The sequence below is a fragment of the Triticum aestivum genome, chromosome 7A, assembly GCF_018294505.1.
Source record: "Triticum aestivum cultivar Chinese Spring chromosome 7A, IWGSC CS RefSeq v2.1, whole genome shotgun sequence".
NCBI lineage: Eukaryota > Viridiplantae > Streptophyta > Magnoliopsida > Poales > Poaceae > Triticum > Triticum aestivum.
The window spans coordinates 742,747,041-742,819,129 of NC_057812.1; positions in this window are offsets into that span (position 1 = coordinate 742,747,041).

Sequence of the window (72,089 nt, forward strand, 5' to 3'; positions counted from 1 at the left end):
TCTGAAGGTGGACAACCCGGAGAGGCTCACTGATTTTTGTCCATTAAGCCTATGCAACGTCATTTATAAGGTGGTGGCAAAGTGCCTAGTGAACTGGCTAGATGGTATTATCTCCCCTTAGCAGAGTGCCTTTGTTCCTGGTAAGATGATAACGTTTCTTACCTACACCAAAACACCAACGCGATATGCCAATTTCTATTTACCCTTTATAAGGACCCTTTTCATCGAATCGGATCTGACTAAAGTGGGAGAGACAGACACTCGCTAGCCACCTTATGCAACTAGTGCATGTTAGTCGGTGGAACCTGTCTCACGTAAGCGTACGTGTAAGGTCGGTCCGGGCTGCTTCATCCCATGATGCCTCCAAATCAAGATATGGCTAGTAATGGCAAGTAAATTAACAAAATCGACGCCCACAACAACTTGTGTTCTACTCGTGCATAGGAACTACGCATAGACCTAGCTCATGATGCCACTGTTGGGGATCGTTGCAGAAATTAAAAAATTTCTACGCATCACCAAGATCAATCTATGGAGAGACTAGCAATGAGAGAGGGGGGTGTATCTTCATACCCTTGAAGATCGCGATGTGGAACCATTACAAGAACGCGGATGAAGGAGTCGTACTCGTAGCGATTCAGATCACGGTTGATTCCGATCTAAGCGCCGAACAACGGCGCCTCCGCGTTCAACACACGTACAACCCGGGGACGTCTCCTCCTTCTTGATCCAGAAAGGGGAGAGGATAAGTTGACGGAGAGCTCCGGCAGCACGACGGCGTGGTGGTGGAGCTTGCAGTTCTCCGGCAGGGCTTCACCAAGCACTAGAGAGGAGGAGGAGGTGTTGGGGAGGGAGAGGGCTGCGCTAGGGGAAGGGGTGCAGCTCCCATGCGCCTACTATATATAAGGGTGGAGGGGCTGGTTTCTTGCCCTCCAAGTCCATTGGGGCGTTGGCAAAGGTGGGGGAAAAGAAATCCCATCATTTCCCTTCCCCATCGATTGTTATCCCCCTTTTTTTAGGGATCTTGATCTGATCCCTTCGGGGTATGATCTTATTCCTTCTAAGGGGGGATCTTGGTGCGCCTTGACCAGGGGTGTGGGGCCTTTCCCCCACTACCCACGTTCATGTGGGCCCCCCATGCAGGTGGGCCCCGCTCTAGAACCTTCTAGAACCTTCCCGGTACAATACCGAAAAATCCCGAACATTTTTCGGTGGCCAAACTAGGACTTCCCATATATAAATCCTTACCTCCGGACCATTCAGGAACTCCTCGTGACGTCCGGGATCTCATCCGGGCCTCTGAACAACATTCGATAACTGCACACTAATTCCCATAACAACTCTAGCGTCACCGAACCTTGAGTGTGTAGACCCTACGGGTTCAGGAATCATACAGACATGACCGAGACAGCTCTCTGGCCAATAACCAATAGCGGGATCTAGATACCCATGTTGGCTCCCACATGTTCCACGATGATCTCATCGGATGAACCACGATGTCAAGGATTCAAGCAGTCCCGTATACAATTCCCTTTTTCAATCGGTACGTTACTTGCCCGAGATTCGATTGTCGGGATCGCAATACCTCGTTCAATCTCATTATCGGCAAGTCACTTTACTCGTTCCGTAATGCATGATCCCCTGACTAACTACTTAGTCACATTGAGCTCATTATGATGATGCATTACCGAGTGGGCCCAGAGAAACCTCTCCGTCACACGGAGTGACAAATCCCAGTCTCGATTCGTGCCAACCCAACAGACACTTTTGGTGATACCCGTAGTGCACCTTTATAGCCACCCAGTTATGTTGTGACGTTTGGCACACCCAAAGCATTCCTACGGTATCTGGGAGTTGCACAATCTCATGGTCTAAGGAAATGATACTTGACATTACAAATGCTTTAGCAGACGAACTACACGATCTTGTGCTATGCTTAGGATCGGGTCTTGTCCATCACATCATTATCCTAATGATGTGATCCCGTTATCAACGACATCCAGTGTCCATGGTCAGGAAACCGTAACCATCTATTGATCAACGAGCTAGTCAACTAGAGGCTTACTAGGGACATATTGTGGTTTACGTATTCACACATGTATTATGGTCTCTGATTAATACAATTATAGCATGAACAATAGACAATTATCATGAACAAGGAAATATAATAATAACCATTTTATTATTGCCTCTAGGGCATATTTCCAACAGGCAGGCAACGCCAGTTGACATGGTCGTTGATGAAGAGGCGGGCGGCGGCCGTTGGCATCGATAGTAGTCAACCCGACATCCCGGTGCTCGAGTGACGACGGATCTGGGAGGGACAACAGATGAGGTGAGTAAGAGAGCGGAGATTCGGGATTATCCAAATGAGGAGAAGTGGAGGGATTCACCTGAGTCCTTTTTCCGGCGGGGGAAAAGATAGCAGTTGAGGGAGAGATTCGGCTTCGACTTGGAGGCGCGTTGGCGCATCGGCGACGAGCAAAAGGACCAGCAGCTAATCAGTTCATTCTTTGGGAAGGAAGAACAAACCCCCACCTCGTCTCCTCCTAGGAGCGGACACATAGCAGAGGGGTGACTGAGAACCGCCGCCGCGCCCAATCTGGCCACGCGCACGCTCCTCGTCGCTGCAGCAGAGAACGTATGCAAATAATCAGCAAAGAAGATCCAGCGGCCACGGGCAAAGAACCATGCGCGCGGCGACGGCGTACCTGACGCAGATTTGGGGCCGGCAGATCCCACCCGCGGGGTGGCGGCCGTGGCGGCAACGTGGGGAAGGGAGGTGGCTTGGGGTGGCGATGCAGTGGGGATGGGAGGGGTCTGGGTGGCGATGCGGTAAGGAAGGGCGCAGGGAGGCCATGGATGCGGTGAGGAAAGGCTCGTCGGTGGAGCTGATGGGGAGGGAGGGAGTTCCTGCCGGATCTGGCCACGACATGAGTAGCCCGAGTGGATCTTGGAGGAGAGGGGAGGGGCTGTCGGCGATGAGGTTGGAGGTCGCCGGTGCGGCGGATTGGGTTGGGCTACGTGGGGTAGGGATTGGGTTCGGGCGGCGGCGGATTGAGATCTGAGGGAGGAGAGGGCTAGGGTTGGCAGCCGTGGGTGCGTGGGAGAGAAGGGGTCGTGGGTGCATGGGTGATTGGGCTACGTGGGGTGAGAGGGTGAGGGGGTATGGGCTGCCGCCGGATCGGGGAGTATCCGACGGTGTTGGATGCGTGATCCGCGTGATATGCCTATTGACCAATCAAAACGCGGTAACATCTTTGACAATCTTATGACCATCTAAATTGGTCTTAATTGATTCAAATAAGTATCTTTTGCATGAAAAAGAATTTTCCATTTTGATTTTGTTGTGAAGAACCAACCAACTCTTTGTTGCAAAATTGAACCACCTCAATTTTTTGAAATATTAGACCATATTTAATGCCCAATTGACCAGACGGTTTGTTGCCTAAGGGGTTTTTCATTTTCTTTGGACGAAAAGACCATTTTCCATTTTTCGAGTGCCCAAAATGAGGTTTTTTTGTGAAGAACCTACCAAATAATTGTTGCAAAATTGGACCAAATCATTTTTCTAATATACTAGGACATATTTAATGCACAATTGACCAAATTGTTGGTTGCAAAAGTTTTGATCCACCTCTGTGAAAAATACAAATTTCCGCCGATTCAGTTGGAAGCGGGGTCAAATTTGAACTATAGCTGCCTTGTAGTTTGCTCTTTATTTTTTCCAAAAATCAGTTCTAGGTACATAAGTATATATTTAATCTGAGAAACACCAAAAAAAAATCCAAGATTCAACCAATAGCTAAAAAACGGTCATTCCCGCCGTTTGGACCGCATTTTCAAACGGGCATAAAAAATTCAAAACAAATCAAAAAATTGGGAGACCTTCGCATTGTATCATTATATGTGGCCAAGTTCTGATGAAAAATAATGAACTTGTAATATGGCAATTATTTTAAAAAAGTGTTCTCAGAAACGAGCTACCATGTGTGGAGATCAATGGCTACCAAGCCAAATGATCAATCTTATGGCCACATTCATGGCATAGTTTGTTCAAATGATCTCATTTTGTGCACAAGGGTGCATATTGGAATAGCAAACAATATTGCCTAAGGAAGTTTTCATTTTCTTTGGAGGAAAAAACCATTTTCCATTTTTCGAGTGCCCAAAAAGGAGATTTTTTTGTGAAGAACCTACGAAATAATTGTTGCAAAATTGGACCATATCATTTTTCTAAAATACTAGGCCATATTAATGCACAATTGACCAAATGTTTGGGTGTAAAAAGTTTTGATCCACCTCTCGTGAAAAAGACAAATTTCCGCCGATTCAGTTGGAAGCGGGTCAAATTTGAACTGTAGCTACCTTGCAGTTTGCTCTTTATTTTTGTCCAAAAATCAATTCTAGGTACAAAAGTATCTATTTAATCAGAGAAACACCACAAAAATCCCAAGATTCAACCACTAGCTAGGAACGGTCAAGCCCGCCGTTTTGACCGCATTTTGAAACGGGCATAAAAAATTCAAAAAAATCAAAAAATTGGAAAACCTTTGCATTGTGTCATTATATGTGATCAAGTTACCAGCAAAAATTATAAACTTGTAATACGGTAATTATTTCAAAAAAGTGTTCTCAGAAACGAGTTATCAAGTGTGGAGATCAATGGCATTCATGGCATAGTTTGTTCAAATGATCTCATATTGTGCACAAGGGTGCATCTTGGAATTCCAAACAATATTGCCTAAGGGAGTGCCCGAAATGAGTTTTTTTTGTGAAGGACCTACCATATTGCTTAAGGGAGTGCCCGAAATATTGCCTAAGGGAGTTTTTTTTTGTGTGAAGGACCTACCATATTTTCTTTTCTTGGAATTACAAACAATGTTGCCTAAGGGAGTGCCCGAAATGAGTTTTTTTTTGTGAAGGACCTACCATATATTTGTTGCAAAATTGGACCTAATCAATTTTAGAAAATAATAGGCCATATTTAATGCACAATTGACAAAATGGTTGGGTGTCAAAAGTTTTGATCCACCTCTGGTGAAAAAGACAAATTCCCGCCGATTTAGCACGAAGCGGGTCAAATTTGAACTGCAGGTGCCTCATAGTTTGCTCTTTATTTTTTCCAAAAATCATTTATAGGTAAATAAATATCTATTTAATCAGAAGTACATGGTTTGATGGCGACACATCAAGGTTTGGACGGTGGCCGAGGGCCCCAACTCTAGAGCGCATAAGCTCGCATGCCCGCCACGTGGTTACCGCGTAACTGTGGCATTGCCATGCGTTCTGGGCGGCTTAGGCATGTCTAGTGGGTTGGGCACTCCCCAAGTAGGTGCTAGGAAGAAAATTATAACATAAGATTCTCATGAGGAGACCGAACTATGCTCAAACATAAATTAACAACCAAGTGTTTGATTAGCGGTACGAGAAATGCACCTGGCCAACGGGCATGAGTTTTGGCTGAGGATGATCATATACTAAGAAGAATGTCTTCACAAATTTTTATGGAAATCAAGAATATATAAATAACACTTCCTTCACAAAGTGCTGCTCTGAACAGAATAGGAGAATGAATATTGTTGAGCTATTTTTGAACTAGGCAAGGAACGGTTTTGACATATTTGATGAAGATATGATCCAAACAATTTATGAGATTTTTTTGGGAATTTTTGGAATAACAGAAATATTGGTTACTTCACAACCTAGGGCAAAAATTGACACATGGACATGACACATAGGCAAAACTGATGAGATGGCGCCTAGTCATCACAACCCACCACAATCTACAAGGCTATGACCATCTATATTGGTCGTTAACAACTAGAAATAAGGTAGCGGACCAGCACTGTTTGCTTTATTACCATTTCGTGTAAGGAAATTACGACCTTTGTAACCAAAATGGTCGCAATGGTTTAGGGTTTGGAGCCCCCGAACAGTTTTTGACCAATTGGTCTCAAATGGTCATAGATCTATGACCAATTCTTCCAGGGTCACTGACAGAAGGTCACTAGTTGACATATTTCTTGTAGTGTATCTTAGTGTATTTCTATGTGAGAAAATGATGACATTATTGAAGGGGGAGCTAAATTATATTGAATAAGCTTATTTAAAATGACAGGTTGATGCATAACATACAATGTTTTTCTTTGGTTTGTGGAATGGATGTCAATTTTGTTTGTGTTATTTTTTGATCCCTTCTATGTCTATTCTCAATCCAAACAAATTCATATTGCTGCATTTTCTTATTATAATTGGTCTATAGAAATAACACTCCTTGATCCAAACTGCATTTGCTATGGAGTGAAACACAAGAGAAGATGGCAAACATGCATTGTATTTATCTTGTTGTTATCATAAGGAAAGTATAGAACAATATAAATTGATCAAATAAATATCCCAAAATAGGAACAAAATTATAGGGAATATTGAAAAAATCATATATCATGTCATGTATTGTGCTAAATGTGGTTTACGTGTGGTAATTTACAGTAAATAGTTGTGACTGATGAAAAGTGTTATCTTCATGAAAGTTAGTTGCAGACTATTTCACAACCATCAACATCGAAAGCTAGGCAAGTACAGGCTAAATATTAGTGCGAACTCGGACACCACTGAATCAAAAGGTGTGGCTAACTACAGTAGAACAACATGGGGAATTCTTGAATTCCAACTTCTAGATATGGCCAACTGGTTCACATGGAGTCGGAAACTTTCGTTTTTCATCTACATAAATATGAGCTTGATGTGGACGATCTTATACCATAGTACATACTAAAAATGTTTAGGCTTTGTTTCTCGCACCAAAATTTATTCATATTTCTATTGCTCGCGTAGTTTATGAAAGGAAAATTCAATATGAACTGGATTATGTGCTCACAACATGACGTATTTCTTATAGTGCCTGATAACGATTTTTGCGACAAGTAATAATTGGTTAAAGCTGGTGGCGCAGATAAGAATGGGCCTGCCTCTAGTGGAATATATTAATGTCGGTCATGAACAAGAAAAGGAACAAACATTGCATTCTTATTGGACATATACATTTTCCTCTTCTTCTTTCTATCACCATCGCCTATAACCATCATTGCCAGAGAAACCTAAATGCATAACATACGAGAACTAGAGTCCCTCATGCCAAACTATGCATACCAGTTCTAGGCTTTTGGCCAAAAAGGAACATGACTCTGTAGACAACGAAAAAAAGACCTAAAAAGGTTGTTCACGGTGCATGTCCTTCCAAAGTCCTACTCGCTTTGGCTTTTCGGTGGCACCATACCGTACTAGCCCACCGGAAGCATTTAGTTCAGATCTTCTGTTAACTCTAAAACACCTTCAATTGCTCACAAGGGAACCGACCTCTGCATCTCTATGAAGACGAGGACACACAATGCACCACCACAACTATGCCTAAATGGTGGATCTCCATACCCTACCCTTTAATGAGATCACGGCAATGGACACATAACATGTTACTCCCTCCTCTCGCCATTGGATATATTGAGCAGTTCATGGGATTCCATACCTCACAATTAATAGATATGCGAAGTTACGAACAATATAAAAAAATTGGTTTGTGCAGGCAGGTTGTGTTGTTCAAAGTATAGAGTTGGTTGCTTATGAGCCTTCTTTACAGCCCGGAGTAACAATTCTCCCATGAGGTGCTAAGCAAGATCACGCTTGGGATGCTTAGATGTGAATATCTCTACCTGATCAACCACCTCTTTGTTAGTGAAATACTGATATAGGCCATCAGACAACGATACCAGGAACTTGTCGTTGGGGTGATATGGTGGAGCAACAGCGATGAGGTGCAACTGATGTATGGGTCATTGCAAATGCAATCAATATTGAAGGGAGCTAACAACCTACTGTCCCACTAGGCTGGCATGTAAAAAATGTGCATCCCATGAATTATCGGATGTGCAGATTGACATTTCACGAAACTTCCATGACTCTCCATATATTAACATATGTAAGGAACATGTAACATATTGTATTCCTCACACTTTCATTTACATGCCATATTTGCATGATGTGTTGCATGAATTGCCAGTCATATTCACAAATTGTAATGGGTTCATGAAATGAATTGCATGAACAACGTTAATGAGCTAATGTTGGACAACCACTAATCTAGTTGAGTCCTAAACGGCAGTGATTGTGCCAAACAATCGTTTGAAGAAGTCCTCATTACGCTATGCATCCTTGGTTTCTCGGCCAATCTGGCTTCCAATCCTCGCAACAGTTTGTAGGGGCTAGATAAATAAGAAGTGGTAAGTACATTTAACAAAAGATGGAGCGTACCGAAATTTTACATGGTAAAAATGGTATTTACATAAATTTAACTTGCTAAAGAAAATGGTTAGTACAATTAAAAGTGAGAAGAAAGCGATTAGGGAAACACTGAGGTTACATGACAAAAATGTATAAAAAATTGTTGTGATGTTTATTGAATAATTTGACGATGGGCAAGCGTCATAGCCAAGGCACCATGTGGCTGAAAGGAGCGGTGTGTTACGAACATATACAACCTCAGAGCAACGACCATTACACCTTCTAGTCTAGACAGTCATGCTTGATGGAACCAATCAGGTCCAACCTCTTGTTTATGCCATCTTTGGCTCGATCCCAATGGGCGCTAGATGTACAAATTCTCATGGGCCCAATCATCTTTTCTTCTAATCCTCCCAGTACTTCCTTTGTGCTATGGCCACCAGGATCAAGCCTGGAACAGAGTGGCGTCTGCACAGCAGTGCAATCTTCATTCATAACGAGTGCCTACTTAAGAGGAGGCACCGGATTTTGCATGGGAGAACTGATTGGCTGCTATGTGGAGCTTGCCTTTCTCATGGCCAGTGGATCTTTGTTGATGGGAGAGGTGATCGGCCGTAATGAAGGTGTTTTTTCCTCATAGGCTATCAGCAACAACCTAAATGCATTGACCTATCTTAATGTATTTCAATGTGAGAAAAATGATGTCATTATTGAAGGCCAAGCTAAATTATATTGTATAAGCTTATTTAAAATGACAGATTGATGCATAACATATAATGTTTTTGTTTGTTTGTGGAATGGATGTCAATTTTGTTTGTGTTATTTTTTGGTCCCTTCTATGTCTATTCTCAATCATAACAAATTCATATTGCTGCATTTTCTTATTATAATTGGTATATAGAAATAACACTCCTTCATCCAACTGCATTTGCTATGGAGTGAAACACAAGGGAAGATGGAAAACATGCATTGTATTTATCTTCTTGTTATCATAAGAAAATTATAGAACAATATAAATTGATCAAATAACTATCCCAAAATAGGAACAAAATTATAGGGAATATTGAAAAAAATCATATATCATGTCATGTATTGTGCTAAACGTGGTTTACGTGTGGTAATTTACAGTAAATACTTGTGACTGATGAAAAGTGTTATCTTCATGAAAGTTAGTTGTAGACTATTTCACAACCATCGACATCAAAGCTAGGCAAGTACAGGCAAAATATTAGTGCAAACTCGAACACCACTGAATCCAAAGGTGTGGCTAACTACACTAGAACTACATGGTGAATTCTTGAATTCCAAGTTCTAGATATGGCGAACTGGTTCACATGGAGTCGGAAACTTTCGTTTTTCATCTACATAAATATGAGCTTGATGTGGACGATCTTATACCATAGTACATACTAAAAATGTTTAGGCTATGTTTCTCGCACCAAAATTAGACATATTTCTATTGCTCGCGTAGTTTATGAAAGGAAAATTCAATATGAACTGGACTATGTGCTCACAACATGATGTATTTCTTGTAGTGCCTCATAACAATTTTTACAACAAGTTATAATTGGTTAAAGCTGCTGGCACAGATAAGCATGTGCCGGCCCCTAGTGGAATATATTAATGTCGGTCATGAACTGGAAAAGGAACAAACATTGCATCCTTATTGGACATATACATTTTACTCTTCTTCTTTCTATCACCATCGCCTATAACCATCACTGCCAGAAAAACCTAAGTACATAACATACGAGAACTAGAGTCCCCCATGCCAAACTATGCATACCAGTTCTAGGCTTTTGGCCAAAAAGGAACATGATTCTGTAGTGAAGGGAAAAAAAGACCAAAAAAGGTTGTTCACGGTGGATGTGCTTCAAAAGTCCTACTTGTTTCGGCTTTTTGGTGGCACCATACCCTACTAGCCCACCGGAGCATTTAGTTCAGATCTTCTATTAAATCTAAAACACCTTCGATTGCTCACAAGGGAACCGACCTCTACATCTCTATGAAGACGAGGACACACTATGCACCACCAACACTATGCCTAAATGGTGGATCTCCATACCCTACCCTTTAATGAGATCACGACGATGGACACATAACATGTTACTCCCTCCTCTCGCCATGGAATATATTGAGCAGTTCATGGGAGTCCATACCTCGCAATTAATAGATATGTGAAGTTTCGAACTATATTAAAAAATTGGTTTGTGCTGGCAGGTTGTGTTGTTCAAAGTATAGAGTTGGTTGGTTATGAGCCTTCTTTACAGCCCGTAGTAACAATTCTCTGATGAGGAGCTAAGCAGGATCATGCTCGGTATGCTTAGATGTGAATATCTCTACCTGATCAACCACCTCTTTGTTAGTGAAATACTGATAGAGGCCATCAGACAACAGTACCAGGAACTTGTCGTTGGGGTGATATGGTGGAGGGACAGCGATGAGGTGCAACTGATGTAGGGGTCATTGCAAATGTACTCAATATTGAAGGGCGCTAACAACCTACTGTCCCACTAGGCTGGCATGTAAAAAATGTGCATACCATGAATTATCGGATGTGCAGATTGACATTTCACGAAACTTTCATGACTCTCCATATATTAACATATACAACGAACATGTAACAAATTGTTTTCCTCACACTTTCATTTACATGTCATATTAGCATGATGTGTTGCATGAATTGCCAGTCATATTCACAAATTGTAACGGGTTCATGAAATGAATTGCATGAACAACGTTAATGAGCTAATGTTGGATAACCACTAATCTAGTTCAGTCCTAAACGACAGTGATTGTTCCAAACAATCGTTTGAAGAAGTCCTCATTACGCTATGCATCCTTGGTTTCTCGGTCGATGTGGCTTCCAATCCTCGCAACAGTTTGTAGGGGCTAGGTAAATAAAAAGTGGTAAGTACATTTAACAAAACATGGAACGTACCAAAATTTTACATGGTCAAAATGGTATTTACATAAAATTAACTTGCTAAAGAAAATGGTTAGTACAAATAAAAGTGAGAAGAATGCGATCAGGGAAACACTGAGGTTACATGACAAAAATGTAAAAAAATTGTTATGATGTTTACTGAATAATTTGATGATGGGCAAGTGTCATAGCCAAGGCACCATGTGGTTGAAAGGAGCGGTGTGTTACGGACATATACAACCTCAAAGCAATGACCATTACACCTTCTAGTCTAGACAGTCATGTTTGATGAAACCAATCAGGTCCAACCTCTCGTTTATGCCATCTTTGGCTCGATCCCAATCGGCGCTGGATGTACAGATTCTCATGGGCCCGATCAGCTTTTCTTCTAATCCTCCCAATGCTTCCTTTGTGCTATGGGTACCAGGATCAAGCTTGGAATAGAGTGGCGCCTGCACAGCAGTGCAGCCTTCGTACATAACGTGTGCCTACGTAAGAGGAGGCACCGGATTTTGCATGGGAGAGAGCTGATTGGTTGCGATGTGGAGCTTGCCTTCCTCATGGCCAGTGGATCTTTGTCGATGGGAGAGGTGATCGGCCGTAATGAAGGTGTTTTTTTCCTCGTAGGCTATCAGCAACAACCTAAATGAGTTGACCTATCTTAATGTATTTCGATGTGAGAAAATTATGACATTATTGAAGGCGGAGCTAAATTATATTGAATAAGCTTATTTAAAATGACAGGTTGATTCATAACATACAATGTTTTTATTTGGTTTGTGGAATGGATGTCAATTTTGTTTATGTTATTTTTTGATCCCTTCTATGTCTATTCTCAATCCAAACAAATTCATATTGCTGCATTTTCTTATTATAATTGGTCTATAGAAATAACACTCCTTGATCCAAACTGCATTTGCTATGGAGTGAAATACAAGGGAAGATGGAAAACATGCATTGTATTTATCTTATTGTTATCATAAAGTATAGAACAATATAAATTGAGCAAATAAATATCACAAAATAGGAACAAAATTATAGGGAATATTGAAAAAATCATATATCATGTCATGTATTGTGCGAAATGTGGTTTACGTGTGGTAATTTACAGGAAATACTTGTGACTGATGAAATGTGTTATCTTCATGAAAGTTAGTTGAAGACTATTTCAGAACCATCGACATCGAAAGCTAGGCAAGTACATGCAAAATATTAGTGCGAACTCGGACACCACTGAATCCAAAGGTGTGGCTAACTACACTAGAACAACATGGGGAATTCTTGAATTCCATGTTCTAGATATGGCCAACTGGTTCACATGGAGTCGGAAACTTTCTTATTTCATCTACATAAATATGAGCTTGATGTGGACGATCTTATACTATAGTATATACTAAAAATGTTTAAGCTATGTTTCTCGCACCAGAATTGGACATATTCCTATTGCTCGCGTAGTTTATGAAATGAAAATTCAGTATGAACTGGATTATGTGCTCACAACATGATGTATTTCTTGTAGTGCCTGATAATGATTTTTGCGACAAGTTATAATTTGTTAATGCTGGTGGCGCAGAGAAGCATGGGCCTGCCTCTAGTGGAATATATTAATGTCGGTCATGACCAGGAAAAGGAACAAACATTGCATTCTTATTGGACATATACATTTTCCTCTTCTTCTTTCTATCACCATCGCCTATAACCATCATTGCCAGAGAAACCTAAGTACATAACATATGAGAACTAGAGTCCCTCCTGCGAAACTATGCATACTAGTTCTAGGCTTTTGGCCAAAAAGGAACATGATTTTGCAGAGAAGGAAAAAAAGACCTAAAAAGGTTGTTCACGGTGGATATGCTTCAAAGTCCTACTCGTTTCGGCTTTTCGGTGGCACCATACCCTACTAGCCCACCGGAAGCATTTAGTTCAGATCTTCTGTTAACTCTAAAACACCTTCAATTGGTCACAAGGGAACCGACCTCTACATCTCTATAAAGAAGAGGACACACTATGCACCACCAACACTATGCTAAAATGGTGGATCTCCATACCCTACCCTTGAACGAGATCACGACGATGGACACATAACATGTTACTCCCTCCTGTCGCCATGGGATATATTGAGCAGTTCATGGGAGTCCATACCTCGCAATTGATAGATATGTGAAGTCATGAACAATATAAAAAAATTTGTTTGTGTAGGCAGGTTGTGTTGTGCAAAGTATAGAGTTGGTTGCTCATGAGCCTTCTTTACAACCCGGAGTAACAATTCTCCGATGAGGTGCTAAGCAGGATCACTATCGGGATGCTTAGATGTGAATATCTCTACCTGATCAACCACCTCTTTGTTAGTGAAATATTGATAGAGCCATCAGACAACAATACCAGGAACTTATCATTGGGGTGACATGGTGGAGGGACAGCGATAAGGTGCAACTGATGTAGGGGTCATTCGCAAATGTAATCAATATTGAAGGGCGCTAACAACCTACTATCCCACTAGGCTGGCATGTAAAAAATGTGCATCCCATGAACTATCGGATGTGCAGATTGACATTACACAAAACTTTCATGACTCTCCATATATTAAAATATGCAAGGAACATGAAACAAATTGTATTGCTCACACTTTCATTTACATGTCATATTTGCATGATGTGTTGCATGAATTGCCAGTCATATTCACAAATTGTAGTGGGTCCATGAAATGAATTGCATGAACAAAGTTAATGACCTAATGTTGGACAACCACTAAAATAGTTCAGTCCTAAACGGCAGTGATTGTGCCAAACAATCGTTTGAAGAAGTCCTCATTACGCTATGCATCCTTGGTTTCTTGGTCAATGTGGCTTCCAATCCTCGCAACAGCTTGTGGGCAGGTAAATAAAAAGTGGTAAGAACATTTAACAAAAGATGGAACGTACCGAAATTTTACATGGTAAAAATGGTATTTACATAAAATTAACTTGCTAGAGAAATGGTTAGTAGAAATAAAAGTGACAAGAATGCGATTAGGAAAACACTCAGGTTACAAGACAAAAATGTACAAAAAATTGTTATGATGTTTAATGAATAATTTGATGATGGACGACTCTTTGGATATTAATAAATCACATGGCTCACAAATTATGCCAATACCCATGCAAATGTCGTAATCCAAGTATGAGACATCCAGAAAAATTTAATACCGACAACTTCGAGTCTCTAAAAATTTTCGCTTTTGTTCTCCTGCAAATGAGCAAGAGAGCAAGACAAGTATTTATGGCATGTGCAAAGCCCATATGGCTAATGATAATTTAATTTTTCTATAAGTGTCCTTTTGGAAAAAAAGCAACCGGAACAAGGACATGGAATAACCTGGGGACTCGCAACTCCCATGAGGCATTGAGGAAAACCAGGCCTGACAAAGCAACCTGCTAAGCTACCTTGTCATTGCCTTGTCGGTTACTACAAAATTATGGACACCTTTGAGGCCTTCCTATTGTCATCTTGAGCCTTTCAGAAGTGGCGCACATTGCTTTTCTCTTTTGTCCATGAGTACATCCTTTGGCGAAACATGCCTCGTCGACAACCTCCTCACGAAATTTACCATGTCTGTGTGGAAACACAATGTTGTGGGCCATGAGCTTCCTCTCCATACACCCGAACGTGTGGTGCAAGCATCATGGGCAAGGTATGTAGGGAGTGGTGTTTTACTATTGTCATTTGTACAGCGTCCGAGCATCGGCTGTTTCACCATCCAGTGACCGCAGTCATGCCCCATGGCAGCAATCAGGGTCAATCCCATAGTTTCATAGTTTTTTATGCCGTGGCAATGGGCAATGGTTATATAGTTCTTGGCTAGCCCAATCTGGGTCGCTTCTGATCCTACCAATAATTCTATGGTGCAAGGAGCATGGGGATCAGGCAGAGAACAGAGTGTTGGCCAAAAGCTCATTGTTTTGAAAGTTCCTTGTCCAACCATTGATATTTTTGAATGTGTCGGGCCATTCTTTTGAAGAGTTCCTCAATGTCTCAATCAACATACCATCCGATATTCACAAAAAAAATCGGAGCTAGGAAAAAAACATGGTAAGTATATTTTTTAACAAAATTTATTGATACAGAAATTCAACACACTAAAAAACTGTATGTACACACAATGAACTTGCTACAAAACTGTGAGTACACAAAAAAGGGAGGTGCAAGCCATCTGACATAGTAATCTTACCAAGCAAAAAGTATAGACCAACATTATGAGTTTTAATGAGTACTGTCATGGCAATATATTCTTTGGATTTTTAAAAATGCACGTGGCACGCTGATTAGATACATATTTGTGCATATGTTTCAAGCCGAGCACCTGACATCCCGAATTTTTCAATGTAGATAATATTTCAGTCTCTGAAACTTTTGGCTTTTGTTCGCTCGCAAACGAGAAAGAGAACACAACAACTCTTTAGGGTTGGTAGGTTCTGTTGTGCTCATGACATTTTTGGCATGCGCAAAGATCATATGGCCAATGATATTTTCATTTTTCCTTCTATAGCCTTCTAGCAGAAAAGAAACTACAACGAGGCCATGGGACATCGTGAAGACCCCCTAAGGATGAAAAGGAAAAAAGCACTAGGTTGGTCAAGCAACACATTTGAGCTACCACCTCACCAAGTTTCCGCCTACCACCATAGTGCAAGCCTATATCATGCCATTCAATTAGCATCCCACACCTTTCAGAGGTGGTGCACTACTTTTTGGTCATATGGCCACTAGTGTCTCCTTCGCCAGAGATCCCAAGTTGACAACCTCTCAACTAGGCGTATTGGGACCATGTGTAGCAACAATGGTCTGGAACATGAGCTTCAACTCACTACACCACAGTGTCTGGCGCAAGCATCATGGCTGAGGTACCATGTGGTTCACAGGAGCATTGTTTTACCGCCATCGTTTATGCAACCTCAGAACATCAACCATTTCACCTTCTAGTCTAGGCAATCATGCTGCACGGAACCAATCAGGTTCAACCACTTGTCTATTCCATCTTTGGCTCGCTCCAAAGGGGCGCTGGATGTATATATATCCTCATGAGCCCGATCAGCTTATCTTCTAATTCTCCCAATGCTTCCTAGGTGCTATGGGCATCAGGATCAAACCAAGAATAGACTTTCAGCCTGCTCAGCAGTGCAACCTCCTCATAGCGAGTTTCTACGTAAGAAGAGGCACCTGATTTTTGCAAGGGAGGGAGCTGATTGGTTGTGATGTGCAATTTGCCTTTCTCATTGGCAGTGGATCTGTGTCGAGCGGAGAGGTGATGAGACGTAATGGATAGGTTTTTTTTTCTCATAGGCAGCAACAACTTAAATACATTTCCCTATCTTAATGTATTTCTATAGGATAAAATGATTCCATTATTGAAGGTGCACCTAAATTTATTGAGTAAGCTTATTATAAATGTCAGGTTGATGCATATCATACAATGTTTTCCTATGGTTTGTGGAAGGCATGTCAATTTTTTAATGTTATTTTTTGAGCCGTTCTATGTCTATTCTCAATCCAAACAAATTCATATTGCTGCATTTTCTTATTATAATTGGTTTATAGAAATAAGACTCCCTAATCCAAATTGTGTTTGCTATGGGGTGAAATAGAAGTGTAGAAGGACAACAAGCATTGTATTTGTCTTCTTGTTATCACAAGAAAAGCAAAGAACAACATAAATTGATCAAGTAAAGATCCCAAAATATTTCAAATGGAACAAAATTATAGGCAATAATGAAAATCCATATATCATGTACTATGCTAAACGTGGTTGTCGTGTGGTAATTTACAGGAAATACATGTGACTGATGAAAAGTGTGATCTTTCGGAAAGTTGGGTGTAGACTATTTCTCGGCTATCGACATTGAAAGCTAGGCAACTATAGATAAAATATCAGTGCAAACTCGGAGACCACTGAATCCGAAGGTGTGGTTAACAACACTGGAACAACATGGGGAATTGTTGATTGCCAGGCTCTAGATATAGCCAACTAGTTGACATGGAGTTTGAAACTTTGGTTTTTATCTAGATAAATATGAGTTTGATTTGGAGGTTTTTATACCAACGTATATACTAAATATTTAGGCTATGTTTCTTGCACAAAAATTAGACATGTTTCCAATGCTTGCGTACTTCATGAAAGGAAAAAAATTCAATATGAACTGAATTATGTTCTCGCAGCATAACATATTTCTTGAAGCGCCAGATAAAAATATTTGTGAGAAGTTTTAATTGGATAAAACTGATGAGGTAGTGAAGCATGCGCCTGCCTCTAGTGGAATATATTAATGTAGGTCATGTATAGGCAATGGAACAAACATTGTATTCTTATTGGACATATACATTTTCCCCCTTCTTCTTTCTATCACCATCACCTATAACCATCATTGTCGGGGAGACCTAAGTACATACCACAAGAACTAGAGAAAAGCCTACTAGTTCTCACTACTAGGGAAAAGGCTAGCAGCAGCGCGGGTTTTGGGCCTATTAGTAGCGCGGGGGCCGGTGCTACTAATAAGGCGCTACAGCTAACGTATAGCAGTAGCGCGGGTGCGACCCACGCTACTACTACGTCCTTTAGCAGTAGCGCGGGTGCCAACCCGCGCTACTACTAATCTCTGATTTTTTTTTGAATTTTTTCGAAAAAATATTTCAATTTTTTTTACTAATTTTCAAATTTCTGAATTATTTTAACCTCAAATCTCTAATCACCCATCATCGCTGCTCAATTTAATCTCTAATCACCCCTCATCATTCCAAATCATCTAACTTCCCGGACGGTCACCCATCCTCTCACTACTCCAGCCTGAGCACGCTTAACTTCCGGGTTCTATTCTCCCTCGTTTCCAAGTTTGCACTTGTTGTTTTCCTGACAATAGTAAGATGTCAATCCTATTAACCTCAGGAATTTAGCTTGAGCATGAAGTCACACATTTCACTGTTTGAGTTTGAAACTATTGTTCTAAAAATTTAGTAACACTAATATTTCTTGAATAATTAGTTTGACCACAGTTTGACCATAGTTTGACCAGATTTGACCAAAATTCAAAAAAACTAAAATAATTATTTAGTAACACTAATATTCTTGAATAATTAGTTTGACCATAGTTTGACCAGATTTAACAAAAATTAAAAAAACTGAATTTGTTTTGAATTTTTTTGCCTCCAGATCTTAAAAGCCCCGCAACTTTTTTTCCGTTAGGTTTTTGAGGATTTTAAAAATGTTTAACGGGGTTTCCCCAGTTAAATTCTGATGTAACTTTTCGAGTAGATGATTTTTCATATAAAAACTTTTTCATCCGAGTTAGTATGCAAAAGTTATGCCCATTTTTACAAATTCTCGAGAGATTTTGCAAATAAAGTCGAAAATCATATTTGCAAATTTTCCCAACAACTAGACCACATATCACATGGGAAACTTATTTTCTTTTATTTTTTTGACATTTTCATCATTTTCTTTTATTTTTTTTAAAACTGAAAAGGCGGTCCACGGGGGGTGGGGGGGTAGAGTTTGAAAATGGGACCTTTAGTAGTAGCGTGATTTTTTACCCCCTCGCTACTACTATGGCACCACTTAGTAGTAGCGAGGGCTAAAAACCAACGCTACTACTATCAAACTTAGTAGTAGCGAGGTTTTAAAAACCGGCGCTACTACTATGGCATGTCCCGGGGGGCACGGTAGAGACCACTTAGTAGTAGCGAGGGTTAAAACCCGCGCTACTGCTATCAACTTAGTAGTAGCGAGGTTTAAAAACCTGCGCTACTACTAAGTAGCAGTAGCGAGTGTTTTTAACCCTCGCTACTAGTAAGATTCTGTGTATAGGCTTTTCCCTAGTAGTGTCTACACTAGTAGAAAAGTGGGCAATGGCCCAGGCTGGTTCACCCCATTAGTCCCGGTTCTGCCACGAACTGGGACCAATGGAGCTATTTGTCCCGGTTCGTGAGCCCAGGGGGCCGGCCGGGCCACGTGGGCCATTGGTCCCGGTTCGTCCGGACCTTTTGGTCCCGGTTGGTGGGACGAACCGGGACCAATGGCTTCCCTTTAGTCCCGGTTCATGCCACCAACCGGGGCCAATGGTGGTGCCTATATATACCCCCTCGCGCAAGAGCAGAGCACACTGCTCTCTTTTTTCTGCCGAGGGGGAGAGGGCTTGGTGGTGCTCTAGCTCACCTCCTTTGCACACAAGGTGTTCGATGGAATGCCCGAGCCACACTACTTAAGGTTTCTCCTCTCCAAGCTCGACCGCCAAGCTCCATTTTCCTCAATATTTATCTAGGTTTGGCGGTCTGTCACGCCCCGTCCCCGTCTTCACCGCCGTCGATCACCCGCGCCGATCTCATCACCGGCACCACCGTGGTGAGCCTCTTGTTCTTATCTTCTTTCTGAAAGGAAAAATATTCTTACTTGTTTGTTTAGATAGATACTTGTATTATTTTCTTACTTTTATTATTGCATCTTATATAGTGCGATGGTTTTGGTATCCGCCCCCGTCGGCCCTCGTCCTGTCTATGATTTGGATGTGGTATATATTATCTTTTCATAACTATTGGTTCATTTATTGTTTATGAAAATCATGCCGACCAACGTGACATAGATTTTATTTATCTAGGAGGTTGTTGAACCGGAAATTCCAACCGACCCTATTGTCGATAGGTTAAATTTAGTTGAAGGAGAAAACAATTTCTTGACGGAAAAAATAAAAAAACTTGAGGAGGAGAAGATGATATTGGAGTTGCATGTTGCGGATGTCGTCGATGATCACAATATCAAGATGGATGCAATGCGCTTGAAGATTAGAAAGATTAGAAAATATGACATTCATACCGAGGCTTGGTATCATTATGCCGTTGGATCAGTTGTTACCTTGGTTGCGATTATGATCGCATTTGTTTTCGCATTGAAATGTTTTACATAGTTTCAATGTATGGTTTAATTAATTTAGATGCTCTGCAGAGCTTTATGTTGTTAGATGAGAACTATGTATGTACTTTGGTTTTTATGTGATGATGAACTTCTATTAATTTGGTCACTTAATTATCTATTCATGATGTTCTGTAATCCTTTCAGGGAGTTGAAAGCACCCGCTGACGGGTCGCAGTGGAGAAAAATCGAGAGAAAGTACTGGGATGAGTTTGCAAAGGACCCAAGGAATGTATGGTTTGCTTTAAGCGCGGATGGCATTAATCCTTTCGGGGAGCAGAGCAACAATCACAGCACCTGGCCCGTGACTCTATGTATGTATAACCTTCCTCCTTGGATGTGCATGAAGAGGAAGTTCATTATGATGCCAGTTCTCATCCAAGGCCCTAAGCAACCCGGCAACGACATTGATGTGTACCTAAGACCATTAGTTGAAGAACTTTTATAGCTGTGGAATGGAAACGGTGTATGTACGTGGGATGAGCACAAAAAGGAGGAATTTGACCTAAAGACATTGCTGTTCGTGACCATCAACGATTGGCCCGCTCTCAATAACCTTTGAGGACAGACAAACAAGGGATACCATGCATGCACGCACTGTTTACTTGACACCGATAGTATATACCTGGGAAGCTGCAGGAAGAATGTGTACCTGGGCCATCATAGATTTCTTCCGACCAACCATCAATGTCGAAAGAAAGGCAAGCATTTCAAAGGCGAGGCAGATCACCGGAAGAAGCCCGCCATGCGTACCGGTGATCACGTACTTGCTATGGTCAATGATTTACACGTAATCTTTGGAAAGGGTCCCGGTGGACTAGCTGTTCCGAATGACGCTGAGAATCACGCACCCATGTGGAAGAAGAAATCTATATTTTGGGACCTACCCTACTGGAAAGACCTAGAGGTCCGCTCTTCGATCGACGTGATGCACGTGACAAAGAACCTTTGAGTGAACCTGCTAGGCTTCTTGGGCGTGTATCGGAAGACAAAAGATACACCTGAGGCACGGGAGGACCTGCAACGCTTGCACGAAAAAGAGGGCATGCCTCCGAAGCAGTATGAAGGTCCTGCCAGCTACGCTCTTACAAAAGAAGAGAAAGAAATCTTCTTCGAATGCCTGCTCAGTATGGAGGTCCCGACTGGCTTCTCGTCGAATATAAAGGGAATAATAAATATGCCAGAGAAAAAGTTCCAGAACCTAAAGTCTCATGACTGCCACGTGATTATGACGCAACTGCTTCCGGTTGCATTGAGGGGGCTTTTACCGAAAAACGTCCGATTAGCCATTGTGAAGCTATGTGCATTCCTCAATGCAATATCTCAGAAGGTGATCGATCCAGAAATGGTACCAACGCTAAGGAGTGATGTGGCGCAATGTCTTCTCAGTTTCGAGCTGATGTTCCCACCATCCTTCTTCAATATCATGACGCACGTCCTAGTTCATCTAGTCGACGAGATTGCCATTCTGGGGCCCGTATTTCTACACAATATGTACCCCTTTGAGAGGTTCATGGGAGTCCTAAAGAAATATGTTCGTAACCGCGCTAGGCCAGAAGGAAGCATCTCCATGGGCCATCAAACAGAGGATGTCATCGGGTTTTGTGTTGACTTCATTTCTGGCCTTAAGAAGATAGGTCTCCCTAAATCACGGTATGAGGGGAGACTGACTGGAAAAGGCACGCTTGGAAGGGACTCAATAATATGCAGTGACGGATATTCTTGGTCTCAAGCACACTACACAGTTCTACAGAACTCTACCTTGGTGACCCTGTATGTCGATGAACACAAGAACAGTCTGCGCTCCAAACACCCGGAGCAGTGCGACGACTGGATTACATGTGAACACATCAGGACTTTCAACAGTTGGTCGGAAACACGTCTCAGAGGTGAAAGCACTGTTTGTGATGAGCTGTACTTGTTGTCCAGGGGACCATCTTCGACTGTAATGATTTGGAAAGGATATGAGATAAATGGGATTACATTTTACTCGATTGACCAAGATCAAAAGAGCACCAACCAAAACAGCGGTGTCCGCTTTGATGCAGCAACCGACAAGGGAAAGGACACATATTATGGTTACATAGTAGACATATGGGAACTTGACTACGGAGTAGATTTTAAGGTCCCTTTGTTTAAGTGCAAGTGGGTCAATCTGTCAGGAGGCGGGGTACAGGTAGACCCACAGTACAGAATGACAATAGTGGATCTGAAAAATCTTGGGTACACTGACGAACCGTTCGTCCTAGCCAATGATGTGGCACAGGTTATCTATGTGAAGGACATGTCTACCAAACCGAGGAAAAGAAAAGATAAGGAAGCGAATACATCATACGATGAGCCAAAGCACCACATAGTTCTTTCAGGAAAAAGGGACATCCTGGGAGTGGAGGGCAAGACAGACATGTCTGAAGATTATGAAAAGTTTCATGAAATTCCTCCCTTCAAAGTCAACGCTGACCCAAGCATCCTGATAAACGATGAAGATTATCCATGGTTACGACGCAATAAGCAAATGACACAAGCGAAGAAAAAGTGAAGACTTTCTCCCGCAACTATTATGATGATACCATGCCAACTTTGTAACAGACGAGTATGATACCATTGTCCGTTTTGTACATGCACATGATATGCCAACTTTTTCAGAGTTCATTTGAAAACTATGAATTTGAAAACCTCGCCAACCGATTATCCATTTGAAAACTAATGGCACTAACAGCAAGTTTATAATTTTGCTGAGCTAAAAGCAAAAAAGAATTAAAAAAATAAAGCAAAAAACCAAAAGAAAATAAATAATGCAGAAAACAAAACAAAAAACTGGAAAAAAAAATAAAAATAGCAACAATAAGTATTTTGTTGTAAGTAGAAACAAAATAAAATAAATAAAGCAACAAAGAAAACAAAAAAAGTGTTTTCAAATTTGAAAACTAATGGCACTAATAGAAAGTTTATATTTTTTCTAAAACTTAAAGCAAAAAGAATTAAAAAATAAAGCAAAAAACCAAAATAAAATAAATATTGCAGAAAAGAAAGCAAAAAAATTGGCAAAAAAAATAGCAACAATAAGTATTTTGTTGTAAGTAGAAACAAAATAAAATAAATAAAGCAACAAACAAAACAAAAAAAGTGTTTTCAAATTTGAAAACTAATGGCACTAACAGAAAGTTTATATTTTTTCCAAAACTAAAAGCAAAAACGAATTAAAAAATAAAGCAAAAAACCAAAAGAAAATAAGTAATGCAGAAAACAAAACAAAAAAACTAGAAAAAAAAATAAAAATAGCAACAGTAAGTATTTTGTTGTAAGTAGAAACAAAATAAAATGAATAAAGGAACAAAGAAAACAAAAAAAATTCAAATTTGAAAACTAATGGCACTAAAAGAAAGTTTATAATTTTTCTAAAACTAAAAGCAAAAAGAATTAAAAAATAAAGCAAAAAACAGAAGAAAATAAATAATGTAGAAAACAAAACAAAAAAACTGGAAAAAAATAAATATAGCAACAATAATTATTTTGTTGTAAATAGAAACAAAATAAACTAAATAAAGCAACAAAAAAACAAAAAAACAGAAAAAGTGCCACCTACTGGGCCCCCACGGCCTGAATACGACTAGAAACCCTACCATGGGCCAGGATTCAGGCCCGCGGGAGGCCCAGTAGGCCCACAGGCACAGATCGCACGGTTAGGCCCGAAAGCCTGCTTTAGGGAGGAGCTCGAGAGGGAAGGCGCACCGCACCTTATAAACAGGTGCGGCTCCCTCTCAACTAGCGAGGTGGGACTAAACATTTGGGCGCGGGGCAGCACAAGGCCTTTGGTCCCGGTTGGTGGCACCAACCGGGACTAAAGGGGTGCATTGGTCCCGGTTCGTGGCACAAACCGGGACCAATGCCCCCCTTTAGTCCCGGTTGGTGGCACCAACCGGGACCAAAGGGGGCATTAGTCCCGGTTTGTGCCACGAACCGGGACCAATACTCCGTCTATATAAGCAACACTTGTGAAATTTTTCGTTCAGTTCTTCGATCCCGCCCCAACGATGCCGCCAGGCTGCCCCTCTGCGCCTCGCCTTCGCCGTCGTCGCCCTGCCTCCGACACCGTCCCACGCCGCCCCGACGCCGTCGCCACTCCGCGCCGCCCCGACGTCGTCGCTGTCTCCCCGCGTCGTCGCTCTCTCCCCGCGCCGCCCCGACGCCGTCGCCGCCCCGCCTCTGCCTCGCCGTGCCCCAGTTGCCCTGCGCCGCCCCAACGCCGTCGCCACCCCGCGCCGCACCGACGCCGTCGCCGCACGCCACCCCGCGCCGTTGCGGTCTCCCCGCGCTGCCCCGACGCCGTCGCCGTCCCGCGTCGCGCCCCGACGCCGTCGCCGCCCCGCCTCTGCCTTGCCGTCGCCTCCGCCTCGCCGCGCCCCAGCTGCCCCGCTCCACCATCGCCTCTGCCTGGCTGTGGTCAGGGCCGGCACCGCCCCCCTCTCCCCCCCTTTTTTAGATTTTTTGTTTTTTGCATTTTTATAAAAATGTATATATGTATGTATATATATGTTCTCTGTGTATATATATGTTGATGTATATATGCAAAAGATAGATTGTTAGAAAAAAATACTATTTTTCTGTTGATGATATGATGATGTTGTTTTCATATATGCATTTTTTAATATATGTATTAATTTTTTTAAGTTGTTAGTAGATATCGATATTAGGTTAGTGCATTTTATCACTGATTTTAGGTTAGTTGATCGATTTAGTGCATTTTATGTTTGTTGCATTTTAGGTTAGTGCATTTTATGTTAGTGGACAGGAAAAAGTAAAATAAGGAAAAGGAATAAAAGAGGAAGGAAGAAGAAGGAAGAAGAAGAAAAAGAAGGAGAGGAAAAAGGAAAATAAGTAGAGAAAGATGGAGAAGAAGAAGTAGAAGACGAGGAGAGGAAGAAGAAGAAAAAAAGAGGAGAAGAAGAAGGAATAGAGGAGCTTCTTCTCCTTTTTTTCTCCTCTTTTTTTCGAGGGTGTCGAGGATCGCCGAGGGGTCGAGGGTCGGGAACTAGGGTAGAGGGTCGAGGGTCGTTAAGGGGTCAAGGGTCGAGGGTTCCAGGGTCGTCTAGGGGTCAAGGGTTCCAGGGTCGTCGAGGGTTCGAGGGGTTGAGGATCGCCGAGGGGTCGATAGAGGTTTCCTAGTGTCAAAGTATTGAAGAAATCCATGGCTTCATCATTAGCCGAAAGTAACCAGGGCATGATGGTACGAAGTCCTCCAAAGTTATTCTGGAATGGAGTCCCAGATAGGATAATTTGCCGATTTGTACGAATTTCAGCAAAGGCCTTCCCAATAACGATATTCGGAAGGTTCTTGCTCAACTTTGTACCAAAAAGCGAATTATACTATCTAGCACTCCGTTCCAAAATAACTTTGGAGAGCTTTGTACCATCATGCACCTGTTACTTTCGCCTAATGATGAAGACATGGTTTTGTTGAATCCTTTGACACTAGGCAACTTCTTGACCCCTCGGCGATCCTCGACCCCTTGACCCTGAGAGGAAGAAGAGGATAAAAAAAGAAGAGGAAGAAGAAAAAAAAGAGGAGAAGAAAGAATAGAGGAGTTCTTCTCCTCTATTCTTTCTTCTCCTCTTTTTTATCTTCTTCTTCCTCCTTTTTTTATCGGGAACGAGGGTCGTCGAGCGTCGCCCAGCGGTAGAGGAAACCCTAATTAAATAGCAAGTATCGTCGGTGTGAGATACATGTGGCCGTCAGTGTCGGACACTACATCCATGTCCCACAAGTGACGCGGGCGTCGATGCTCACGTCACTTGTGGGACATAGATGTAGTGTCGTTGTTGTTGTTGTCGATATAACCCCTCCCGATAGCTTCAACACGTGGGGGGTCGATATTACCCCCTCCTTGAAGCATTCTCGAGGCCACCCCTAACCCTTGAAGCGTTGTCGAGGCCACCCGAAACCCTAGAGAAGCAGCGTCGAGGCCACTAATTAATATGATTCCTTATTGTGATTACCTAGCTTGTTCTATGTTTGGCACTAATATATCCATATTTGTCATGTTTGAATAATAATTGCCATGTTGTAAATATTTGTAGAAACTATGGACACCCCACCCCGAGACGAAGCACAAGCAGCGTTGTTGAGGGACATAATCGCAGAAGGAAGTGATGCAGTCTGCTCGTTGATGTTTCTCAACGACACCGATGGTCTGGAAGGAGAGGGTGAAGAAGCAGCTGGCTATGATTATGATGGCTCCGATGACCCAATGCCGGTGCAAGAAGGAGAGTGTGAAGAAGTAGACCATGAGGACGGCTCCGGTGATCACCGAACTGAGTCCGGCCAGGTATATATATTAGTTAAGCATGTGCTGACAAGCTAATTGATGCATCCATTGTTTTGGTATGTACACATATTAATTAACTCTCATCTTTGTTTCTTTTCTCTAGCCCTCCGGATCGAGCACAACTTCGGTAAAGAGACGAGGCCCGAAGAAAAAGTTGTGCTCGGATGAAAGGTTTGAGATCATAGAAATCGCGCGCGATGGCCAACCGATTGAACCCATCCGGACAAAGAAGGCATTTGTTGCTCAGTGCGGGTTTCTAGTTAGGGACAAGATCCCAATCAGCATCCAACAATGGTATAAGACTAAGAACGAAGACCCTGAGGTGTCTTATGTCAATGATCTGCAGAAAAATGATCTTTGGACTGAGCTGAAGTCAAATTTCACCCTGCCGCCAGAGGATGATCCGGAGAAGCCAGTTATAGAGCCATTAATCAAGTTTTTTGCTCTTAAGAAGATGGCAGACCTATTCAGGAATTGGAAGAAATACCTGAATAAGTTTGTCGATAAAAAAGAGACACCAGAATTCAAGGGCAAATATGAAAAGATCATAGATGACTGGCCCGCATTTGTGGCCCACAAGACATCAGAAAAGAGTAAAAAGATGTCGGCGACAAATAAGAAAAATGCTGCGAAGAAGAAGCTTGACCATCACACGGGGTCAGGTGGCAACCTCATAGCCCGACCTATGTGGGCCAAGGCTGAGAATGATCTGCTTGTAGAGGGATCGAACCAGAGACAATAAACTGGCCAGACCATTGCCGGACTTGGTTCTTCGGGGCTGGCGGAACATTGGACCCTGTATCAGGGAAGTGCATTTGGACGGACGATCAATTGGACATACTAGTCAAGTGGCTAAAGCAATATATCGAAGCAGCGCAGCAAGGGAAGTTCGTTCCAGACAGGGAGAAGGACGTGCTCACAATGGCCCTCGGGAATCCTGAGCACCCTGGACGGATAGGAGGCACGCCAGGCTCCGTTTCGTGGAAGGCTGGATTTGCGGACGCAAGGGGTTACAAAACCCAGGAGAGGAGGAAGAAACTGGAGCAGAGCCAAATGCAGGCGCTGCACGAAAGGGTAATGGGGCTAGAGGAACGAGAAGCAGAACGGAGCAAATGACCTGCCGAAGCTTCCCCTGAAGCTACCCCGCCATCTCAACGGAGAAGCAGCGTGGCTTCCACCGAGCTGCTTCTGCCGGAGCATGCCTTGACGGCTCCTGCCAGCTATCACGTGGATGCTATCACGGAGTCTCAAAATTGCCACCTTATGGCGGAATGGAGCAATTTGAAGGTCAAGGCGGCTGTTGGCTCTGTTTATCCTACTAAACCCGACTCAACTTTTCACTGCCGGTCGATTCCAGAAGGATATGCTAAGGTGATGGTGGATGAAATAACGGAGGGATTTGAGGACCTCCGGCTTGACCACCCTAGCGGTGAAGGGGAGTATCGGCTGGGTTCTGCTCTGAAGACTCCATGCCTATGGCGGAAGGATCTCATCAACCTTCTGAACTAGACGCCTCCGCCTCCTCCGGCGAGTCAGGGCACTCCGCCTCCTCAACCGCCTCCTCCTCCGGCGAGTGACGATCAGGGCACTCGGCCGGCTCCTTCTCCGGCGTGTGGCGGCACTCTGCCTTCTTCTCCGCCTGCGCCGGCGCGCCCGAGCAGCTAGCCTCCCCCTTCTCCGTCTCGTCAGCAAGGGCGGAAGAGACCCGCCGCCGCTCCGGCTGCTCTGGCGCGTCATAGTCCTTCTCCTCCGCCTCATACGCAAGGAAAGAAGACATCCGCTCCATCTGCTCTGTCGGCGTCTAGCAGTACAGCCAAAGGCGGGAGGACATACATATTCGGTCCTTCTCTGAAGACTCCAGAGAAGTTACCGTACGAGAGGACCGAGGAGAAAAACGCGAAGATCACACAGACCGAAGTGAAGGACTTCTTTGAAGAGTTGAAAGCAAAGAGACATCCACCTCCGGAGGAGAAGGTAGATCTGGTGAAAGCGAAGCGCACTCTGGCTGCCCTGACAAAACCATCCAAGTCTCCGCTAAAAGGATACTATGAGCGCATTATTGGAAAGGCACTTGCCGAAGCGGAGAGGTCGGGAAGTACTAAAAGTGATCAAAGGATGAAAGAACGACGAGCTGGGAAACAAATTGCCCAGCTCGGCGAAAAAGCGAAGCAATCGTGCCCCCCGCTCAAGGTGCCTGCTAGCGACATCGTCGATCCGAGGATGGTGCCCGGTTATGGCAATCCTGGAGATTACTTGCCCGACGATGTACATTATGATTTCTTGGAGGTGCAGATACAAAGATACGAGTACAGGAAGCCTCTCGTCAAAGATGAAAGATCTCTATCAATGATGATGCGAAGATTGCATGATTGGCACATGAAAACCTGCAGAGTCTGAGAGGAGGAGTACTTTGTATGTGAGAGTTAAAAAGGAGCATGACCTCGTTGGAATTGAACTGTTGCCTATTCCATTTAGGAGTTTTATCAGTTTTTCAATCAATTGGCCCTCGATAAAGCAACGGTCACCTGCTACTGTCTGTAAGTAGTACTACTTCTGACATTAAGTCTCTCTATATAACTCAGCTCTATCATTGCATGTATTTATAATTATCCTCACTATATTATGCAGATTGAAGATCGCCGAATTGAAGAAAAGACAAGTAGGTGATATTGGGTTCATTAACACATATCTCATAGATGCAACTAAGGTTGAATTTCATGCCGAAAATACCGAGGCCAACTTTCTACAATCGTTGGTAATAAATGAACACAAAGATATAATACTCTTTCCTTACAACTTCAAGTGAGTGTTACTGTCTTGTGGCAGATTCGGTTTCCCTTATTAGTCCAGGTTATAGTAATGTAATATTGATGAGTTAAGCATGCGTGTGCAGGTACCACTATATTCTCCTAGAGATTAAGCTTGAGCAGTGAGTAGTAACTGTCTTAGACTCAAAACAAAAAGACCCCAAGGAGTATGCAGACATGACTGAAATGCTCGAGAAGTAAGTTAAATCGATCATTATCCACCATATCAGCAACTTTGTTCATTTCTGATATCAAGTAATTGTTTTCTTTGTATGGCAGGGTTTGGAGAAAATTCACCAAAATAGCTCCGGGACTGCCGAAGAAGCTACAATTTAGACACCCGAAAGTAAATACTATAGTAGCATATTCCACGCATCTCCTTGTTATTCAAGCGACGTGGTGCCTCGGCCATGATGCTTGCACCACACACTATGGTGTGGAGAGAAGAAGCTCATGGTCATCATTATTGCTACACATGGTCATGGTACATCTGGTGGAGAGGCTGTCAACTTGGGATCTCTTGCCAAGGAGACATTCATGCCCAAAAGACCAAATTGCATTGCGCCACCTCTAAAAGGTGTGGGATGCTAAAAGGATGGACTCAGATAAGCTTGCGTTCTGGTGGTAGGGGAGAATGTGGTGACGAGGTAGCTCAAATGGGTGTTTGACCCGACCTGATTTTCTCTCATACCTTTTGCGCTTTGTGGATCTTCACGATGTCCCTTTTCCTCATTGCAGTTCCTTTTCTTCTAGAAGGCTACAAAAGGAAAAAAAGAAAATATCATTAGAAATATGATCTTTGCACATGCCAAAAATGTCAAGAAAATAGTAGATCCTACCAATCATTAATAATTGGCTTGCTTTATTTTTCATTTATGGGAGACAAAAAGCAAAAAAATTCAGAGACTGGATGTTATCGGTATTACAAACATTCGGGATGTCAGGTACTCGCACTAAAACATATGCACGAATATTTATCAAAACTGTGTGCCACATAAACTTATTCGTATCAAAAGAATAGACGGCCATGATAGTACCCATTAAAAACCATAATTGTGGTATGTACTTTTTGTTTTGTATCATTAGTATTTCAGATGCCTTGCATTTCCCGTTTATGTCTACTTACAATTTTTATTAGCGAGTTTATTATGTCTGTGTAACATTCTTTAGTGTGTTAATTTATGTACCTCCTTTTTTGTTAAAAAATGTACTTACCACTTTATTACCTAACCCTGGAAAAAGTTGTGAATATCAGAAGGCACATTGATTGAGACATCGGGCAACTCTTAAAATGACTGATTCAACACAATTCACACCATCAAGGGCTGGACAATGAACTTCAAAAGCAATGAACTTTTAGCTGACACTTTGGTCTCAGCATGATCCTGACTGGAAGGTGAAATGGTCGATGATGTGAGGATGCATAAATGTCTATAGTAAAACATCACTCCATTCGTACCTCACACATGATTGTTGCACCACATATTGTGATGTATGGAGAAGAAACACATGGCCCGCACCGTTGTTGATCCACACGGACACAGTACACTTTGTGAGGAGGTTGTGGAGCAGGGATATCTGGCCAAAGGATATACTCATAGCCGGAAGACCAAAGCAATGTGCGCCACCTCTGAAAGGCACAAGATGATAATAGGACGACCTCAAAGGGGATGACAATTTAGCATTATCCGAAAAACGGAATTGGTCGTTGTGCATGGTTTTCGGCGGCGGCATGGCGATCTAAGTGCCAGTTATGGGGTTGACGAGGATGAGATGGGAGCGCTCGGCGGCAATCATGAGCCAGCCATGTGAGGAGTCCATGATGCAGCGGGGCGAAAGGAAGGGCCATTTGAGGTGGCAGACCTTGTCCGTCCACTGGTAGTGCAGTGTGGTCGTGTTGTCGTCACGGTCTGCCGCGGAGTAGACCAGGCAGGGGCTCTAGTGTGGCGAGCACAGAAAGAACCTGCAGGCTTCCATGTGGCTGCCGCGCCATGAACAGTCCGCTGGAACCTCTGTCTGGTGGCAGTCCGTGCTTGACGTTGGACAGCGACCTGGACATCAGTTTGCTCCATGGATTGCATGTCAGATGGGTACGCCTGAGGAGAGGTTTCCAGGAAACGTGTATGTTTGCACAGGTCCTGACTGCGATGACGTTCTTGCCGATCGAGTACTTTTCCGGCAATACACAACGATGTAGCTCGAATACTTTCCGGCGCACGTACAAGCTACAAAGCTGCCTGGTGGATGCTTTTCACCTATGCTAGCACATGCACCTAAAAGTCGCCGTATAGTTCGATCACGGCAAATCACAACTTGCTGAGGCACCACACGTACGCGACTCCGGGATACGAGATTTGATTGCGTTTCCCTCCTATACTTTTTATTTCTTTTTTCTGGTACAAGTCCCCCCACCAACATAAACACGGCGTACTCATCGGTTCAAATATAGTTGGCCTTCATCATAACTTCTTCTACTTCTACTAATTCCTTTATGTATCAATGTGCTTGCTTCTATCATGCCACACTGAATTCTTGCTTTGAAATGTTGTAGACTTGCCCTCAATATTGTGCACCACTTGTTTCGGATCTCAGTTCATTAGATCACCATGTAGCCTCTCAATCCACACACATTGACATAGTGCGGCCACAACTGCAATATACTCTGCTTCATCTAAAGTCGATCTCACCACTTCCTGCTTCTCTGATAGCTAGCTTACTATGGATTCATCAGAGAAATATGCCACCTCCGAGGTACTCTTATGGTTGTGGACAACTCCTTCCTCGTGACGACCACTGTGGTCGAGTAGCTTCACCATCTCCTTCTTCTGCTTTGTCGCATAGACACAACCGAAGTTTGTCGTCCCTTTGACATATTTGAGTATATTCTCCACAATCGTCCAATGTTCCATAGTGGGTGCTGAGGGAGTCCTGGATTAAGTGGTCCTCGGACAGCTGGACTATATACATGGGTCGGACTATTGGGCTATGAAGATACAAGAAAGAAGACTTCGTCCCGTGTCCAGATGGGGCTCTCCTTTGCGTGGAATGCAAACTTGTCGATTCAGATATGTAGATTCCTTTCTCTGTAACCGACCTTGTGTAACCCTAGCCTTCTCCGGTGTCTATATAAATCGGAGGGTTTAGTCCGTAGGACAACAACGATCATAATCATAGGCTAGCTTCTAGGGTTTAGCCATTACGAACTCGTGGTAGATCAACTCTTGTAATACTCATATTCATCAAGATCAATCAAGCAGGAAGTAGGGTATTACCTCCATAGAGAGGGCCCGAACCTGGGTAAACATTGTGTCCCCCGCGTCCTGTTACCATCAGCCTTAGACGCACAGTTTGGGACCCCCTACCCGAGTTCCAGCGGACTTTTTTCGCATTTTTTCATCTCGCGAATGCCAAATGGGCTGGCCCAGGTTTGCGACGCCTGTGCGAAACATCGACATTTCGATGCAATTAGCGTCACATAGGAGCTCTCTATATAGTTTACTGGGTTCACATCAGTCAAACACGTACATATTATAGGCATGGACGAGGCAAATCCATTGGGTCCAGTTGAACCCAATAGCTATACGCTGGCTCCGCCCCTGCCATCGACCCATCGGAAAAACCTATTCAACGCATTTTGCGTCAAATTGCCGGCGCGTCGCACAGAGGGGATCGCGATCGACCCGACATGGGCTGGCCCATTTAGTAGCGAGTGGCCCATTTAGTAGCGAGACAGGCATCTCCCATATCCCGGTTCTCGAAGGTTCCCAAGCCGGTTTTTTCGGTTTTGGGAACCTTCTAGAAGGTTCCTGAACTGTTTCTTTTTTATTTTTCTTTCTTTTTTCTTTTTTCTGTTTCTCTTCTTCTATTCTTTGAATTTTTTACTTTTCTTTTTCTCTTTGTCATCATGAATTTCTTCTTGATTTTTCCAGAAACGTTCCTGATTTTAAATTTAGTTCAGAAATTCCAAAAAAGTTAAGAGTTTCAAATATTGTTAGATTCTTTTACAAAAAAGATGAAAATTCATTTTTTTCAAATTTAATAAATTTTTTAAATTTTTTGTTCAAAATTTCATAAAATGTTTGAAATTTCAAAAAAGTTCCTACATTGAAATTTTGTTCACAAATTTCATTAATTTTTCGTGTTTAATTAATTTGTTCGCAAATTTAAAAAATGTTCGCAAAATTTGGAAAAAAATGTTCGTACTTTTTACTTGTAATCATAAATTCCAAAAATGTTTTGGAATTTTTAAAAATGTTCCAGCATTTCCAAATTTGTTCACATGCTACGAAAATGTTCGTGTTGATATTCGTTCGCAGATTGAAAGAGTTTTGTTCATTTTGTTCTTTCTAATTTAAAAAATGTTTCAGTTTTAAACAAATGTATATAATTCCGAAAAATGTTCATGTTTTGAAAAAAAATCTCATTTTTTTTTAAAATGTTTGAGAGTTTCGAAAAATGTTCCAGCTTTTCCAAGTTTGTTCACATATTTGAAAAATGTTCATATTTTAAAGTTTGATTCTAAATCCGAAATGTACAGGGGATCTTGGGAAAATGTTTCCATTTTGCAAAGTTATTCATAATTTTGAAAAACGTTCGCATTTTCAAATGATGTTTCTTTTTTGAGGTGGTGGAAAAAATCACCTTTGTTCAAAAACTGGCTTAAGTTAGACCAAATGGCTAACCGGAATGCAGTGATTTTTTCAACCACCTCCAAATCACCTCAACTTTTGCACACATGATCTCTTGCACAAACAGAGCTAGTTTTCCAAGGTTTTATATTTTTTGATTTTTTTTTGAATCTATATTGACCTATAGACTGACTGGTCAAAATATCAGTCTATACCTCAAGGGGGCATTGTAAAATAATTTTTTTCCAAATTTTCTTTCATAGCCATGTTTGTCACATGTGGGTCACCATGTACAAGAAACTTTGGATGATTTGGAGGTGGTGGAAAAAATCACCTTTGTTCAAATACTTGCTTAAGTTACCAAATGGCCCCTCCGAAATGCGGTGATTTTTTCGACCACCTCCAAATCACCTCAACTTATGCAGGCATGATATCTTGCACAAACAGAGCTAGGTTTCGAAGGTTTTATCTTTTTTTGAATTTTTTTGAATTTATAATGACCTATAGACTGACTGGTCAAAACATCGGTCTATACCTCAAGGGGGCGTTGTAAAATATATTTTTTCCAAATTTTCTTTCATAGCCATGTTTGGCACATGTAAGTCACCATGTACAAGAAAATTTGGGTGATTTGGAGGTGGCGGAAAAAATCACCTCTGTTCAAATACTGGCTTAAGTGACCAAATGGCCCCTCCAGAATGCGGTGATTTTTTCGACCACCTCAAAATCACCTCAACTTTTGCACACATGATCTCTTGCACAAACAAAGCTAGGTTTCCAAGGTTTTATATTTTTTTTGAATTTTGTTGAATTTATAATGACCTATAGACTGACTGATCAAAATATCGGTCTATACCTCAAGGGGGCATTGTAAAATATGCTTTTTCCAAATTTTCTTTCATAGACATGTTTGGCACACGTGGGTCACCATGTACAAGAAAATGTGGGTGATTTGGAGGTGGTGGAAAAAATCACCTTTGCTCTAAAATTGGCTTAAGTTAGACCAAATGGTCCCTCCGAAATGCGGTGATTTTTTCGACCACCTCCAAATCACCTCAACTTTTGCACACATGACCTCTTCCACAAACAAAGCTAGGTTTCCAAGATTTTATTTTTTTTATTTTTTTTAATTTATACTGCCCTATAGAGTGACTGGTCCACACATCGGTCTATACCTCAAGGGGGCATTGTAAAATTTATTTTTTCCAAATTTTCTTTGATAGCCATGTTTGTCACATGTGGGTCACCATGTAAAAGAAAACTTGGGTGATTTGGAGGTGGTGGAAAAAATGACTTTTGCTCAAAAACTATCTTAAGTTAGACCAAATGGTCCCTCCGGAATGCGGTGATTTTTTCGACCACCTCCAAATCACTTCAACTTTTGCACACATGACCTCTTCCACAAACAAAGCTAGGTTTCAAAGGTTTTATATACTTTTTTAATTTTTTTTGAATTTATACTGCCATATAGAATGACTGGTCCAAACATCGGTCTATACCTCAAGGGGGCATTGTAAAATTTCATTTTTCAAAATTTTCTTTGATAGCCATATTTGGCACATGTGGGTCACCATGTAAAAGAAAATTTGGGTGATTAAGAGGTGGTGCAAAAAATCACCATGTAAGTTAGACCAAATGGTCCCTCCAGAAGGCGGTGATTTTATCGACCACCTCCACATTTCTACTTTATAAAATATATTAGAAATGGAAGGTTCAATCTTGCTAACTTATGAACATTGACAAAAAAAAGATTTTCAAAATATTCTAATTCTTATAATATATTTCGAATGGAATATTCAATCCTGCTCACTTATGAACATTGACAAAAAAGGATTTTCAACATTTTCCAATTTTTATAATATATCTTAAATGGAATATTCAATCATGTTAACTTAAGAACATTAACAAAAAATGATTTTCAACATTTTCTAAATTTAATAATATATTTGTAATGGGAGATTCGATCATGCTAACTTATGAAAACCTCAAGTCAATGTTTTTTACTATCTATCCTATGTAGATAAGGCTTGTTCTTTGCACAAACCATTACCAAGCACATGCCCATTGTATGCAGCATGTCTCATCTGTCAAGCAACATTTAAGCACCTACCGTGATCATTGCAGCATCAAAATATAAACACTGCAACAAAGCATAGCTGACCTGCATCTAGACAGTTGATAAACTTCAGAGAAATACTAAATTAACTAAGTCTCTGCCATACTTAAGAGTCTGCCATACTACTTAAGAGTTTGCCATACTACTTAACAGTTGACAAACACTTCTACCTTCCAGATTCACAGTTCACCACCATACTAGCGCAAAAGTTAAACATCATCAACTATACTGATGATTAGTACCACTACCAGCTTCACAGAGGGTGACTAGACGGGACCCATAGCCTTCAGGAGGGCTGCATGCTCTGCCCTGATCTTCACGTTGCTCCCAGTCTTCTTTAAACCGCGAGCATGCGACATAAGGTGCTCATACATCCCATCCTTGGGAATTGGCTTAGTGGTGCAGTATGGGCACCTGAACTTGCCCCACTTGTAGTACGTCGCCTTCCCCTTCTCCCTGATCTTGTTGGCTTCATGCTCAATGAAGGACTTGTGGTTCCACTCTACCACCTCATCTCCAGAGTTTTACTCCACATACAAATGATTTGCATAAATACATACTTCCCATTTAGAGTAATGTAATTAAAAAACATCAGATAATTGCCATTTACTGGAATTTAATGAACAAACAAAAATAATAGCCCATTTACAGCTAATTAATGCACAAACAACAGAATAGTTTCATGTAGAAGAATTTAATGGACAAACAACAAAATAGTTCCATTTATATGCATTCATATATGGTTTCATGAAAAAACATCACATATATCCCATTTACAGCTAATTAATGCACAAACAACACAACTTTTGGAGGAATTAATTGAAAATATAACAAAACTTTCCAGTTTAGAATAATTCAATGGACAAACATCATAATATTTCCATTTATGTGCATTCAGATATGGTTTCATGATCAAAGACCACAAATATGCCATTTAGAGCTAATTATTGACCAAACAACACAACTTTATGATATCAATGAATAAACTACATAACATTCCAATTTAGAGGCATTCATATAGGGCATCATAAACAAACAACATCTCACACAGATTAATAAACAGACAAAAAACAACTTGGGGTTACCTCCTCGTCGCCGTCAGAATCAGACGGGTCGTCGAACCCAGCGATGTCCAGCTTCCTCTTGTTGCCAGCAGCTTCCTCATTCTGCAATATAAGTAATTAATTCAATTATACTAATAACTAGATAACACAGTATGCAAACGTCAAGCAATCTGCAATGTGCTTCTAATAACCTAAAATGATACTTTGACCTAAAATTAAACTGTATCCAAAGGTCAAGCATTCTACAATGATAGCTTAGTCAAACTAAAATTTTAGATCATGCTGACTATGGTCCTTCAAACTATAATGCCAGCCTGGGCACCAACAATAATCTTGTGAGTGCTCAGGTCTGCCAATGGAGGTAGTACAATCTTTGATGTACCCTGCAACTATATTAGTGACCCATTGTGGTTGACAACAAGTAATTGCATTTATTTCATCTGGCTCATGTAATGTACATAGTGGTGCATCAGCTGCCCTATTCTCTGAACCGTATATTGGATGGTATATTGTAATGCCATGAGCTTCAGGAAAGGAAATCTTTGTGCAATTTTTGGTGCTAGGTGTAAAACCATTTCATATGACATTCATGCATGGAGTTATGCAACATAAATTTAATGTGACTTGGTCATCTGGCATATTTGCATGTCTAGCAAACCTACTTATGGTTTACTTTATAACTACAGCAATCCTACAGATCAAAAATAAACCTACCTACAATTTTAGTTTATGGATAATGAAGTGAAGCTCCTAACTATTTTGAAATTGCGCACTAGTTAAATGTACTGTGTTCATTTCAACAATTAATTGATACACTTTAAATGAAGGAAGTAGGATTTAATCCTCATTTGTATAATATAAACTTTAATAGATACACTGGGTGGCTGCTCAGCCCTTGCTGTGGCCCACTGAGGGAATATGCACAACAAATCTAACAACATGTACAGCACAGAACAGAATCTGAGAACATGCAGCAATCCAGATTCTAATATAAATAACCTAACTAAACATCTAATTAAAAAACCATAACTACTACATCCATTGGATGATTCAATCACAGATTCTACATATAACTTCCTATAAATTAATCCAATACAAAAAAAACGACATATCAGTGGCTATAATTGAATCCAATACAAAAAACCACCAACTAAACATCTAATTAAAAACCCTAACTAGTAGATCTACTGGATGATTCAATCACAGAATCCAAACTTAACCTTCACTACAAATCAATCAAACATCTAAAAACCCTAATTATCAGAAGGGGATCGATGCAACAACTAGCAACAACAAAAAACCATAACACCTAAATCTACTGCTTAATGGGGGTAACTAGAAACGGAGGGCTTCCTCTCCAGATCTCCATCTGCGACGGCGGCTTCGCCACGGCCTTGCTCCATCCGAGCCAGAAGCAAGAAGGAGGAGAGAGGGAGGTGGTGGTGGTGAGCGAGCAGGTGGGGTGGCCGGTGAGGGAGCCGATGAGGCAGAGGAGAGACGAGGGAGAGGGAGGCGATTTGGGGGAAATTGGGTGGGCGATGCGGCCGGTGCCAGTTCCCCACCTCTTATACTAGGGGCCTTTTTTGGGAAAATATCCACGCACACGTGCACGCGCACGACCGCGGGGAAATGGAACCGCCAACGTATAATGCACGTACATGCCCGGCGTACAATTGTACACGGGCCGGCACGGGCGCGTACAGGGCTCTACGACTTGTCTACGCGCGCGCTACGCCCACCTGAAATGACTATCGTGCCCCTCTTTACGAACCGCCATCGACGCATCTGAACCGTCCTTGTGTTTTTCCCACTCGGCGTTCAGCCCGGGGGAGCACCGGAGCAGAAACGCTGTTGACGACCATTGCGCATGCAGGAGTTCTTCCGCCTTTCTATGCTGGCCTTATTTGTCCTATTTTCACTGAACTTCCAAGTTCCAAGGGATCATACATTTCCATTATACTTTCATCAATGGAGACCCGTTGATGCAGCGGCTGTCCGGCACAAAGATATGTATAACGGAGCATGCCCATTTGCTGGTTCATTGACTTGCGGGGAGGGTAGGGCACCCAGTGCGCATCTCCAGTCTTGGCGAGGAGGACCAGCCATGCCTCCTCCCATACCGGGAGCTGCAGGGTCGGCGGCGAGGTGGACTCGTCGATGCCGGCTCTGGTCATGGTGAGCACCGTGCGCTGGGAGGGGAACCGGGACCTGAACGCATCCATGGAAATGCGGGTGCCACTGTGGTCCCGCACGTTTGTGATGACAGGAAACTCGGCGAGCTCGCCGGTGAGCGGGTGGATGAGGCGGATGGCGCCGGTGGCCTTGTCATAGAGGACGAAGAGGCCGTCGACATAGCTGAGGAGGTGGCTGGTCGTGAGCACGGGGAGGTCCAGCCCGAGGCGGGCGCCAGTGGCTATGTTCTTGAGGCGGAGGCTCGAGGGGGACGCTGCCTGCTTGGACAGGGGGAACCAGTAGCGGGGCCGGAACCGGTTGTCTAGGACGCCGCACGCCCGTGGGTCGTCCGTTAGCTCACGCCAGGAGCGGCACACGGCCCGGAAGCGCAGGTACTCGGACACGTCGACAGAGAGCAGCCGGCCTGCGATGTCCTTGATGAACACCGTCATCAGGTTGGCCCAGTCCCTCCTGCCATGCCAATGATGCCATGCCGGAGGAGTGAGCCGCCGGGCCAAGAAGAAGGAACGGGAGAAAGCGACAGAAAGTTCATACCATTCGCTCACTTGTGGTTCTGGATCGCCGGTCGAATGTGCAGCATTGGGATTTCCCTTCTTTGAGAAGCCAGATCCAGTGTCTTCTAGACAACGGCGCAGCCGCCGTGCTGGCGTCATCATCACCTCCGATCCGCCGAAGAGACACGGCGACGGTGCCCTTATCTGCTCAGTGGTTCGTCGCTACCATTCGTGGCCGCTTGGTTGGATGGGTTGGAACTTCTGGAGAGATTTTGTAGGGGGGAAGGGGGGACAATTAAAGGGTCGCGCTAACTGACACACGTATGACAGGAAGGGAGACGCACCACACGTCTCTAATATAAACAGATTACCACGTCATCGCATGCATGCATGCAGGAATCTTTTTGGATTTTCAGTTTTTAAAATGTTTTATCTCTTAAACGAAAAATCCGATTGAAAATCCGTTTTCACCATTAAATCCCTCGTGATGAGATCTTCAAAACTAGATCCCATGTTGATATGTTTTGATGAAAAAAAATTGGATTAAAAGTTGCCATGTCTATTGCATATGAATTGCCATGATGTTTACACTGAAGTTGCCATGATATGTTTCAGCTATTTTCTTCTACATTTAAAAGTAATTTTTGACATTTATAAAACAAGGAATTAAGAAACTAGACTTGCCATGAACCATAAACTAAAATTGCCATGATACATGCACGTAAAATTGCCATGGTTCATACAAAAAATAATTTTCATGGTCAAAGTACTGGAGTTACCATCATCAAAATACTAAAATTGCCATGATCTACAAACTAAAATTGCCACATGGCAACTTTAGTTTAAGCCCTATGGCAACTGCAGTGTAAACATCGTGGCAACTTCTGGCAAAAAAGATAATTCGTCGAAACATATCAACATGGGGTCTAGTTTTGGAGATCTCGTCGAGACGGATTTAATGGTGAAAACGGATTTTTAGTTCGCTTTTTTATTTAGGAGATACAACATTTTTAAGTCGAAAACCAAAAAAAATTCTGCTGATGTCATCTATTCATACGTGGCAAAATGAGTGGTGATGGAGGCGTGTGGGCGATGTGCAAACGCCCACACGTGTGGGCGTTAACATTTCCGCAATTAAATTGGTTAGCTGATTTTCTGGAGATTAGGGAGATACGATGCGTATTTTTTTCAAGTGGTTTCCTTTTACCATAAGTTGTGGGTCCACTTTTTGTGCTCATGCAACGAGTGGGTCAATTTTACGTACGATTCGATGCGTGTCAGGCTGCAGGTGGGACTATAGTTGGGAGTCCCACCATCATTCCACCAAATCCCAACACAGTTTGGTAGAGAAAGTGGGCATCCCACCAAGAACTAATATGGATTAAGTAGGACAAGTGGGATTCCCACTTAGCAAGCTCCCACGCACGCATGCACCAGCATCAACGAGGCTGGCGGTAACCAATTCGTGTGGACGCCCGAGCTCCATGTTCTCGTTGTACTGATCCGTCCGTTGTGCATGATATAGCAAGAAAGCTCAGACAGCCGACGTGCTTGTCCATCTACGCTTTGCCGCCGCCGTCCTACCCCTCCTACCTTGAGACCAGCCCGCGCCCCAAGCCGTACTTCACCGTTGCCACAAGGGCTGCGGGAAAGGAGAACCTCCACTTCCATGACGCCGACGACGAGGCGCCTTTCGACCTCACCGACGCGAGCACGGACGACTGGGCAGCGGCGGTGGCGCCGACCAGCCAGCTGTTCGAGAGGCGCAGGCTCTACGACCTCTACTCCGCGGGGCGCAACGAGCGGCTCAAGCGCAAGCATGGCTCGTACGCCGCCGGCGAGGAGGAGGCGGGGGCCATGGCCAAGGGCCCTTGCGTGGCCGTGGAGCTGTCCAACACTACCGGACTCGCGGGCTATGCCTACGGCCCAGGGCCGTCGGCATAGGTCCTTTGCCGTCGGCATAGATCTATGCCTACGGCCGCCGTCGGCATAGCCCCGTCGGCGTAGATCACGTCGGCGTAGATGTGTCAGACCGTCGGCGTAGTATAGCCGTCGGCATAGGTGCTTATGCCGACGGCCGTGGGATAGCCGTCGGCATAGTATAGCTGTCGGCGTTGTTTTCCGTCTGACGGCAACGGACGGCGCCGTCAACAGCACGATTCAGGAGACGACACATGGCGCGATTCCGGAGACGACACGTGGCGCAGGTATGCCGACGGCTTGGCTGTCGGCATAGATGGAAATCTATGCCGACGACCTAGCCGTCGGCATACCTGCGCCACGTGTCGTCCCCCGGCTTCTCCTGGCGGCAGGGCTATGCCTACGGCAAAGCCGTCGGCATATGTCTGCCACGTGGCAGCTCCTGGTTTCTCCTGGCAGCAAGGCTATGCCTACGGCAAAGCCGTCGGCATAGTTTGCCACGTGGCAAGCCCTGGTAACTCCTGGGCGTATATATGCCGACGGCTTTCCCGTAGGCATAGTTTTTTTTTTGTTTTTTTTATTTTTCCTGTTTTCTCTTTTCCAATTCATTTGACAGCATTTGAAAACAGAACAATATGAAATTATGCAGAAATATGACAATTCATCATGTGAACATACTCAAGTTCATCTAAACATACTCAAGTTCACCATCATCATCTAAACATACTCAAGTTCATCACATCATCTAAAGATCATCACCGATGGAAGTTCATGAACATAAAAGTAGTGCAAGACATGAAACATGATAAAAGTAGGAATATGAAAGGCATGGCACGATGGCCACATGCATGGAATCATCAAGCAAGAGCACCCCCACCAAAAGCACCACCTCCGCCATAACCACCACCACCTCCGTCAAAAGCACCACCTCCGCCAAAACCGTCATCGCGACCACCACCACTCTGCAAGATCGGAGTGACTGGGGTCGATGGAGCAGGAGTCGAGCCACCGGTCCCCTACATGTTTCAGAAAAGATTCTAACGGTAAATATGATATGATAGTGTTTCATGAACGAGAACTAGTTTTCTAGTAGTTAGGCAAATGTACTAACCGAACCATCACTTCCTAGTGCCACCCATTCATCGAACGTGGGCGCGTGTGGGGGTTCTCCCGCAGGTGGTGGTGGGGGTCCCATTTGTGGTGGATCCGTGAGGTTAGTCCAAGACGCCAACATAGCCTGAATGTTAGTTAAACAAGCAAACTAGAAGATCAGAAGGAATGAAAGTGCAAAAATTTAGGTTGGTTTTAAGAGGGCAAAACTAACCGTCATCATCTGACGGTTGTAATCATCGTTTGCCTTCACTCGTTTCAAGTACTCCCGCACCTCGAGATTCCTATGCTCGACAAACTCCTTATATGCCTACATAATTTAGGTTGTTCCTAAGTGAGCAATGCTGAAAATAATCTGAGAATGCAATATGGAAAAAGATAAAGAGGAAGTACTTACAGCATGCTGGCGGGCTAAGGGAGTCTGTGAACGCCCCGTACTCTCTAACTGGCTCGGGTTGCTAGCCCGAAGCCGTGTGTACGAGATCGAAGGAGTGATCAAGCCATCGAAACACGGATACCGGCCATTCTTCTTCCCCTGGATGGCCACCACCGCCGTGTCGTCAATCTGAGACTGGGTGACCTCAGCAACAGGAACATCCGGATGCAACTCTTGATAGTGATGAATGTAAGACCCCAGGTGCTCCTCGGTCTTGCCGTAGTACTGGCTCTCGCCCTCCTTGCGATGACTCCGCTCGCGGGCCAGCTTCCACGACTCCATGTCTGAGAGCGGCCTCTTCAACTTGTCCTCCTACAACGTCAAATAGAAGTCAGCCATACATAAGAACATGACGTAAAGAAGAACAAAAATGCATCATGCACATAGATATACCTTAATGGCCTTGAAGCCCCAGTGGTTCCTGTTTCCTTGGCCGTGTGTCCCGTCGTCTGCACGGTTAGCCTGGGCCTTGATGCTCTTGGCAGCAAACTCTGCATCGGCGCCGAGCCACCTATCCACCAAACTCGCCCATCCGTCATGCCTTCCATAGCACCAACGAGGAACAACCTATGTAAATTTTGGAAGCATGACATGTGAGCACGAAACATATAGTTGACTGCTTGAAACAATGAAAAGTTAGTAATAGTTACCATCATGAACTGCCCCTTGCTCAAGGTAAGTCGTAGCTTCTGCGCTTGAGTTTTGGGCATCTTTTGGTGCAGGTAGTAGTGGTAGTACTGCGAGACGGCAACCCAGCGCACCTCGTACTGCAACTGACGAGCTTTCTTCTTCGCAGCCGCAAGCAAGAGCACGTCGGCTCTGGCCTTGTGCTCGTCAAGAACTCTATAGAGTTGCTGCAATCATGCAAAAACCAGAAGCAAACAAGGCATGAGTTGAGTGATTCAATGATAAACTATGACGAAACTGAAGACAAGTGATTCAGAAGAGAACTTACCCAAAATTTGGTGATCACGGCCTTAGCGGTCGTCCCGTACTCCGCGTTGCTGCAAGCCTCGTAGTGGGCCCAGCTCGTGGCCAAAACCCGCTGCTGCGGGTCCCTGTCTGGCCGCGGGCAGAATAGGCCAGGCCAAAACTCCTTCAACAGGACAGTGATAAGGCTGTTCGGTTTATGGCCCTTTCCGTGAAGGATCCAGTTTCTGTTAAAGAATCAAATGATTGCCATGTGTACAATAAGAAAATGTTGTCATGTGTTGAAAATATGATTGAGAGGCACTTACTCTGTCCCCACAGGTTCAATGAGCCACTTGTGCTCCTCGATAGAAGGTGGTGTAGGTAGTCCGGCATTACCACACAACCACCCCTGCGAAGAACCCGGCGGCAAGTCACCCCACAACGCGGGATCAACCTCCCCTCCACCCTCCTCGGCCTCCTCCTCACCCTCCTCCTCGGCCTCCTCCTCCTCACCCTCCTCCTCGGCCTCCTCCTCCTCGCCATCAGGAACATACTCCTCCTCCTCAGACTCAGAAGGTGCCTCTGTATAGGAGGGCATCAAAGAAGACCCTCCTATTTCAAACACGGCCCGAAGTTTTTTGCCCCGGTTGCCTCTCCCCCACCTCCTCCTCCTCTAGGGGCTCTCCCCCCACCGCCTCCTCCTCTAGGGTCTCCTCCCCCGACCCCTCCACCTCCCTGTGAGGTGTCATCCTCGCGTAGTTGGGAGGGAACCTTGTGGGCTCGTCCACTCCGAGTAAGTCCTTTAAATTTACTGAGAAAACTAGCGCCGCTGGACTTGCCCATGATTATTAAACCTGCATTGAGAAGAGAATAAACAACTAGTAAGGATATCAATTAAACAAGCATACAGGAAAAACATGAATACCAGAAGAGCACATTAAGCATACTATTGTAATGATCATTAAAAGAACTTACATTTTCTAGAACCCATATGAATCATCACTATTGTAATCTATTTGTGGACCGGTCTCATCATCACTATCACGCATATCTTCTTCGTTGTCTGACAGAGGTGGAGGCTCTTCCTCATCGTCAGCGTCTTCATTTAACTTTTCAAGCATAATTATGTCTCTTTGATTCACAACTGCCTCACCATCAATCCATGTGTCGTCGTCGTTTGGGTCCAGGTCAACATAACCCAAGTCATCATCCTCGTTGTTTCGGACCACATCATCATGTTCCTCTTGATAGAACACTCCCTCGTATGTCATGGGGTTTATGTTGTAGTAATCATCATCGGGGTCCGGTAGCTTACCATGCGGCGACACCTTGAACACAACTTCCCAACCCTTTAGGTACTCTTTCTGGCATGGGTAAGGCAGATAATATACTTGTGTGGCCTGGGTAGCGGCGATAAAGAGATCAGCTCCGGCATAGACGGTTGATGGTTTAACTTCAACTAAACCAACAGAAGGCATATGTCTCAGACCCTTTTTGGGGTCGAACCATCGGCATTTGAACACAGTGAGACTTAGGTGTTCGCGGCCACGTTTGAATGTAAGCTCGTATATTTTTCCTACCCTTCCGTAGTAATCTACTTCATTATCTCCTTCAGTGAAGACTCCGGTATTTATGGTTTTGGGATCAGGCCGACTGTTCTGGTGCTCCTCTGTATGGAAGCGATACCCATTCACATCATACTTTTCGCATGTCATGACGACAGGATCAAAACCCATGGAAACCCATCTCAATTCTTCATCCATTGATTCGGTCGGATCATTTCCCTACAAGTTTAATTGAAATTATAGGGTGCATGAGTTTAATTGAAATTATAGGGTGCATGAGTTTAATTGAAATTATAGGGTGCATGAGTTTAATTGAAAGTGTGAAAAATTACTTTCTCGATGAACCACGCAACGAAATTTTTCCTTCCATCAGCACCCTTTCGGAGAAGAGCAAGTGCCTCCGCTTCAGAAGGAGGCAGCATTCCCGTCCATTCTTCTTCAACGAATCGACTACAATAAAAAAGCGGTATAAGAACTAGGCAAAGTGAACATAACGAATTGACTAAAAGAATGGTGCAAAGGTATTACCTCATCCACTCATCCTCAACTTCCTTGATGTTGTGCAAGATATAGAACATGACATCCTCCCACTCATCTCGTGGCATGAGATAAGATTTCGAGCATCCAGCCCTACTACCTTGCCCGATGAATAGAGGCAACTTGGGTTTATACTTGGGTTCTTCTGTATTGTATCGAGACACCTTATTGTGCAACGTGGGAACATGGTCCGGATAGTAGGCTGTCCTGAGGTCTGCCACCTCCTCTAGGATAACTGCCTCAGCTATGGAAGCTTCAATCTTAGCTTTGTTTCCACATTTCTGTCTCAGATGCTTGTTCTGTCTCTCAGGGCCGTACTGCCAACGATTCTGCACAGGGCCCCCCAACAATACCTCGTTCGGGAGGTGCAAAAGGAGATGTGTCATCGGAGTAAAGAAGCCTGGCGGGAAGATCTTCTCTAGCTTGCATATCAACTCCGGCGCCTTCTTATGCATTTCTTTTATCTTCTCAGGACATACTTCTTTAGCACAAAGCGTGCGGAAGAAATGGCTTAACTCCGCAAGCACACGCCAGACACGCTCGGGAACATAGCCCCGAACCATCACCGGCATAATCCGCTCAATCCATACATGATAGTCATGACTCTTGAGCCCGGTCACTCTGCCCGTTGAAAGATTGACCCCCTTACTTATATTCGACGCATAACCATCAGTGAACTTCACGACGTGTTTCAGCCACTTGAATGTCTCCATCTTATGATCCTTTTTAAGTACGAAGTCAGCATCTGGCTTGAACCAAGATTTTCGACTGCCTGTGGGAGGCTGCATGTGTAGACGTGGTCTATCGCAAATATTCTGTTGATCAACTCTAGCATTAACATTATCCTTTGTCTTATCAGGAATGTTGAGGATCGTGTGAAAAAGGGACTCTGCGACATTCTTTTCGGTGTGCATCACGTCTATGTTGTATGGAAGTTTGAGGTCCTTAAAATAGGGAAGCTGCGTGAAGGGGGTAATGTGAGTCCAGTTGTGCGTCTCACCATATCCTTCAAAAAATTTCCCTTTACTTTTTCCTTTGCCCTCGCCCTCGTCTTCGCCTGTGGCTTTGCCTTTGCCTTTGCCTTTGCCTTTGCCTTTCCCCTCACCGGCAGGCTTAAGAGCTTTCAGCTGAGCAAGCACATCCGCACCAGAAAACGTTGGAATCTCGTTTACTTCATGGACAACTTTGCCTTTTGTGAAGTTCTTCTTGTCTTCCCTATCAGGATGGTCTGGAGGGAGGAACTGTCGATGCAGGTCAAATGCAACATACTTGCCACCCTTCTTCAGCCAAATGAAAATCAAGGCCTGCATGCACACTGGGCAAGGCATCTTTCCACTTGTACACCATCCGCAGAACAAGGCATAACCGGGAAAGTCATGCATGCAATATTGTAGCCAAACTTTCATCAAGAAATTTTTCTGCAGATGTCGGTCGTATGTCAACCTCGGGAAGTACCAAGAATGGTGCAAATCATCCACCAACGGCTGCATAAACACACTCAAATTCTTCCCCGGATATTCAGGCCCCGGAATTATAAGCGACAGGAACATGGTCTTGCGTTGCATTATGGCGCCGGGAGGGAGATTCAGCGGAATAACAAATACGGGCCAACAGCTGTATGGATTAGACGACATACCATATGGATTGAACCCATCACCTGTTATAGCAATTCTGACATTCCCAGCCTCGGCTGCTTCCTCCGGGTACTCTATATCGAATGACTTCCATGCTTCACCTCCTGATGGATGTACAATTTTTTTTGGATTGTACCTTTTCCCTTCCTTGTGCCACTTCATCATTTTGGCAGACTCCTCGGTGATGAAAAGGCGCTGCAGTCTTTTTATAAAATCAAGATACCGAAGAACCTTCACAGGGATTTTTAGCTGCTGCTTCTGACCATGCTTATCGACCACCTCAATATACCGAGAGGAACCGCACTTCCTACAGTACTTGTCATCCGCATACTCATGCCTAAACAAAAGGCAATTCTTTGGACAAACATGTATTTTCTCATAGTCCATCGAGAGCGCCTTCATGATTTTCTTCGTACCGTACATGGTTTTCGGCAGTTCATGGCCCTCAGGCAGGCTGTTAGCCCATACTCCCAGAAATGCTTCGAAGCAACCTCGGCTACAGCCGTACTCAGCCTTGACTGCCATCAGTTGCGAGATGGCATCCAGCACAGACAGCTTGGCACCCTCATAGAGAGGTTTCTTTGACGAGGCCAAGATTTCCAGGAAGGCCTTTGCGGTTTCCTCCGGCTCCTCCGGTTCATTCGCTGAATGTGACGGAGGTGTCGGCTGTGCAGCAAAGACATCATCTAGCATGTCTCTAACCCCATCGTCCTCATAACCAGCGACGCGTTGTCGTATCACATCCTCTCTACCACGGTCCCGCTGGGCAAAGTTTATCGGCATATTAAAGTTGGGCATAAATCCATGCGTGCGAAGGTGCTTAGTCATCTCACTCTTATCTCTGCGGATACGCCTCTTACATCTGGCACACGGGCATTCTGGCACCATCCTCATTGGACTACGGAATATCTCTTTCAAAAACACATCAGTTTTCTCGACCCACTCTGTTGTTACTTGATTCCGACGGAAAAACCCACTATACATCCACTGATTATCTGCCATCTCTGCTTTATTGGAAGCCACACAACAAAATTAAGGATTCATTTAAATTACTCACATCAATATTTTATTTTTTACAAGGTTGACGAGAAACGACATTTAATCCACCTACATCTCTAATAGGTAAAGATGGGTCCTAATCCCACCCGAGAATGTGTAGATTGAGTACGTTGTCCATGCTCTACCCCATTCCGAGACAAAATTTCGGCAGCACCTCCCCGCTGTTCTCCAAATACACGTCTCGGCAAAATGCCGAGAGAATGTGCATCCGGAGAACAACAGGGAGGCGCCGCCGAAATCCTGTCTCGGAACGGGGTAGAGCATGAACAACGTACCCAATCTACACATCCTCGGGCTGTCCGTGGAAAGCGCTGGACAATCCGAAAGAGTTGCGGTGATAAATATGCAATTGAATGCATATTTCTCGATGCAACCATTTCGGGAGACCTAGGTTACGCGACTTGATGTGAAAATTCAATCTAGTTAAAAGAGGCTAGGAGTTGAAGGTGGATTCGTAGCTCACCCTCCGCTGTAGAGGAAGTAGTCTAGCAGCGGCAGGATCACGGACCAAACCCAGACGACGAAGGCTCCAGTGAGATGAAATACCACAAAGCCTGTAAATTTTACCGAGTCAAAAATTTGAGGGCATCACATCACATAAAGCCGAGGGCATCACATCACATAAAGCATTGACACTTCAAACTATGAAAAAGATCATATTGCTGATGACATCTAGTCAAGGTTTTAGATCATCATGATACTTATAATCCTAATTTTCATCAAGTGTCAAATTTTGTTCTTCAATTTTTTTAGCAAGATCATCATGATAAAATAACTACTCATCAGATATAGCTATTTGACAACATCATCTCACATAAACCAATTTTGACAACATCTCAGATATACCTATTTTGACAACATCACAAAATGAAACTATAGCTATTTGACAACATCTCAGATATACCAATTTTGTTCTTCAAAATTTTTATAGCGCATCTCACATAGCTATTTGACAACATCACCAACTTGACCAAAGCTATAACTAACCAATATACATCAATCCATTCATTCATCCATAGAACATGCATCTATCACATATATAACAAGTAGTAAAAATTGCAAAAAATGAGGAAAAAAAAGCTCACCGGGGCGGCCGGGGATGGTGAGGCAGGGGCGGCCCCGGACAGTGAGGCAGGAGCGGCCGCGGACGGTGAGGCAGGGGCGGCCGGTGCAGCGGGCGAGCGGGGGCGGCAGTGGAGGGCAGGGCCGGCCGGGGACGGGAGCACCGGGCGCACGGCCGGCAGGAGCCGCGGGCGGCGCGCGGTCGGTGGGAGGCCGGGGCAGCGGCGGGGTCGGGAGAAGTGCGGGGCGATGGCGGGTGTGGATGCGGGAGCGGCGACGCGTGTGTGGAGGCGGGGGAGGGCGGCGGCAGGGATGGGGTGTGCAGCGAGGGGGCGGGGTGGAGTGTGCGGGGCGGAGTGCGGCAGCGGCGAGGGGGCAGCCGGGGTGGAGTGGGCGGGGCGCAGAATGCGTCGGTGGCGGCGCAGGTCGGGGGTGCGGCGGCGGCGCAGCTCGGGGGGAGGAGAGAATGAGTGGAGGGGGTTCGCCCCGCGGGTGGATAAGGCAGCCTATGCCGACGGCTAAGCCGTCGGCATACGTGAGGAGGCCACGTGGCACCTATGCCGACGGCTTAGCCGTAGGCATACTTTTTTATTTATTTATTTTATTACCCACGTCACTGATCCGCGTAACGCCTACCGTATGGCCGCAGCTAGTTTTATTTTCCTTTTTTATTTTATATAAATTTTTTAATGTTTTCTTATAGTTTTTTTTATTTTATATAGATTTCTAAATTTTTTTATAGTTACAATTTTCCTTTTTTATGTATTATTATTTCATATAGATTTTTTATTTTTTTTAAACCGCTCGGCCCTCTCCTCTCCCGAAACCACACAGAGGGGAGGGGAGGGGAGGCGCCGAATTCGAGCAGCTTCGTCCGCCAAGGCCGTGGCCTGGTCGCGGGTATGGGAGCGCCATGGCCGCCCTCGATCGCGTGCTCGATCTGGAGCTTAGTTCGTCAGGTGAGTGAAGGGGGAGGGGGTCGTCGACGGTGAGGGTGGGGGTAGGGGCGGGGGTAGCTTAGTTCGTCAGGTGAGTGAAGGGGGAGGGGTCATCGACAGAGGGACACCCGGGAGCAACATCCGGGCCAAACCCACAGCTACAACGACGCTCCGGTGGCATTGCTACCCCCCAGGGCCCCCGTCCCGACTAACCCAGGAGCGGTTGATCACGAGATCTAACCCTTTGACTTCCCACGGATGGGCTTTGACCAGTGGACCTCTCCATGCGGTTGTGTCAGGTCTACCCATAGGGACACCCGGGAGCAACGTCCGGGCCAAACCCACAGCTACATCCACTCCGTGTAGACCCGATGCGTCCGTTTCCCCCTCCAGGTGCCGGCGGCGGCGCCGTCCGTGACGGGGGCCACACCCCGAAGACGCGTGCCGCCTCTTCGGACATGCCACAATACCACCCCGCATGTATGAGGGCCCGGTAATAAGCTCCGGTGGCATTGCTACCCCCCACCCCCCAGGGCCCCCGTCCCGGCTAACCCTGTAGCGTTTGACCACGGGATCTAGCCCTTTAACTTTGCACGAACGGGCTTTGACCAGTGGACCTCTCCACCCGGTTGTGTCGAGTTGGCCCAGAGGGACACCGGGGAGCAACATCCGGGCCAAACCCACAGCTACATCCACTCCGTGTAGACCCGACGCGGTAGTTTCCCCCCTCCAGGTGCCGGCGGCTGCGCCGTCCATGAGGGGGGCCACACACCGGAGACGCGTGCCGCCTCTTCGGACATGCCACAACACCACCCCGCATGTATGAGGCGCAGTACGACGCTCCGGTGGCATTGCTACCCCCCAGGGCCCCCGTCCCGCCTAACCCTGGAGTGGTTGACCACGAGATCTAGCCCTTTGACTTCCCACGGACGGGCTTTGACCAGTAGACCTCTCCACCCGGTTTTGTCAGGTCGGCCCAGAGGGACACCGGGGAGCAACATCCGGGCCAGACCCACAGCAAGATCCTCTCCGTGTAGACCCGACGCGTCCGTTTCCCCCTCCAGGTGCCGGCGTCGGCACCGTCCGTGACGGGGGCCACACCCCGGAGACGCGTGCCGCCTCTTCGGACATGCCACAACACCACCCCGCATGTATGAGGGCCCGGTACGACGCTCCGGTGGCATTGATACCCCCAGGGCCCCCGTCCCGGCTAACCCTGTAGCGTTTGACCACGGGATCTAGCCCTTTGACTTTGCACGGATGGGCTTTGACCAGTGGACCTCTCCACCCGGTTGTGTCGGGTCGGCCTAGAGGGACACCGGGGAGCAACATCTGGGCCAAACCCACAGCTAAATCCACTCCGTGTAGACCCGATGCGGTAGTTTCCCCCCTCTAGGTGCCGGCGGCGGCGCCGTCCGTGAGGGGGGCCACGCACCGGAGACGCGTGCCGGCCTCTTCGGACATGCCACAACACCACCCCGCATGTATGAGGGCCCGGTACGACGCTCCGGTGGCATTGCTACCCCCAGGGCCCCCGTCCCGCCTAACCCTGGAGCGGTTGACCACGGGATCTAGCCCTTTGACTTTGCACGGATGGGCTTTGACCAGTGGACCTCTCCACCCGGTTGTGTCAGGTCGGCCCAGAGGGACACCGGGGAGCAACATCTGGGCCAAACCCACAGCTAAATCCACTCCGTGTAGACCCGATGCGGTAGTTTCCCCCTCCAGGTGCCGGCGGCGGCGCCGTCCGTGAGGGGGGCCACGCACCGGAGACGCGTGCGGCCTCTTCGGACATGCCACAACACCACCCCGCATGTATGAGGGCCCGGTACGACGCTCCGGTGGCATTGCTACCCCCAGGGCCCCCGTCCCGCCTAACCCTGGAGCGGTTGACCACGGGATCTAGCCCTTTGACTTTGCACGGATGGGCTTTGACCAGTGGACCTCTCCACCCGGTTGTGTCGGGTCGGCCCAGAGGGACACCGGGGAGCAACATCTGGGCCAAACCCACAGCTAAATCCACTCCGTGTAGACCCGATGTGGTAGTTTCCCCCCTCCAGGTGCCGGCGGCGGCGCCGTCCGTGAGGGGGGCCACGCACCGGAGACGCGTGCGGCCTCTTCGGACATGCCACAACACCACCCCGCATGTATGAGGCGCGGTACGACGCTCCGGTGGCATTGCTACCCCCAGGGCCCCCGTCCCGCCTAACCCTGGAGCGGTTGACCACGAGATCTAGCCCTTTGACTTCCCACTGACGGGCTTTGACCAGTGGACCTCTCCACCCGGTTGTGTCAGGTCGGCCCAAAGGGACACCGGAGAGCAACATCCGGGCCAGACCCACAGCAAGATCCTCTCCGTGTAGATCCGACGCGTCCGTTTCCCCCTCCAGGTGCCAGCGTCGGCGCCGTCCGTGACGGGGGCCACACCCCGGAGACGCGTGCCGCCTCTTCGGACATGCCACAACACCACCCCGCATGTATGAGGGCCCGGTACGACGCTCCGGTGGCATTGCTACCCCCAGGGCCCCCGTCCCGGCTAACCCTGTAGCATTTGACCACGGGATCTAGCCCTTTGACTTTGCACGGACGGGCTTTGACCTGTGGACCTCTCCACCAGGTTGTGTCAGGTGCGCCCATAAGGACACCCGGGAGCAACATCCGGGCCAAACCCACAGATACATCCACTCCATGTAGACCCGACGCGTCCGTTCCCCCCCTCCAGGTGCCGGCGGCGGCGCCGTCCGTGACGGGGCCACACCCCGGAGATGCGTGCCGCCTCTTCGGACATGGCATAATACCATCTGATTGTGGTAGGTCATCTGATATATATGAACACTTGGAGCAAAGTCCCCTTCGTATAGACCCGATGCGGTTGTTCCCCATTCCAGTTGCCGGCTGGCGGCGGCACCGTTCGTGAGGGGGGTCACACCGCTCTGTACAGAACCAAAAAATAATGTATGTATGCTTATTAACACATACTGTATCTAAGTTAGTTAAATAATAATAATAAAGAAAACAGTGAAGAAAAAGAAAAAAAAACTATATGTATGCTTATTAACACATACTATATGCTTATTAACACATACTATATGTATGGTTATTAACACATACTATATGTATGCTTATTAACACATTATATGTATGCTTATTAACACATAATGTATGCTAATAATAATAATAATAATAATATATGGGAAAAAGAAAAAAAGAAAAAAACTATGCGGCAAGGGCCAGGCAGGACGCGCGGATCGATGACGTGTCAGCTATGCCGACGGCTGCCGTCGGCATAGGTCCTGGTCGGTGCGCTCTGGATCGGTGACGTGTCACCCGTATCTATGCCGACGGCCACCCGTCACGGCCGTCGGCATAGATTTGACGTCGTTAGCCGGCCGTGATGAGTGTTGTCGGCGAGCCCGCATCTATGCCGACGGCCTATATATGCCGACGGCAGCTGTAGGCGTAGTCTGGGATAAGCCGACGGTTGTTATGTGCCGACGGCTGCTGTCGGCGTAGACGGGGATAGCCCGACGGCCATTGTACGCCGACGGCCAGGACCTAGCTGTCGGCATAGCTCTGGTTAGGCCGACGGTGGCCGTCGGTATACATTTGGCTGTCGGCTTAGAGCCCTGTTCCGGTAGTGCAAGTGGCGGGGCGCCAAGAAGGCCGGGGCCCCCGAGCCCCTGCTGAGGAGTTCGATGCCGGTAGCAGCAGCAGCAGATTTCTCGCAGAGCTACAGGGCCAGCGGCGGCCTGAGCGCCATGAGGTCCTCGCTGAGTATTCAAATCCGTGAGAATTCAACGGACGGATCAGTACACCAACCCGACGACGCCCTTGGCGTGCACAACACAGCCACGACGAGCTTCCACGCCCCGACCTGCTCCGGCGCCCAGATCCCCGGCGCCCGTGAACGACGACGGCTGCTCGTCCTGCCGCGCCGGCGCGAGGTGAGTGGCTTCGGTGATGGGGAGGCCGCCCGGGGCGGTGCGGTGTGAGGAGGAAGAAGCAGGAATGCGATGACGGACTGGCGGCGGCGGGAGTACGTTGTGGCACTGCCCTCGCTCTACTTGTTCAGACACGACGATATCTAAGTGGGCTTCCAACGGGATCCAATGGAATAAGTGGGCTAGCCCGATTATTATTATTATTTTCCAATGGGATCCCACTTAATCCCATCTCCACTTGCAGCCTGAGATGCGTGAATTTCTCGTTCCAAACCCAAGCCGAGGATTTCTCCCTTTTCAGCGCTGCTACTGGCACTGGCACCTCAAGTTTCCTCTGCCGCCGACGCTGGGCTGCCTCAAAGCATCAACGACGGTGACGGCCGACGACTTCCGCCACCTCAACGCTGGCGACGCGCGCCCTTTCATCTTCGACTCATTCAACCTCAAACAAATCAGCAGCTTCGGTTTGGGCCGCGACAGACTTTGGACAAGTAGCCTGGGCAAGGACGATCTCTTGCAGTGGCTGCCGCACAGGAGGCTACTGGCTCGCCTAACTTGTGCTGAATGCATGTCACACTCATACACGCACGGGGTTGTGTTGCATGCACCAATCTAATAATCTAAGAATCCCATGATCTAGAACCGTTTCATTTTTGTGGACATTTTGGAGTTCTTTTGCAGCCTAAAACTGATTAATCATGTGCTGCCACGTGCTATTTGTTTGGAATATGAAGGGGTACGAGATTCGGTGGTGCATAGCGATTCGAGTTGCTATTGTGGGACATTCTTTTTGTAGTCTGTTAGGGTTACGGCATGCATCTGAATCTAATTTGACGACTACGTCCGTGGAGGTGCATGTGGTGGTCCTGTAGCTAACTGTCGACGAAATTGACTATTTATTATTAAGTTCGTCAGAATTTGATTATAACGACAAAGTTCATTTTTTCTTGACAAAACATTAACCAGGGACCGGAGCGTAAGAGATGATTAATGCTAGGGGAAAATGAAAAAGATCCCACATGTACACAGGTCGTATACAGATCGATTGCTACATACGGAACAGATACTGATCGATCACTCCACGAGAGAAAAAAATCATGGAACAGGAAAGGAAAAAAATGTGTTACGATCCTTTCTTAGGTGCTAGATGTCGCGATCCTATTTTTCTGTACGATTTGCTACGATCCTTTCTTAGGTGCAACGGTTTTCATTGTGTTTCTTTTTTTTACTATTGACAATGGAGAGATTAGAAACAGCGTGGAAGAATTGTGAGCGGCTAGCCGGATGTTCGCGGAACAGTAGGAACTGCTGGGGACCTGACTTGCCTGCGGCTGGCGGCCGGGGCACCAGATGATGAATTCGCCTCCTAGGGTTGAGGAGGCGGCGGCGCTGCCTGATGAGTTGCGACGGCTAGGTATAGATGGAGGCGTGGAGCAATGTAGATAGTTATGGGCCGATCACCATTATAATACTTGTACATGTATACGACGTGTGTATGTGGGATCTTCTATTTTTTTCATTATCACTAATCAAAAAAAAAATCATCTCTCACAATCTAGTCCCTAGACATTTTTTGTCAAGAAGAAATCAACTTTGTAGTTATAATCAAAGTCCGACGAACTTAATAATAAATAGTCAATTACCTCCTAACTGTCCCCATACCATGGACGTGGTCATCAACGGTAGGTTTTATCTCTTTTCTTAAAGCCCTGATCTCTTGAACGTTTCCTGATATGGCGCTGCATGAGGCATGTCATTTGATTTTCTGTGTGCTAGCTTGAGATGGCAGGCGCACGTTGCCGGTCTTTTTTTTACAAAGGTTGCCACGTGCGCGGATGTAGAATTTTCTAGGGGTGCCGCTGTGTTCGTGTTTTCTGGATGCCTCTCTTATAGCTGGTTCTGGTCGTCTCCCGCTGTTTCTCTCCACGTTTCTGATCCTTAAAAATGCGTGATTCTCCCAATGGTTTTCCTTAGCGTCTCAGGTTCTGGTCTTCACCCACTACTGGTGTCCTCCTGGAATCCGTGGGGCAGTTGTTGGTCGTAGACGAGGTCGTTATTGCATGGTGGTCGTCTGGGTGGTTTTCATCCCGCTGGCTCCGCACCGGTGGCATTTTGTTAATCTCTCTTGCGTATTCGATGTATGATTAGGAGTAATTAAGCAAGACTTCTACTTCTTCAACGTGTAATTTTCATCTTTTACAACTCGACTATAGTTTATCCCATATCATGTAAGACGCTATGCCTTGGAGAGGATAGATTTTGAAGAACATGAAAGTATGGAAACAAAGATAGTTCAGCTAAGGACCCATCATGGATATGATTTTGCTGTAAATGTATACAATTCTGAGAGCGTATCCCTTTTTGGTTGCCTGAATTGAGAAGCGCTTTGCAAGACGTATGATTTTCGTCAGGGTATGCTTGTCACCATGGATCTTGGTGATCCTGACATTGACAAAGACAATATGGACATTTTGGTCCTTGTTGATACGCTTCCAATCCTACCGCTATGTGAGTTTCTCAAACATAGTTATTAAGTAATTTATATAGTTTATTTCAAAATAGTTGACGGCTTATTTTCATTGACAGCTTATTTTTATTCTTCAAAGAATGTGCGGAAGATGGCAGACATAACCTACTACACCGATGGCGCAGAATTAACTTATGGAGAGAAAAATCATCTAATGTCATTTATTAATGATCTTGAGACTTACAATATATATTATCAAACTCCTGTGCATTATTGTCAAAAAGTGCCACTAGTGCACGTTTTGTACTACAATAACATCCATGGAGATGGTATGGTCAGATTTATTTACAATTACGACATCCATGCATATTTTGCATAAATTCTTCTAAAACTAAACTACATTGCTAACTACGAAGTTATTAATATGTTTTTCAACAGAAAATCCCGAAGGATTGTGTGCCTCATCTCATGTTTTTGAAATGTCGCCTTGATGTTATGAGCTTACGGTCAGGTCATCCTACGCATCACTGCTGTTCATATCGGATTTCTAAAACCGATGAAGACATGACAATCAATGATTGGAAAAAAAATGTATGGTCAATCGTAGGGAGCTACTTGGAAGCAACATTGTGCGAAGCGCAAGAATTTGAGACAAGATAATCTCCATTCTCCATAATGAAGAGTCAGGGCCCATCTTGTTTTATGCTATTTTACCTAAGAGATGGTAGTAGGTCCTATGAGAATGATGTATTATGATGATAATTTTCTAATGATATGATAATGACGATGATGATTTATTATACCATTGGGTGAAAGAACCTCGGATTAGTTTCAAGTGGACTACCATCTCTTTTTGTAGCCCACCCAGTGATGTAATAAATCATCATCGTCATTCCACTTGAAACTAATCCGCGGTTCTTTCACCCAGTGATGTAATAACTCATTACGATGTTGCTACTGTATGAGAACTTGTATAATGGCGTATGAATACGATATAAACTGAAAAACAAATAGAATACACAATAATAGTAATAGCGCGGGCACAAAGGCTCACTGCTAGTATTTACCAGTAGCGCTTTCTACCAAACGAGCTACTACTAAGTACGTAGCATGTGTAGACCAACACGATAAATTGTGTATAATGGTGTATGAACGTGCTATTACTATGTTGTATAATGGTGTATGAATATGACGTAAATTGCTAAATATGCCAGTGACCTCACGAACGACGATGATGATAACCAAGCACGCGTGCAGGCGAATCTGAGTACACCGATGCGTAAGAGTTCTTGTAGATTGATTACAACCGAAGTACTCGTGTTTTGTTGTTGAAATACTCATGCAGATTGAGTATAGACAATTTCTTGAGTGGTGTCATTTTTGAAGATTACAATTGAATTTCGTTATTATTCATAGTTCTTGATCACGATTCAATTTTTTGGCAAAGTTTTCTCCTTATCTTTTTTATGCTCCAACTAACAGCCTGGGAGGGTCGGGTGCCTGGCGGCGGAGCAACGGCGATGGAAATCTAGGCCTGGCCTTGGAGGCAGCAGTGACTGTGGGGCTTCACTTCCATGACCACCGCCGAGTACCTTGCCTGCAACATCGACACCATCCATATCCTGACCATCATCGCAAGTGCCTGCTTCTCGATGTTAGCGAAGAATGGCGGGTGCAGTTGGGGAGCTCTTAGACAGTGCCTTTAGCGCCAACACTGGATTAGGTCGGGCCCCTGTTGGATTGGGCGAATCGCGCGTCTCTAGGGATGAACCCACAACCTCTGGGTTTCATGTACGGATCACCTACCGTCTGATTCTGGTCCATGGGTTGCAGCGGCGCTGGGAGGAACTGCCTCATGACGCTCCGAGAACTCGTCACTCGGCATGTTAAGCAGCGGCCTAAAACATCTTCAAGTTAATGAATCTGTAAGGTATAGCAATAATACTGTCACACACCTGTACAATTATTAATAGTGAATCATGTGGTTGGAACAATATACCACTACAGTTTTGCAAGAAGTTATACTAGCTAAGTCATGGCATGTTGTTCCTGTTGCTGATAACATGTGTGTGTTGATAATAACTTGGATGTCATGCATCATAATTACATTCTAGGTGCTTCCATCTGATAGCTTTGATATTCTGCTTACTGACTTAACTTCCAAGAATCAGATAAGCAAGTCATCTTATCATGCAATGGCGGTGCCAGGAATTCATTCATGCGTAGTCAATTCAAACTTGTGTAGTCATATGTATCTATTTATGATTTTTTTCTGCATGATATATACTTATTGTATGATCCTTTTGCCCAAAAGTTGTGTAGTCAATTGACTGCACAGCTCATGCAGCTGAACCCACCATAATTGAAGGCTATAGCTCTGTATTCTCATCAGCTCTTCACCATATTTAATCTGTTAATTTGTCAACACTTTATTACCACATATTTTGTTTCGATATTCTATAGTGCCAGGATTAAATTACGCAGATTCGGAAGTTACTTTAGTAATTTATAGGTGGTCAAATACTTCCTGTATGTAACATAATACAAGAGTGTCAACTAATTATATTTGTGTTTTCTCTTTATCTTTGCTCTGTCTTACTGCACAAAGCTGCCTCAGTTCATAGGTAGCTACATTTTACATCATAAAGTATTGAATTCAGGTTAATAAAAGAAGGCGTTATAGTCCAAGACATTATTGTATTTTTTTATGAGAATCATCGTCAAGTTGCATTTTTTTCCCTTGTGGATATTGGGAACAGCTCAATGCCTTTTTAAAGACATGGGCAAGTAACTTAATCTCTGGATAACCTTTAGGTCTATCTACTTCTTTTCTATACATGCGAAACATAAAACTTAATCTCTGGAGTAAGCTTTAGGCGTATTTCCTTCTTTAGTTGTTCAAATTGGTATTTGCTATAGGGTTGTTTAGAATAACCAAGCATAGCAAAAGCAGTATGTGAAAAGTAAAACTACGTGAGCATGCAGTGTATAAATGGTGTGACTACGAGTCAATTGAATAAAACAAAGATCAGTTCATCATGGATAATTGTGTTATAGTAGATACATATTGTTGGAACATGCCACATGTGTGCCTTTGCACCCAACTACAAACTGATGATATAGAATTAGTCACAGTGCAGCAATTTAGATTGATACCTTAGCCATGTTATACTTGATTATGCAGTTTGGAAGGCAGAATCCTCTCCCTCCGTCGTCGCACCCGTGGGAGACGGGGAGGATCCCCAGCTGCCACCGCCCGCAGCTCCCTTCCCGGTCCTCCTCCTCCTCGTCACCGCCAGGGGACGCGGCTGGGTGAAGCCCAGCTGGAGTCGGCGGCGGCGGGGCCTCTCGCCTCCTCGCGCAGGGGCACCGGTGCGGGCCGGCGCCGCTGGCTCGGGACTCCGCGTGGTTGCAGGGCGCGGTGGCGCAGCAAAGGCCTCTCCGGCGATGGCACTCGGGGCTTTGGGCGGCGTGGCTTGCTGCGCAGGGGGGGGGGGCGTGCTTGCGGCTGTGGCAGCCGTAGATCTGGCGGTTGGCGGCGGCGGGCGGCGCGGGCTGCGGGCGGTGTGGGCCGGCGGCGGCGGCTGCAGGTAGAGGCTGTGGGTGGTGCGCGGTGCCTGCTGCGGCTGGATCCTTCCAGCTGGTGTGGGCAAGGGGCGCGAGGTGGAGGCTGCGGCCGGCGTTGGTCGTTGCGATGGGCGTGGGCTACGGTGTGGTGGCCTCACGGTGCTTGGTCGGGCCAGCGTTCCGGCGACGGCTGGAGTCAGGTTTGGCGTCTGTTCGTTCGCAGGTGGCCTGTGTGGATGCCCCGTTGGTTGTCTTCGGCTTCGACTACGGTCGGTCCGGCGATCCGTGTGTGGCTGGGCGGGTGGTCAGTCCTTGCCAGTTGCAGATCCAGCTGGGAGCAGAGGTTGGGCGTCAGGGGTGGCGGTTGGAAGAGGTGGTGGGTGTGATAGGTGGCTCCAATGCAGTCGGGTCACCCATCACCGGCAGGGGTGCAGAGCGTTGACGATGTCCGCTCCCGCTTCACCTCTTCTTAGACCTGGTGGCCCCCTGATCGGTCTGGTCGTTCTGGTCGCTGGCAGCTCTGCCGGCGGTTGGAGCAAGCCGGTTGGTTCATCGCTCGCAACTTGAAGGACCTATGGGGTGTCTTGTTTCCTGGACGACGGTCTGGGTGGCGGGAGCTGCGGTGCTTGTGGGCTGAGCTTGCGGCTCAGGTCCGGGCGGCTAGCAGCCATGGCCGTGGGGGCGGCGTGGTGGCTGGCGGTTTGATGTTTCAAGGTGGTGTGCCGTTAGGGTCTTGTGCCTGGCGGCACCTTTTGGGTGAAGGCGGAGTATGATTGCCGGGGTGAAAATCCTGCCTGGCATTGGCCGGGCCGACGGAGGCGGCGCCCGTGGTCGTCGTCATCTCCCTGAAGTCTCTGTTGTGGTTGCTTCTTTCCCTTCGTCGTGCTCCGGATGAAAATCTAGATCTTTGGATCAGGCGGCGGCGCTTCGGTGTTGTATCCTTCCTGAAGGCACTGTCTTGGAGCTCACGGTTCGTCGACTCTCAGCTTCACCTCTGCGTGGTATCTTCACCGTGAAGGGCTCCGGCGGCTCCGTAGTGTTGCTTACAGTCATTGTTTAGTCTACTTCGAGTCGTCCGGTGTGTTGTTGTTGTAGGTCCTTGGCACCTATGTATCTGGCCTTGGGTGTGTGTTGGTGTTGCGTGTTGTCGTTTGTATCGGCTCGGATGTTGGTTGGTGCTTTATATTTAAAGCGGGGCTAAAGCCTTTTTCGGTATTATGCAGTTTGCTTTGCATAATTTTGTAGCAGTGCATCACTATGTTCTCAGGGAAGTGTTGTGTCCAACTAAATCTATTTGCTCGTGTATGTATTTGTGGAAGTTCAATAAAAGGTAGTGATATATTTGCTTACTTAGGTCACTAGCTTAAAAATGTTATCATTTGTTTTTTCCTAGCCAATTTTTTATCTTTAGGTCATTTTCATTTGGCATGCTCAAGAACTTAGCAGTGTGACTTCTCCTTATCCAGCCATGGTCTTGACTCATTACTTAGTTTCGTTGCCACCGCAGTCAGTACCGGGCTTGCATTGTATTTCTATTTAGTCCTTTTCCACCGCTCAAAAGTAGTCCTAGCCGCCACTCGATGGGAGAACATACCCGGCCGCTGGCAGAAGTGCAGAGCCACGGGATGACCATTATCGCCGATGCATAGTAGGCGATAGTGACAATATGCAGAGAAAGCATTGACATCCGCAAGAGTTAGACACCGTCTGAAGCAGTGTCCCATTTTTATAAAGGATCATTAACGTGGAAAGTTAGATGATCTTCATACTTTTAGGAAAAGGTGCACTGCAACATCACTATTCAACTTTGCTTGGTTGATACTTTGTTGGTCCAAAAAGTTCCCTTCTGCACACTTCCACATTGCATAAGCCTCGACACACCACCATAGTTTGTCTACTTGCCGTACCCGAGTTTGTTCAATGGTTATATTTTTAGGACTACCATTAAGTTTTTAGTTATAGTGTTATTTTGATCAATAATGTATCGATACCTATAAATTTGTTATCACATTATATTCCCTAAAGAAAACGAGGTCACATTGCAGGTGAAGTGGATTTCAATTATTTTCTGATTGTTGCAGCCCATTATTTCAGAAAAACTCTATACTTGCGAAATTTGATATGCATTGTATTCATATAGGTAATATAAAATAATAAATTAAAAGCTCGTGGCAACGCACGGGCATTCTACTAGTTACTACAATAGTTCCTAAATTTCCACATTGGTTGTATGCTCACTTACCTGGACCAACTCACCAGTCAAGATTTTTTTTATGATGGATTGTTTTTCACTGGCAATACTTGGCCCCGTCCCCTACCCTTGCTTGCTGAAAATTAAAGGAAAATATGGTATCAATTTTTTTTTGCAGGAATGTCTTGCTGTCTAATTATGTATTTATGGAAATTTGAGATGCTATTCGTTATTTCTTTCGTATTAATTGATACCACCCATGGTTGTGATTGGAGGAAATTGCAAAAGGAATTACCCTGTGCAAAAACAGGTCGTTGGCCATCTCGTACAGTTATAGTTAAAATTGTCCGTGGCACAAGTCGTTTGTCATGCTTACACCGGCAGACGGCATCACTTGCTCCTCCTTCTTGCTATTGGTGGCCGATCTGAGAAGCTACAATGGACAGAGGCAGACCATGAGGATCAGAACGGCCAGATCAGGTGCCGCCGGCTGGGGACCTGCCACTGGTCCTGCAAATGTTGGCCTCACATTGATTCCGGACCTCGAGAAAAAAGATGCAATAGTTCTTCCGGGTGGAATCATTCACTGGCTCGTTCAGTATTGCTATGGAATCCTTCAATATGATGTCTCCACAACAAAGGCAGGTACGCTAAAGCTTCCACCTATCACCAGAAACAACGCAAACAGGCGCAACCTAGGGTTGGGAATGTCGCCGGGCGGGAGGTTGCGCTTACTCGTCCTAGATATGTTCAAGATTTCTATGTGGCTACAAGTCTCACCCAAAGATGGTGGTTGGGAGCCGGAGGCCATAATCGACACCGAGGAGAAGTTGCAGTTGCTGGTTCCTAACATCCAGGCTATGATAAACCCTAGTTATGTGTCCATCGAGTTCATGTATTCCGGAGAAAGGAGCGGTGTGGTGTTGCTGCGTGTAAATTCCCTAGTCATCATTCTTGATGTGGAGACAAAGGAGATGCACCATCAAGATTATTCCGCCAACTCCACATTGTTGGGGGTTGATCTGCTATCACGACTACAGACCATGAAAATATTTTCCTTGTCGTACTTAACATGCAGCTAGAAACTGCGAGAGAACATTGTGTTTCTCGGTGTGCTATTTGTTGACTATAAAACTGAGTAGGAGAATCGTGGATGAATCTTTACAACCTATATTGTTTTGTGCCATTTTACCACCTATTTCCGTGTCCCTCATGTCCTCCAATTCACTCCAGTATATATCTCTCCAAGCCAGTTGCTTCTTTTTTTCTACCCCTTTGCATCGGCGAGCCGTGCGGGAACTCCAGTAGAGATCGGCCGCTTGCACGGTGGTCTGGATCGTCCACGGTGTGCTGATCAATACACCGTCGGGGCTGGATTGGGCAGGCTTCCTTTCAAACAAAGGTGACTGAGGTGTCCTTCAGCTGCTAAACTATTGTTTACTATTCCATTTGGAAAATTCTGCCCGCGATTCCCTCTCGCTCGGTATCTTAATCTATGCTCCTTGCACAGATCATATCCAACCTCTTGCATATTGCCTATACAACAAACATCAGCACTTGCAATTGCGTTAGCCAAAAATCCACGCCGGGCAGTCGAGTCGAGGTGATCTAGCTACGTAGATACATAGGTACAGATCTAATTGTTAAATGTATAGGTACAGGTGGCGTATAGGTACAGGTGGTTCTGTACTGTTTCGGTTGTATCTAGAGATAGGTTGTAATCTTTAGTTATCTCTATCTTAAGCCCCCTATATTCTCTCATGTGGTTGATTCCTAACAACCTTTCTTGTATCACAAACCACAATATCAATATATATAACATGCGGGTGCCTGTGTATGGGCATTGAGACGCTTCGATACAGTTTTACATGGTAATCAGAGCCTCCCTCTTCCGCCACATCTAGCCTCGACCATCTTTCTTCCTCCCGCTGAAAACCCTAGCTCCAACCATGTCTACCTCCAGCCAAACTCCATCCATTGCCCTTACCAACACCACATCCGAGCCCCTCACAAGAACCAACTACATCCTATGGAGAGCCCAAGCTCGCTCCCAGATCATGGGTGCCGAGCTATATGGGTATATAGATCAAATCACACCCGAGCCAAACAAAACCATAATCACCAAGACCTCAGAAGGAAAGGATCAAATCGCTCCTAACCCTGAATACAAACCATGGCTGATTCAAGATCAGCAGATCCTAGCCTTCCTCCTTCGTAATCTCTCGAAGGAGGTCCTAATTCAAGTTGCCTCCGTAGAAACCTCGCATGCCATATGGTCAGCCCTAGCAAATATGTTCGCTACCCAATCCCGTTCTCGTGTGAACAACTGCCGCCAATCCCTCACCAATGCACAGAAAGGCTCCTTGAGCGCATCCGCATACTTTGGGCAGATGAGAGCACTCTCGGACGAGCTAGCTGCCGCCGGGAACCCCATAACAGAAGCAGATCTTCTTTCTCACATCATTGCAGGGCTCGACATGGACTACCAACCTCTGATCTCGGCGCTGGACGTACGCACTGCTCCCCTCTCGGTGGATGATCTCTTCGGCATGGTCTCCAACTTCGACCAGCGCGATGAGATGTTCCACGGGACAGGGGCAGGGGCTTTCAAGTCCTCGGCTAATGTTGCATCCCGAGGTCGTGGCAACAACAACAACTCCAGCCGCTATCGCAACTCCAACAGGAGTAGTGGTGGTGGATCTCGTGGTGGCGGCGGCAACGGCGGTGGCGGTCACTACAACAACTCCAACGCCGGCGGCTACAACAACTACAACAGCGGCGGTGGTGGTGGCGGCGGCCACTACCAGAACGCCGGCGGCGGTGGTGGCGGTGGTCACTACCAGAACGGCGGCGGCAACAACAGACGCCCCTACTACAACAACAACAGGGGGCGTCCCTTCCAAGGGTATGAGGAATATGAAAATAAGTGTCAAATTTGCAAGAAAAATAACCACATCGCCAAGGATTGTGATTGGTGATATGCCGAGAGCAACTCCAAAAAGAAAGTTGCAGCAGCAGCGGACATGTCATACAGAGTTGACACAAACTGGTACGTCGACTCCGGGGCTACCAACCACATCACCAACGAGCTCGAGAAGGTGACGATGAGCGAGAAGTACCATGGCCAAGATCAAGTTCACAATGCGAATGGTGAAGGTATGGAGATTAATCATATTGGTCATGCAATTGTCAAAATCCCTAGTCGCAATATCCATCTTAGAAATATCTTGCATGTTCCCAAAACAGAAAAAACCTTCTTTCTGTTCATCGTATTGCCCTTGACAACAAAGTGTTTCTAGAATTTCACCCATATTTCTTTTTGATTCGAGATCAGGTCACGAGGAACATTCTCTATAGAGGTAGATGCGTGCATGGGCTCTATCCATTGATCCCCAAATTTACAAGCTTCAATAAACAAGTTTTTGGTGTCATCAAACTCTCTTCGGAGCGGTGGCATGCAAGATTAGGACATCCATCTTTTGTTATCATTCAGCAAGTGCTTAGAAATAGTCAGCTCCCATGTGTTGGTGAGCGTAGTCTTGAAACTATATGTGATTCTTGTCAGAAAGCAAAATCTCATCAGTTACCATATCCAATTTCTACTAGTGTTTCTACTAGACCATTACAACTTGTCTTTTCTGATGTTTGGGGTCCTGCCCCTATGTCTGTTGGACGTCATACTTACTATGTTAGTTTCATAGATGATTTTAGTAAGTATACTTGGATTTATCTTCTCAAAAAACGTTCTGACGTTTTCCAAGTTTTTCAAAATTTTCAAGCACTTGTTGAACGTCAATTCGATACAAAAATTCTCGCCGTCCAATCTGATTGGGGCGGTGAATATGAGAAACTTGATTCATTTTTTCAAATCTTGGGTATTTCTCATCATGTATCTTGTCCCCATGCACATCAACAGAATGGCTCGGCCGAGCGCAAACATCGCCATATTGTTGAAGTAGGCCTAGCCCTATTTGCTGGCGCTTCCATGCCCCTCAAGTTTTGGGATGAGGCGTTTCTTACGGCAGTCCACCTCATTAACATGCTTCCAAGCCGTGTCATCAACAATGATACACCCATGCATAGGCTCCTTAATACTCGACCAGATTATCACTCTCTTCGTGTGTTCGGTTGTGCCTGCTGGCCTAACCTACGTTCCTACAACAACCGCAAACTTATGTTCGGCTCCAAACAATGTGCTTTTCTCGGCTATAGTGCGAAGCATAAGGGTGTTAAATGCTTAGACATTTCCACTGGTCGGGTATACATCTCACGCGATGTGGTCTTTGATGAAACAATCTTCCCTTTTGCTCATTTACACCCTAATGCTGGTGCCTTGCTACGAAAAGAGATTCTTCTCCTACCCTCTCATTTGACCGGTTTTCAGCATGGGGATGACAATTGTACTGATCGTATGACTAATGCTTCTAACCATGAAAATGAGGATTGTGATGATGCAGGGTCGACTCAGCATGCAGCAGAATTTTTTTTGAGGAAAAACGGTGAAGAAAATAGTCCAAACAGCCTCAATTTCATGTGGCCGCTACGTGCCAATTCTGCACCCGGATCTTCCTCGGGATCGGAAGCTGCAGACCCGACAGCATCCGCTCCGGGATCGATGCCGTGACAGCAGGCTCAGACGGATGGTGGCGACCCATTTGCGTCCGACACGCGTCAGGGCGGGGACACGCCTGTCCCCGACCAGTTCGGTGCGACCCCGCGCGTCTACGCCAGGCGCGCCAGCCACCCATCCCGCGCGGGCACGGAGGCGCACGGGTCGGGCCCAGCAACCGGAGCGCCCGGATCTTCTGCGCCACGCACCTCCACAACATGTCCTGACTCAGCCGCAGAAGATCCCGCAGCTGCCACCACCAGCGAATCTGCTTCGGGATCGCCAGGAACTCCTGTAGCGAATCAGTCTTCAGGATCTTCTGCGCCAATTCCTGATGCAGTGGTGCAGCAAGTTATAACTCCGCCACGTACAAGGTTAAAAGCTGGGGTGATCCAACCTGTTAATTACAAAGTAAAGTTTGGCTTAACCTGTTCCACAGGAGAACCTAGTTCGTTCCAGGAAGCATGCAAGGATGCAAGATGGAGAAAAGCTATGGAAGAAGAATTTCAAGCACTTCAGAAAAATAAAACCTGGCACCTAGTTCCTTCACAGCAAGGTAAAAATTTGATTGATTGTAAATGGGTGTTCAGAATAAAGAAAAAGTCAGATGATACTATAGACAGATATAAGGCCAGACTGGTTGCAAAGGGATTCAAGCAGAGGTATGGCATTGACTATGAAGATACATTCAGTCCTGTTGTTAAAGCTGCCACTATACGCCTTGTTTTGTCCATTGCCGTATCCAGAGGATGGTGCCTCAGACAGCTAGATGTGCAGAACGCGTTTCTGCATGGTGTTCTGGAAGAGGAAGTTTACATGAACCAGCCTCCTGATTTTGAGGATAAGAACAAACCTTTTCATATATGCAGACTGGATAAGTCTCTTTATGGGCTCAAACAGGCCCTAGAGCATTGTACTCCCGTTTGAGTTCAAAGCTCCAAGCACTTGGCTTTGCTCCTTCAAGATCTGACACATCTCTGTTTATTTATAATAAGTCACATACATCTGTTTTTGTGTTTATTTATGTTGATGATATAATTGTTACAAGTTCATCGAATGAAGCAGTGACAGCCTTGTTGAAGGATTTGAACTCAGAGTTTGCTCTTAAAGACTTGGGAGACTTGCATTTCTTTCTAGGCATAGAAGTTGAGAAAAATAAGGAAGGTGGCCTTCATCTGTCTCAGGAAAAATATGCAATGGATCTTCTAACAAGAGCTGGCTTGCAGGGATGTAAATCATCACCTACTCCACTACCTAGCACAGAAAAATTGTCTCTTGCAGAAGGAGAACTCTTGGATCAAGAGGATGGCACCAGGTACAGAAGTTTAGTTGGTGCACTTCAGTATTTAACCTTGACTCGGCCTGATATTTGTTTTGCTGTAAACAAAGTTTGCCAATTTCTTCATGCACCTACAACATCACACTGGACAGCAGCTAAGCGCATACTGAGATATGTAAAGGGCACCTTGGGGCTTGGCTTGACTTTCAATAAATCATCATCCACATTAGTTAGTGCTTTCTCTGACTCTGATTGGGCAGGGTGTGTGGATGACAGAAGGTCTACAGGAGGGTTTGCCATATTCCTTGGACCAAATTTAATTTCATGGTGTGCAAGGAAGCAAGCTACGGTGTCCAGGTCAAGTACTGAAGCAGAGTATAAAGCATTGGCAAATGCAACGGCAGAAGTTATATGGGTTAAGTCCATGCTCAAGGAACTTGGGATATATTGTTCTCCAACTCCATGTCTTTGGTGTGACAACCTTGGTGCAACGTATCTTTCAGTTAATCCTGTTTTTCACGCACGGACTAAACACATTGAGATTGACTATCACTTTGTAAGGGAAAGAGTTGCAAGCAAGGAATTGGAGATACGGTTTGTGCATTCAAAAGATCAAGTCGCATATGGCTTTACAAAAGCACTACCAACCAGATCATTTGAAGAATTCAAGTGTAATCTTAACTTGACCAAGTTATGATTATGGGAGGGTGTTAAATGTATAGGTACAGGTGGTGTATAGGTACAGGTGGTTCTGTACTGTTTCGGTTGTATCTAGAGATAGGTTGTAATCTTTAGTTATCTCTATCTTAAACCCCCTGTATTCTCTCATGCGGTTCATTCCCAACAACCTTTCTTGTATCACAAACCATAATATCAATATATATAACATGTGGGTGCCTGTGTATGGGCATTGAGACGCTTCGATACAGTTTTACACTAATTACACACGTGCAATGCTGCCGGCAAGGTCAATCGGTTCTGTTAATCTGGTTGACCAATTTCCTTCTGAATCTATAAAATTTGATCTTAATCAGGTTGAACATTTTTCTTCAGAATCCAGGCAATTCGATCGCTGACAGAAGTGACACTCGACTTGTATGAAGCATGTGTACCTAAAAAGCTAGAGCATGCTGACTCGTATTATCCCCTATAGATGTTAATAGATCGTGAACTTGATAGGCTTCAACACTCCTCTCCATGGTGTAGCTGCGGTGGGAAACGACCTGTTTCCTTTGAAGAATCAGAACACCCACCGCATCGGACATCTAGCAAGCACAAATGTCCACATGGAAGAACAACAGCAGAATCTTCTGCTCTGTCAGGCTTTCCCCAACAACAGTACCAGGGTTAGATTTAACGCTCTGCTCTGTGTCCAGTGAAGATGGCAATGGCCCCCTAAACCCGCGTCCCCGCCAATACCTGTCAAATACGTTCGTTTTAGTATGCCACTGTTTCATCTTGACTCAAGCGGCCCAAAACCAAAACGCCCGAGCGGTCGAGGCCCCCAACATCGAGGCCCTGCAGTACAAACTAACCCCTAGCTACTATTTATCTTATCTTGTTGCTGCTGAAATATACTATGTTTGTTGTTTAAATATGTTGATTTTTGCTGCTGTAATATGCTCATGTTTTTCTTTCAAACGTTGATGTTTTTGTAGAGAATGATTTGGTGCATTGATATCTCATTGCTCGTGCAGTAGGCACATCTATATAGGTACAAGGGGTGTGATTGGTGTCTTGTCTCCTAAGATACACATACATACAGAGGAAGACAGACACTATAGATACGACATACAAAACCCAGACCTACGTACATGTACACATGTTCAACACCCCCTCCCCCCCGGCAGTCAAAGCGTCGCCGGTGACACAAAGACTGGACCGAAAGCCTCGAAAGTCGAGGTGGGTAGTCCCTTCGTCATAACATCGGCGACCTGCTGAACGGTGGGCACATGCAGAACTCGAACACGACCAAGTGCGATGTGCTCCTGAACGAAGTGAATGTCGAGCTCAATATGCTTCGTCCGTCGGTGATGATCTGGGTTAGCAGCGAGGTAGACCACGGAGACGTTGTCACAATAGACAAGCGTGTCCTTGGTAACCTCACATAGCAACTCCTGAAGTAGTTGTCGTAGTCAAGAGCACTCCGCGACAATGTTGGCCACAACCCTGTACTCGGCTGTTGACACCCGATTTTGGCATGGTCAAAAACACAATTAACATGGCCTCAAATGAAAAAGTGGTCAAAGTGAGAAAGTTTTGTATCTTCAAAAGGAGGAATTTTGATATTTGGGCGAAAGACATCCGATCTCATCTCTAAGGCCGAACTTGTGTTAGTAGTACTGAGATTTTGTATTCAGAACACTATTCCGCTGATTACGCCCCTAAGACGGCCTCGTATGGAGAAATGATCTACATGAGTTGTCTTCGTCTCGTCGAAACGGTCGATTTTGATATTCAAATCATCCTAATCCGAGTTCATATGCAAAATGTAGAGCTGAAAATGCATGGCTGCATCAGAATGGCCGGACACTCCGAGAATAATCATCCGGTTTTGGATTTCTCCGAGGACGGCCAGACACTCCGTGGTTGTTTGTCCGGATTTTGGATTTTTCTGCCGCAGACTTCAGAAAACAGCCAAAAACCCCCTAAAGATGGTCTCTGATGAAATAACGTTCAACATGAAAGTTGTTCGCCTTGTCGAAACGGTCAAATTTGCTTTTGGGCTCATCTTCATCCGAGGTCGTTCGTGGCCTGTGAGACCTAAAAACAGAACTGCTGTCCCAGACTTGCCTAAATCCGAGTTCGGTCAATTTTGAAAAGATTTAGACGTGATTTGGAGTCCTTTTGCTTGCACGGGAAGTCCAGACGCCTCATAAATAGATGAGAGGTGATGGCCAATTGAACAACACACAATCGATCAATTCATCCATCACTTTTTATCTTTTCTCTTTTTTTTCTTAACCATAGTTCTTCCTCTTCTCGTTTTTCGCTCGTTCTTCGTTTGCAGGGCGGCGATCCACGAGGCCCTAGGGGCGGCCAGCTCGACCTAGGGCAGCCCATAGCCGCCACGCGCCCTGATGGGGTCCCTCCCGAGCG